Source organism: Ranitomeya variabilis, chromosome 3 (assembly GCF_051348905.1).
Source record: "Ranitomeya variabilis isolate aRanVar5 chromosome 3, aRanVar5.hap1, whole genome shotgun sequence".
Classification (NCBI taxonomy): domain Eukaryota; kingdom Metazoa; phylum Chordata; class Amphibia; order Anura; family Dendrobatidae; genus Ranitomeya; species Ranitomeya variabilis.
The window spans coordinates 621,710,567-621,782,655 of NC_135234.1; the positions used below are offsets into that span (position 1 = coordinate 621,710,567).

At 45.3% G+C, this 72,089-nt stretch overlaps 1 protein-coding gene across 1 annotated transcript; it reads left to right on the forward strand.

Annotated features, from left to right (window-relative positions):
- Positions 1-3,556: 3,556 nt before the first annotated feature.
- Positions 3,557-29,065, forward strand: TAMALIN (trafficking regulator and scaffold protein tamalin). Its single transcript, XM_077297417.1, has 8 exons — positions 3,557-3,943; positions 20,031-20,080; positions 20,639-20,693; positions 23,062-23,164; positions 25,745-25,838; positions 26,712-26,778; positions 27,103-27,169; positions 28,494-29,065. The coding sequence occupies exons 1-8, from the start codon at positions 3,764-3,766 to the stop codon at positions 28,928-28,930; spliced, it is 1,053 nt and encodes a 350-aa protein (XP_077153532.1). The 5' UTR covers positions 3,557-3,763; the 3' UTR covers positions 28,931-29,065.
- The last annotated feature ends 43,024 nt before the right edge of the window (positions 29,066-72,089 follow it).

Genomic DNA, 72,089 nt, shown 5'->3' on the forward strand with positions numbered 1-72,089 from the left:
TTAAAGGCTGGAAAGGAAAATCTCCAGAATGAAGTGTGACTGCAGCCCTAGAGCGCGATCCCCGCGGCCATGTTACGAGAGGACACATTACACGCTGCCGCCGCCGCTGCTGCGGTACCACAGGGAGGACACATTACACGCTGCCGCCGCCGCTGAGGTACCACAGGGAGGACGCATTACACGCTGCCGCCGCCCCTGAGGTACCACAGGGAGGACACATTACACGCTCCCGCTGAGGTACCACAGGGAGGACACATTACACGCTGCCGCCGAGGTACCACAGGGAGGACACATTACACGCTGCCGCCGAGGTACCACAGGGAGGACACATTACACGCTGCCGCCGCTGCTGCTGAGGTACCACAGGGAGGACACATTATACGCCGCCGCTGCTGAGGTACCACAGGGAGGACACATTACACGCTGCCGCTGAGGTACCACAGGGAGGACACATTACACGCTGCTGCCGCCGCTGCTGCTGAGGTACCACAGGGAGGACACATTATACGCCGCCGCTGCTGAGGTACCACAGGGAGGACACATTACACGCTGCCGCTGAGGTACCACAGGGAGGGCACATTACACGCTGCCGCCGCTGCTGCTGAGGTACCACAGGGAGGACACATTACACGCTGCTGCCGAGGTACCACAGGGAGGACACATTACACGCTGCCACCGCTGCTGCTGAGGTACCACAGGGAGGACACATTACACGCTGCCGCTGAGGTACCACAGGGAGGACACATTACACGCTGCCGCCGCTGCTGCTGAGGTACCACAGGGAGGACACATTACACGCTGCCGCCGCTGCTGCTGAGGCCACAGGGAGGACACATTATACGCCGCCGCTGCTGAGGTACCACAGGGAGGACACATTACACGCTGCCGCTGAGGTACCACAGGGAGGACACATTACACGCTGCCGCCGAGGTACCACAGGGAGGACACATTACACGCTGCCGCTGAGGTACCACAGGGAGGACACATTACACGCTGCCGCTGAGGTACCACAGGGAGGACACATTACACGCTGCCGCCGCTGCTGCTGAGGTACCACAGGGAGGACACATTACGCTCTGCCGCTGAGGTACCACAGGGAGGACACATTACACGCTGCCGCCGCTGCTGCTGAGGTACCACAGGGAGGACACATTACACGCTGCCGCCGCTGCTGCTGAGGTACCACAGGGAGGACACATTACACTGTGTTCCAGATTATTATGCACAAAGAGTTTAGGAGTGATAAGGTTAGATTTTTTTTGTTTGCCATTTAAACTCATTGATGGTGGTGTGTGTCAGGGCTCTTTATATCACTGAAAGCAATTGCAGATACCTGTGCACATTAGTTTGGCAGGTGTGTCCAAATAAAGGCAAGACTACTTAAGAAGGCTGTTCCACATTATTAAGCAGCCTACATTTTTTGCCAAAATGGGAAAGAAAAAGGATGTGTCGGCTGCTGAGAAGCAACAAATTGTGGAGTATTTAGGTCAAGGCATGACTACAATCAACATTGCCAAGACACTTAATCGTGATCATCGCACAATCAAGAAGTATGTAGCTGATTCCCAGCACACACGTGTGCGTGCTGATAAGGAAGAATTGAGGACTCTTTCCAAAAGGCAATTACGTAAGGTTAAAAGAGCAGCTGCAAAAATGCCTTGTCATAGCAGCAGACAAGTTTTTGAAGCTGCTGGTGCCTCCAACGTCCCCAGAACAACAAGATGCAGGGTCCTTCAGAGGTTTGCAGCTGTGCGTAAGCCATCCTGTTGACCACCTCTATCCACTGCAACAAGCAGAAACGGCTCCAGTGGGCCAAACGATACATGAAGACTGACTTCCAAACTGTTTTGTTCACCGATGAGTGCCATGCAACGCTCGATGGTCCAGATGGATGGAGTGGAGGATGGCTGGTTGATGGACACCCCATGAAATCACGGCTAAGGCGCCAACAAGGAGGAGGTGGAGTAATGTTTTGAGCTGGAATCATGAGGAGAGAGATTGTTGGCCCCTTTATGATCCCTGAAGGGGTAAAGATGAACTCCATAATCTATGTGGAGTTTCTAAAACAACACTTCCTGCCATGGTTCAAGAGGAAGAACCGTGCTTTCTGCAGCAAGATCATTTTCATGCATGATAATGCACCGTCTCATGCTGCAAAAAACACATCTGCATCTCTGGCTGCTATGGGCATAATAAAAGAGGACAAACTTATGGTGTGGCCACCATCTTCCCCTGACCTCAACCCCATTGAGAACCTCTGGAGCATCATCAAAAGGAGTGTCTATGATGGCGGGAGGCAGTTCACATCTAAGCAACAGCTCTGGGAGGGTATTCTGTCCACATGCAAAACAATTGAAGCAGAAACCATCCAAAAACTGACAAATTCAATGGACAAGAGAGTTCAGAAGCTTCTTTCGAACAAGGGGTCCTATGTGCAAATGTAACATCACCTAGAATAAAGTTTTCACTTGAAAAATGTTTGATTTCATTTTGTAATAAGCTGATAATGCTTATAACTTCACAATTGACCATTTTTTTGTTCAAAATAAAAAAAAAGGTTGAAAACTCTGCTGTGCATAATAATTTGGAACATGCATTTTGAGTGTTTATTTCTTTTTAAAAACATACTGTTTTCATAGGCAGTTTGTTCCAAAACATTGCAATTATACTAGAATAGTAGATGACTGGAAAATAACAATGACTGCAATTGAGATAGGTAATTTAGAGACAATATGAGGAAATATTATTTGCATAATAATTTGGAACACAGTGTATACGCCGCCGCTGCTGAGGTACCACAGGGAGGACACATTACACGCTGCCGCTGAGGTACCACAGGGAGGACACATTACACGCTGCCGCTGAGGTACCACAGGGAGGACACATTACACGCTGCCGCTGAGGTACCACAGGGAGGACACATTACACGCTGCCGCTGAGGTACCACAGGGAGGACACATTACACGCTGCCGCTGCTGAGGTACCACAGGGAGGACACATTACACGCTGCCGCTGAGGTACCACAGGGAGGACACATTACACGCTGCCGCTGAGGTACCACAGGGAGGACACATTACACGCTGCCGCTGAGGTACCACAGGGAGGACACATTACACGCTGCCGCTGCTGAGGTACCACAGGGAGGACACATTACACGCTGCCGCTGAGGTACCACAGGGAGGACACATTACACGCTGCCGCTGAGGTACCACAGGGAGGACACATTACACGCTGCCGCTGCTGAGGTACCACAGGGAGGACACATTACACGCTGCCGCTGAGGTACCACAGGGAGGACACATTACACGCTGCCGCTGAGGTACCACAGGGAGGACACATTACACGCTGCCGCTGAGGTACCACAGGGAGGACACATTACACGCTGCCGCTGCTGAGGTACCACAGGGAGGACACATTACACGCTGCCGCTGAGGTACCACAGGGAGGACACATTACACGCTGCCGCTGAGGTACCACAGGGAGGACACATTACACGCTGCCGCTGCTGAGGTACCACAGGGAGGACACATTACACGCTGCCGCTGAGGTACCACAGGGAGGGCAGGGCACTGATTACTGCTCTGTGATCCCACACAGGAGGCGGCACAGGCTTCAAGTTAGACACGTGCGGGAGGGGGCGTGGTCAGAGGTCTGGCCCCGCCTCCGAGGTGAGTTATATCCCCGCTGCTAGCACCGCCCCCCACAGATACAGTGCGCCGTGCGGGAGGACGGAGGTGCTACAGCAGCGGCTGCCGGGACAGCAATGACTTTCAGACGCCTCAAGAAGCTGCACCAGAAGGAGGATTACACGTCCCCTCCGGATCAGGCCATATACCGGGAAAGAGACAAGGCTGACCCCTACATGGCGCTGAGCTCGTACAGGACTGATGACATGTACAAGGCGCTGGTAGTCTCCGGCGGGACCCTGCCCAGAGCGAAGAAGGTGAGGGCGCAGTGCAAGTGGCATGTGGTGTGTGTGCACGGTGCGAGCCCGGGGCTGACCCCGCACTGCTGCAGGCACGACGGGGCTCTTGTTGTCATGGCATTTCCTAGTTGTCTTTATTTTGGCCCTTCAGGGGTTAACGTGCAGCCAGTGATATATAGAGGGGGATGCAGTGACCTATTGTTCAGCAGCCCCATTGTCTGCAGGGTCCTGTCTGTACCTGCCCCTGTCAGCAACACTGGTGCCCCTGTGCCATCCTGTGAGGCAGGCACTGTCCAATAATAGTGGTGCCCCTGTGCCATCCTGTGAGGCGGGCACTGTCCAGTTATAGCGGTGCCCCTGTGCCATCCTGTGAGGCGGGCACTGTCCAATAATAGCGGTGCCACTGTGCCATCCTGTGAGGTGGGCACTGTCTGGTAGTAGCGGTGCCCCTGTGCCATCCTGTGAGGTGGGCACTGTCCGGTAGTAGCGGTGCCCCTGTGCCATCCTGTGAGGTGGGCACCGTCAGGTACTAGCGGTGCCTCTGTGCCATCCTGTGAGGTGGGCACCGTCAGGTACTAGCGGTGCCCCTGTGCCATCCTGTGAGGTGGGCACCGTCAGGTAGTAGCGGTGCCCCTGTGCCATCCTGTGAGGTGGGCACCGTCAGGTAGTAGCGGTGCCCCTGTGCCATCCTGTGAGGTGGGCACCGTCAGGTAGTAGCGGTGCCCCTGTGCCATCCTGTGAGGTGGGCACCGTCAGGTAGTAGCGGTGCCCCTGTGCCATCCTGTGAGGTGGGCACCGTCAGGTAGTAGCGGTGCCCCTGTGCCATCCTGTGAGGTGGGCACTGTCCTGTAGTAGCGGTGCCCCTGTGCCATCCTGTGAGGTGGGCACTGTCCGGTAGTGGCGGTGCTCCTGTGCCATCCTGTGAGGCGGGCACTGTCCGGTAGTGGCGGTGCCCCTGTGCCATCCTGTGAGGCGGGCACTGTCTGGTAGTAGCGGTGCCCCTGTGCCATCCTGTGAGGCGGGCACTGTCCGGTAGTAGCGGTGCCCCTGTGCCATCCTGTGAGGCGGGCACTGTCCGGTAGTGGCGGTGCCCCTGTGCCATCCTGTGAGGCGGGCACTGTCTGGTAGTAGCAGTGCCCCTGTGCCATCCTGTGAGGCAGGCACTGTCCGGTAGTAGCAGTGCCCCTGTGCCATCCTGGTTGTGTATAATATCTGTACAGTGCCTGTCTTATAATAACATTACCTGTACCTGTCCCATGCAACATTGGGGTGGACTGTAATATCTAACATTACATGTGGTGTAATACCTGTACCTGTCCCGTGTGACCCTGGGGAGGACGCTGCACCTGCATATTACTGCCTGTAATAACATGGCCGCTCCTGTAATAACTCCCTGCTGTGTTGTCCTGTGTGATTTACACTCTGCTGTGTAAGTGTCTGGTGTTGGACATAGTCTGTCCTGTGTGATGCAGTCCTGTAGTGACGCTCCCTGTCCTGTAACACTTATTCTGCTGCTGTCCTGTAAAAACTTGTCCTGTGTGATTTGCACGCTGCTGGATCACTATGGTAGGTGCAGCACCAGGTTGTCAATCTGTCCTGTGTAATACGCAGTCCTGTAATAAGTGCCCATCCGGGATGGCACATGATCTGCTGCTGTCCTGTAATGGCAGTGCCTGTCCGGGGTGGCACATGATCTGTTGTCCTGTAAGAACAGTGCCCGTCCTGTGTATTCTCCTATTTGTGCTGTGATAACAGTACCCGTGCTGTAGAGAAGCGTCCTATACTGTCATACTTATTTTATCTCGCCGTCCTATACAAGTTCGTCCTTTGTGCTATAATAAGGGACGGTCAGTAGCTCCATTTTCGTTGTGTATGGCTGGAGCTCTGACCATATCTGTAAATGCTGTGGAACATGATGGCGGGATGGTATATCGTCTGCACCTGACCATGGTGCTGTCCTGCCCACCTGCTGTCCCTGGTGTTCTGCATTAGTAATTCTGACAAATGGTGACAGATCATTACATTGGGTTTCAGTGGGGAACGCTCTATCTAGTATTCTCCAAACGTACATATGCGGTTGAAGTAAGCGCGAAATACCGCCAACCGCAGCAACTCCAGGCGTGAGTGTAGGTGTCTGAGACGATTGCATGTCCGCCGTCTGACATTTAAGTCTCTAGACATTTCCTCACTACTTCTTATAAAGAGTTCAGCCTTTCCGACCACGGCTATTATACTTCCTTACAGCAGCTTTGATGTTCACATATGAACCTGCACCTAATATCTGCAGATGCTGGCGCGTTAGCGGCACAGGTGCACCAATTGTGCAAAAGTGGATTAAAAATTGGACGCTGGCACATAGTTTTATCAGTTGGATGCTTTTGTAGTATGCCACAACATTCTTCTCTTATGGTATGTGTAAGTAAAACGAGTAGGTGTGACTGTACACTTAAAGGAACTGTGAGCACAGAATGGCCAGACGAAGTACAGGCGCTCCGTGCATCCTTTCTATACACCTTCACACCTGCTTGCTTTCCCTCGATCACACCCTCTTGTTTGACTGATTGCTCTGGCTTCATAGAGCGAGAGAAGGATGGAGATAGGTGGAAAACCAGCAGGTGGTAAGGTGTATGTAAATGACTGGCCACACCAAGGTTTGTACTTGGTTTGAACAGTCATTCTGTGCGGACAGTCCCATTTAATAGTGCAGTCATAAGATCTATGGGCTCTAGATGACTATACCACCACCATGTTCGGCTGACTGCTCTCTCCCGAACACCCCAGGCCGGCATGGGTAGAGGAGAGTAAGATGCTGTAAGACACACCTGGTGGAAGCTTGTACTCCGGACAGATCTGATTGGCGCAGTCACAGGTTGGCATTAGCCTTAGTCTAATAAAAGTGCTAAGCACACGGTGGTATTTTGGCTGTATTTTGTGCAGATAGTAGGGCTGCCATAGAGGTGTCCGAGGCCTCTACCTCCTCTGATTTCACATATTGTCTGTTGCTAGGCTAGGGCTACACCGTGACATTTTGTGGTGTCACATTATACCATCCCATCTAATGGTTTCTTATGCTGTCGCATTACAACCTGTGAAACGGAGTCACAAATGTTTCCAAATGTTTGACTGTCGCTAGTTGTAAGTCACCGTAAGCTTCAATGCAAGTTGCAAGCATTGGTGACATGACTATGGCCTTTTTTTTTTTTTTTACTACAAAATCAGTTTTCAAATTGTCTGCAGCTTGCTGTGCTATGACTATCTGTGCAAAAGTTTTTGGTCTTGTATCTTGTCTGTGAATTGCTGTCAGACAGCTGTAGCCCTCTCCTAAAGTCCCCGACCTTCTCCTTCAGACCCCACATGTCCAGAGAGGGCACCTGACGGCCAGTGGGCAGCGCACAGCGGCTACTTATTGCTGGGTACTGCCGGCTCATAGTGACCAGGACCGCCCGGCTACTAATAGGACACACTTTATTAATAGCAGGTGTGTAGCTAATTGATTTGACGGCTCCTTTCTTGTGGTTCAGTCCTGTAAGGAGTATTGCAGGAAGCATTTGAAGGATTTACTTGCTAAATGCTGTATAAATTGGCTATACTGAGACTACTGAAGCCTGAACAGCTAAGACGTGGCCACTTTGAAGTCCTAATCTGAGCACATGTAGCGTGTCCTGTCCATAAATGCACATGTTCTGTGTTATTTAACTTTTAGGACAAGTTCTGACATTTTGTAATTCAGTCACATCCACAGGGTGACTTGGATATACTTAGTGTAACACTTTGTTTTGGACCCTCTGTTGTCCATGTGTACGATGGCCCACCCTCAGCTCCGTGTGTCCTGGCACATAAGCCAACATTGGTCCATTTCTTTCAAAAAGAGCTCACAGATAAAATCCCAGCAAGTGCTAGATTGTTCCCGATTACAGAGCAGGCTACTCCAGCACATCCGCTCCTGCACCTGTCCGCTGTATGCAGAAGCAGTGGCTGTCTTCAGTTTACAATTGTGACATGACCACAAAGTTTAGCGCTTGTCTCTGAACGTCCACTTTGGGTGCATTCACCCATACATATTTTTTTTCCTGTCCATGTCTGCAATGGACCACACAAGCCAATGGTTTTATACTACTTTATACTAGTGCACATAAGACCTCAGGCGATTAGTGTGTGTAAGAAGTAGGCAGTTCCTGCACCCATCTGTCTAAACGTAGGCTTATTCTTGAACCCCCCCCCCCCCGCATTGAATGCAAATTTCCTTGTTGGCCTTTGTTTAGGGTGCCATTCAGGGAATAAAGACTGTACACTTCACCCCATTGCTGGCTCCACCAGACTGTCTACTGCTCATGTCAGAGTAGTGTCATGGACTACAGGACCCATTGAACCATTGTATGGTGCCAAGATATTGATTACCTGTACCCTGCATGGGTCATCGGTATTAAATTGCTGGGGGTCTGGCACCCACCAGTCAGCACCTAGCAGCTCTGCTGGCCGCTGGTTGTAAACATTGAGCGGAGCTTCATTGTGGAAGTCCATTTAATCTGTAGTGGTATCTGCTGGGTACTGCAAGAACAGCTTCTAGCAGCTGCTTGGTGGTGGGGGTGTTTGTTAAACCTCTGCTGGTTTGATATTGATGACTTGAGCATAGGTCATCAATATCTTGTGACTTGACCACACTTTAAGGCTATGTGCACACGTCAGGATTTCTTGCAGAAATTTCCTGAACAAAACCGGACATTTTCTGCAAGAAATCCACATGCTTTTTTTCGCGTTTCTTTTTTTTGCAGACTTTTTGCGTTTTTCCGGAGGTTCCCAATGCAATAATATAGTGGGAAATCTGCAAAATTAATGAACATTCTGCGTTTTTTACCGCGATGCTTTTTTTTTGCAGGAAAAAAACGCAACATATTCACAAAAATTGCGGAATGCATTATAAATGATGGGATGCATATGTGTGCGTTTTAAACGCATTTTTATAGCGAAAAAACTTGAAAAATCCTGAACGTGTGCACACAGCCTAAAGGAGTTTTTATTAATTTTGTATCCCATGCTAGACCTGATCCAATGGCGCCCGTGTCTTCCAGTGTTCATATGCTGTGCATTCCTCAAGAGATCGCTGAAATTTGCCCACCTCTAGTGACCATCATTATTGCATAGCCAGTAGGAACGGCTGGTGTGGAGTTGCACGAGGATGCAATCATTTTATTTATTTTTTTAAATTATTATACTTTATTAAAAGTATATCCGATAAATGGCTAACGTATCTCTTGGAGGAGAGGTGGCCATAACGGACAAGGGGCTGTAGGGCCACAGTTGTTGGGTTTCTTCCCTGAATGATGGTGGGTACTCCGATCTAATGTATGTATTCTACCAGTATTCTTCAGTGAATGAATGACCTTGTACAATTTACTTTAACACCTTCCTTAATTCCTAATTTATGGCAGCCCAAGTACACTGATATATGCCCAGGGGCCTTAAGAATGTTAGATTTGACTACGTTAAAATGAAGGAAGAATGTAGTAAAAGTAGCATAAAATACAGCTGGGTGCACGTCAGTCCAGCTCTCTGGCTCATGGATCACGTGACGAGAAACTGAGTTTTGACTCTTGGATAATATTAGGTTAGATCAACTACTATTCAGGCCAAGGATCTGCAGTAACAAGAAGAGATAAGTGACTTAGTACAATATGATAAAAGAATTAAGACAAGATGAGCTTCTTATCTGACACGTTTTTTTTTTTTTTCCCAGGGCAGGTTCAGTGCCAAACGCCACAAAAATGAAATGTCTTGTTTGTAATTTAGAAAATTGTTAGACTATTGGCAAAAATCTTACAATGTAACCTGAAGGTAACGTCTACATGATCAGTCATCCGTGCCAATGCTGTGGCAGCGCCAGTATATTGATTACTCGAGTAAGGTGCGGTGTTGCGTGCCAGCACCACCTTTGCGTGTGGTACATTGCTTTTTCATCCTGAACCATTTAGTCTTCAGCATATGAAGCAATATTGTGTGCAGCGTATGTTAAGGGTACGGTGCCGTTAATTGTGCACAGTCTGGGTTAGCGGGCCTTGCCAAACTGGATCCAGATCTGACTGTCTAGAACTCCGCTATGTAAGTGCCTTATCATGAAATATAATGAAATCGAAGTTTGATCTGAGAGAGAGTAATTATTTCAAGCTGGATCCAGCCTTTGGCACCTAGATAAAAAGCTGTCAGTTATGCAAACGTTTGGCTATTTACTTAACACAAAACTGGAAAATCGAGTTTCACATTACTTTGCGTCCAGCCGACTTCTTTAGTCATTTTATTATCAAACGAAGGCCTAATTATTTACTAATTTGCATGACGTGTAGTCAGCCAAGTCACAACGGGGAACAAGGGCATCTGTCAGAGTACTGTATTAAGTATGTATATTTATATTTATAATACATACCTGTTACAGCATTTTCTGATGTGTTATAAGTGGCATTAAATTACTGATGTGTCCTGCTGCATAGCCGCGGACCATGCAGGGCTTGGAGTGGGTGAGCGGGTCAGCTGCTCAGAACTGTAATGTATCTCTACCAGGAATGAATTCTCTTGTAGTTGATCCATCTGTACAGTTGGCTAGCGGATAGCACATTGTGATTACACTCCCTTGTCCTGTCTCAGTATAAAGTTCCCAAGCAGCTGGGAGAAGGAATGCTCCTTTGCATTCTTCACTTTTCCTTTTCTGTGTTGCTTAGTATCAGTAGTCTCATAGAACTTGAGTGCAAAGGCTAATGGCTTCCACCATCTGTTAAGAAAAGAGCCAGCACATTTGTGAATGGACTGAGGCCGTCATTGGTTGTAGTTACAGAATGATTGTCAGAGAAGGTCTTCACAGCCTGAAATGTGGTGCTGGTCCGCTCCATTGCGGTCTTGGACACTATGGAAGCATCTTCTTACATTTTGTATTTGCCATGTATTGTCATATATTGTAGCTCAGCATAAACGTCCTTTCTGCCAAATTGTGTATGAGATTTGGGTCCTCTTGTGTAATGAAATCCTCATTTATTAATATTTGTGCAAATGACTAAACTTCAGTGACACACAAGTGAAATGCTTACTTTTAATTTAGGGTGACATGTTTAGCTAATCCTTACAGTGGTACCTTGCATCTATGGAGAACACCTTTTATTCTGTACTTTTTTGTCAGTACCTTCTCCTAAAGGTACCTTCACACTAAGCGACTTTACAACGATAGCGATCCGTGACGTTGCAGCGTCCTGGATAGCGATATCGTTGTGTTTGACACGCAGCAGCGATCAGGATCCCGCTGTGAGATCGCTGGTCGTTGCTGAAAGTCCAGAACTTTATTTCGTCGCTGGATCTCCGGCTGACATCGCTGAATCGGTGTGTGTGACACCGATCCAGCGATGTCTTCACTGGTAACCAGGGTAAACATCGGGTTACTAAGCGCAGGGCCGCGCTTAGTAACCCGATGTTTGCCCTGGTTACCATTGTAAAAGTGAAAAAAAAAAACACATACTCACATTCCGGTGCCCGGCGTCCGCTTCCCTGCACTCCTCCTGCATCCTGTGTAAGTGCCGGCCGTAAAGCAGAGCGGTGACGTCACCGCACTGCTCTGTGGGAGATGCCGGAGATGTTCGGCGCTGACACAGGATGCAGGAGGAGTGCAGGGAAGCGGACGCTGGGCACCGGAATGTGAGTGTGTGTTTTTTTTTTACTTTTACAATGGTAACCAGGGTAAACATCGGGTTACTAAGCGCGCCCTGCGCTTAGTAACCCGATGTTTACCCTGGTTACCAGGGGACTTCGGCATCGTTGGTCGCTGGAGAGCCGTCTGTGTGACAGCTCTCCAGCGACCACACAACGACTAAACAGCGATGCTGCAGCGATCGGCATCGGTGTCTGTATCGCTGCAGCGTCGCCTACTGCAGCGTCGCCTTAAAAGATCCCTGAGCTGTAAGTAAACATTAAGTGTGTACATTTGGTGACTTATTAATTGTGCAGTTAGTCCCTTGTGAGATTCCACCTGTTTCTGACGGATCAGCATCAGATCTCTGGCCTTTCATACTAAGCAGTTTTGTGGCTGATCAAGCAGAAACGTCAATTATCACAATACGTTCTCATGAAACGAGACGTAACAGGGAATCATGCAGTCTTCTGAATACTTTCAAGGTTTCGTTCCTAAGGCTACAGTCACACATCCGTGTGACATGTCCCAGTGCAATCTGTTTTGTTGCTTTGTATCGGACATCACGCTGACCCATAATTTTGTTGACCCATACACAAATCAATATTAAAAATGGTTCTGTTTCTCTGGTCCTAGAGCACGTCCTATTCTCGTCTGTCAGACTCTGCCATTAAAGTCTATGGGCATCTGCGTATAATAGATGACACATTGAAGACATACTGTGCACTTCAGTTTTCCATCTGAGTTTCGGATGTTTTTGACCGTTTAAGGCTATGTTCACGTATTGCATATTTTCTGTGGGTTTTTCTACATGCTGGTTGTTGTTTGGGGGGGGGGGGGGGGGTTGGCTGCAGGTATTTATGGCGTTTTTTAGGTGCATTTCTCTTGTGCATGCTGATAAAGTTTAGTGCAATAAAAAAGTATGCAACTTACTGAGATTTTTGCACCAAAAACACAGCGAAACCTGATACATGTATTTTTTGCTGCTTTTTGCACTATTGCTTTCTGTGGGTGAAAAAACGTTTAAAGAAGTGACACGCTGCAATTTTCCAATTAAGTCAGGGAAAGAAAAAATGTGTATGTGCATGAGTTTTCTGAAATCTCATGGCTTTTGCTGCCATTGTAAAACGCCGCTTAAAATGTGCATAAAAAACGCAGCAAAAATACAACGTGTGAACATAGTGTAAGGGTCAAGGGATAAAAAGAGAGTTGTCTACCTGCTTCAGTGAAAAAATACCAGATCAGCTAGAATTGCACATGCAAAAAAAAAAAATCCGTTTCTCTGGGATTGTAACATTCAAATGGATCTGTGGAAGTTGCCTTAAGGTAAGTGCCGTGTCATTGGTTTTCAGTGAAAACATTTCTTCATATCTGGTGTCTAGATTTAGATTATATTAGCATATAACCGTGTCCTTCTGTAAGGACACAGTCAGACGGGCGTGTAAATCGGACTGCAATGCACAGACTGGCCGGTGGCTCTGCCGATCACAGCGTGACATCTTCATGTATCTTTGTGCAGCGGCCACGCTCAGGTCAGGAGAGCAGCCGGGGCAGTCTGTGCACTGCGTTCGGATCTCGGTCCAAATTATACAGCCATCTGACTGCGTCCTAATAGAATGCCATAATAGTAGTGTTTTTCAGCATTTATTATAAATTTTTATCAAAATGGAGAAACTTGTAGAAAAACTATACACCTAAAACTTGCTGGGGTTGGAAAAAGCGAAGGACTCAAGATGCACACAAAACCCGTGGGGAAAGAACAAGAATGCACTTCATATTTTCATGTAGCCAACATAAAAAAGTGCCAAATTTATGGAGCACATAATATGGTACAAGTCATGAAAAACAATTTACTGTGGTATATTGGCGCATTTGGCTTGATGAACGTGCTCCATGTGGGACCATCTACAAGTTTTTCTTGAACGTTTAGTCATGTGGGACATCAGAAATGAGAAGTGAACGTGCGTCACTCATAGGCAAGAGATTCCTCTTGTCTGGGCATACATCATTGACCACTTCTCTGTAAGCTGCTTTCGTAAATTGACATTTGCTAATACCAATTGTGTAAATCAGAATACCATAAACATCTGCATGGGTGAAGCTACAAGCTAGATCTCAATCTTCATTGTGGCATCTGCTGAGCAGGTGCCAAGGCTTTGCCACGTGTAGCTATTTCTTTCCCTTGGGAAGTGTATGTTCTAATTAGGGAGTTAATGGGTAATGCTGCCTGTTATCCATATTTAGGGGTCGCGTGGATTTTACAAGTGTGGTGGTGGCAGAGGTCACATTTTCTCATTTCATTACATTTGAGTGACTGATGCATGTGTTATGTGCCAGCGACCATTGTGAAAACATTTGGTGCTAGCCAGCTTTGTGTAGTGGCTAATCGGCTAATGATATGTTGGGTCCCCTGTCGCTGTCTATTTGCTTGATGTTTCTTTTCCATCCAATTTGCGATAATTGCTTTTCTTTTGTCAGTGACATTATCCTAACATGCTGTCGTCTCTGGCTTTTTTTTTTCATGATCTTTTTAATAATCCATTTGTGTTTCTGGTCTCCCAGGCAAGTAGCGGCACAGTAGTCACACCCTGTCTCTCTAAAGTGCCATCATTTAATTATTGCTTTGTTTAAGCTGTATGAGCCGATTTCCTTAGGGGAACAGATGGTTCATGAAGTTGGGGACAATAAGATGATTGAGTGTTAGATGGTGGTAGGCAGGAGGGGTGCAGGTCTCCTGAACATATGCACGATGGTGCGGTGGACCTTTATGACCAGGACGGATTTATTGTGTCACAAGCAGGAACCAGAAGCCACAATTACAAGTTCTCTAGTCGCCATATGGCTGTTATTTTATGACTAGCAAACAGTATTATATCCTCATTTATACAATCATGGTTCCCTTTCCAATAAATATAAAGTAAAGAAATTGAGCCAACTCTCCACATTGAGGAAGTTTCACCTACTTCTGGATATTTTAGTCTAGTGCACCTGTTGTGTGCTATAATGATGGAGCCAGATCCCTCCACCACCTTCTTCCTCATTCTCAGGACTACTACTGACACATGTCAGACTGGTTTGATGATCCCAACTGGTTTTGCAGTATCTATAGTAATGGCACCCGTAGCAAACTGTAGCGATGTGTCCTAAAGGCATGTTTGTCTGGATAATGAAATGGCTTCTCGTGTAGTTGCCCTCTTACTTCCAGATTCACAGTAGGACATATTTGGGTTTTGGGCTTTTACGTTAATGCTTCTTTACACAGTGTTGCTGTGTAGAAATTGGAGGTGTACCATCATTTGTGGTCTCCAAAGTTTGACAATAAGGCCTCCTTCAGACGTCCGTGGAAAAATGATATTGGTGCCATCAGTGGTTTCTATCAGTGTTTTTCCAGTATGCATGAAGAGAGAGTAAAATGGGAAAAGTTTATTGTATACTTTGCAATGTTAAACACGGATGGCACACTGCCATCCATTTGCTTGTACAGGTCCTTGTCATGCCATCCATGCTGTCAGAAAAAACGGACATCTCCATGTGTTTTGCCCTGACACACGTCATGTTTATACACCGACTATCAACATAATTTATAATGGGCACGTGTGGCATACGTGAAAAACCCCCAGATGCCACACGTACTGTTAACACGTATATGTGAAGGACGCCTATGGAAATGGTACTTTCTTCCTACAATATAAACATTTGATTTGATCGGCGGTCATTAAGCTGTATACTGTAACTTCTAAGCATGCTTAAAAATCAAATTGCCTGCAAAACAAACTTTTTGTTCTTTGGGTATTAGGAAGACCATTTTTTTTTTTTTTTGGGGGGGGGGGGGGGGGGGAAATCTAGTCTTCCTTGGAACCATTATTCTCCAAAACCGCCCAGAGCAAGTAAATCTAATCCAGACTTCTGTCCCTTTCTGTTTTTCTTTGAGGCTAAAACTATTAAAAGCCCACATGTCTATTCTCTCCAGGCTGGAGGGGAGTTGTCCCTTTCACACCTGAAAGCAGGTGACCACTAGACTGGTAACACCCAGAATTGTGCACAGTTTAGGGAAATGTATGAAACTGGCTGAAAGAAAAACTGACTTTATTGCCCATAGCAACCAATTACAGAGCAGGTTTCATTGTACCAGACCAGGGTTTTTTGTATTCGAATGAATGGCCATCCACATAACAATCAAGTTACTTAAAACAAAAATTAGAAAATCTGAGCCTAAATGTCTGAAGGAATAGTCAACATATCTGGTGCCCTGATTGTCACTTGTCTTGCATTCTGGAGCACCATTTACATTTCCAAATAATGGCCACCTATGCCTGTTTCTCCCTACTGGAACATTCTTGGAAGCCAAACGTGCCCCCACCCCATCCTCTGCTGCCCCTACGAAGACCACCAATAATATGAAGTATTCAAAGTCCAGGTAGCACAGCTCCTCAAGAGAATGTGTATAGAGAGGGTGCACGTTCCCATTGAGTTGACCACTTTCTCACCAGGCTTCAGAACAGGAGAACAGTGCTCCGTACTTGGTGGGAATGCAACAAAGCAATTTTTTTTTGTGTATTCCAGATTCAACAAGAAACACCACATTTGTAAATCAGACACGAGTAAATAGCCGGATATGTCAAAGATCATGGTGGTCTCTGTGAGATGGTAAAATGGGTATTATCCATTTCATTCTGGGACTGTCATAACTACCAACAATGTCATTCAGGGCAGTGGACATGAATGTGACCGAAGAATGGCCTCTGCGAAGATGTCACACAGTGGCACCCATATTGGGAAGATACAAATAGGGCTCCAGAATGGAACAGCGGTGGCTGGATTGGTTAAAAAGAAAAATAGATATCGATATGTTGACTGCACTTTTGACATGTATAGCCACGCTTTGGTTTTGTCTGGAGTGTCGTTAGAACCACTATTTGTAGGAAGGATTTACACCTTAATATTGTAAACTCTTTAATAGGTTGGGTAAAAAAACAAACTTCCCTACAAATGTTTCTTGAACATTTGAGATGAATTGTATGGTTCCTCTTTCTTTTTTTATTCTGAGCGAATGTTGCTTTATGGCCTGTAGACAGAAGCCAGCTCTGAGTCATGTAGCGAGAAGTGGTTTTGGTACAGTGTGTTTGCGAGTTCACATCAGTTTCTCGGCTAAGTGAGCTTCACAAGTTTCTGCAACAATTGTTCTTTTGCTGCAAATATTAAGTTGACTTTGCACACTAATACATATTTCACATTCTTGCCTGTGTGTGAAGCTTAATGCTCCGATACTCTCACGTTTTCCCCCCTACGCCTTCTTAAGGATTGAGGTTCTTATTCAGATCTAATAACTGAACTTGGAATGGGCCCATTTTTTCCACCCTACAAAATGACCCTTGTTTTGAGTTCTCAACCTCGAGTAGTACAATGGCATAAATTGTGTTTGGAAATGAATTGCGATTTGTTAAAACTTACCCCAGACAATGTGAAAGAAACTTTTGAGTGAGTACTGGGGGACAAAGGGCACCCCTCATTTGCTGGCATGAGCGACAATGTGTTACGGAGGAATATGGAACGAATGGAAGAATGTGGCTGACGTTGAATACTACGTAGATGCAAATTTTCTTGTTCTTTTTGCTTTATGCATACAGAAAATTTCAATAAGATTTAAATATTGAAATTTTAAAATAAGGAGTGCTTTGTGGCATCGCTGTGAAATGACGCATCATTTTACGCTTTCCAGACCTTCATTTTTGTGTACAATCGGATGATTGACATCTTTAGTGCATTGTGCCAAATCTACACTCCAGATTTACACGTGTCAAGAATTAGATGCATCATGTTTAATTGTAGCCCACATTTGATTGACCTATTGTAACCTCATCCATCATATATCGTATATTGTAGCATTTTTGGCAGAACCTATAATGCTGCTCCAGAAGATATTTTAGTTCATCTCATTCTAGAGAAAATAAATCGCTTATAATAGGAAAGAAAGAGTCTGAAATTTACTGATTGTCCTTAAGTTCGTTAAAAACCATATATTGCATGTGTTGGGCTCTGTTCACACGCAGTCTTTTGAGATGGACAAATCAGACTGTTTTTCAAGCAGGTACTGCTTTAAGAAACACTCCTTCTTTTTGGGGAAGTTTTTGGAATAGTTTTTCTTTTCCTGTTGCTTTTCCTGATTGGACAGTGCTTAGTTTGTAGCAGATTCCCTCGGGATCCAGTTTAAAGAAGTGACATGCACTTTTTGTTTTTCCTTCAGACATTTTTCAAAACTTCAGGAAAAAAAAACAAAAAAACGAAAAACTCCACACGACTGGCAATCTGGATTTCCCATTGACAAAGTTTTTCATACTGTTTTTAAATATAGAGGAGGATTTTAAATCAAGTATAGTGGAAAAAAACCTCCCTGAACTTTGTGCTAACATAGCCTTTTACTCAGTAGCTGGCAGAATTTGCTGGAAATTGTATTTCATCAGTTTCTTGTCATTTTGCAACATTTGGCTACCATGGTTGGCCAGTGTAATAAAGGTGATGGTTATCTATCACATAAATAGCAATAATTGGCATTTACCAGAAGAGCAAACATTGATAAGAGTGTGGCTGCAGATAACCTCTTGCAATGAGATTCATGTTCTGATACTCCTCATTATAGCTTGTATCGGTGTCAATGACTCATTTCCTTAGGTTGATGGAGATGATCTTTTCTAACAGTCTCAGTAGGAACCTCTGCGTTAATTTACGCTCTCATTAATTATTTGATTGTAAACTTCCATGTGTGGGTAATGTATTTAATATGTCTAAGCTTAGATTAACCTACTGAATTCCTTATTGTTGTCTTGCTACCCCGTCTAAGTATATTATCTTATTTGGTGTGCCGTTCTCAATTAATGTCTTTGTTTTAAAGGATTGGAATCCTTTGCTTGTAATAAAGCGTATTCATGCGGGCTCTATGTGAGCGCTGTAAGTCTGTCTCAGCCGCTTTACTCCGCTCTTTACAGATCATAAACAATTTAGACTAAATCAATGCTGATGTAACATAAACAGTAACTGCACCATCAAAGCCGTCGCTTTACACGGGTCGACCTAAAGAGGTGCAGCCATCTGTTTGGGGAAATAAGTGACATGTCTTAGCCATTTGTAGCAATACAGTTTCTTTCATAGCGGATCAATGTTACATTTGTTTTAATAACACATAGTGATGAGTGAATATACTTGTTACTCGAGATTTCCCGAGCACGCTCGGGTGTCCTCCGAGTATTTTTTTAGTGCTCGGAGATTTAGTTTTTATTGCCGCAGCTGAATGATTTACATCCGTTAGCCAGCATAAGTACATGTGGGGGTTGCCTGGTTGCTAGTCAGCGGGTAAGGAAAGGGTGAATCAAACACCCGAAAACCCCGCCCATATGACCCAAAACCGGTCCCGCCAAATTCAGGTGACAGGTTCCCTTTAATGACCTATCCTTAGCACCTTCACAATCCTATATCATAAGCTCCCATATCGGCCACATGTAATCAAATTGAATGTTGCTGCACTGCATTGTGCAGATCCTGTTAAATAGCTGCTGTTCTGCAGGACCAATGTGCTCCATCCGGCCACCGCTGGAACTTAAAATGTATCCCTTGTGATTCCAATCTGATATGGATGACCCACTCTAAGGACTGGGTAGCACCTTTAAAAGCTTTGGCTAGCTGTCAGCTGAACGATTGTTTTGACATTTAAGACCTGTACTGATTGACCCATTCAAATGATCGTTCGGTTTAGTGGCTTAAGATGCATGTACAGTGGAAGATGAGCACGAACCAGAGTTCTTACAAAAAATTTTCTTGTTTCACGATTATCGTTGGGTGAAATGTTTTGCGCAGCACAAAAAAAAAAACTTACTCTGCGGTTCATTGTCTTGTGTAAACGGGACTCGCCCTGCCAAGAAATATGGCAGCCTGTGCACCCTGAACAATCTAGTTAAACAACCACAGATTGGTAAAGGTTTACTGTACAACGGTCAAATTGGGCTGCCGGTCGGTCCTTGGAAAGTGACTTTGCGGCAGTGGTTTATCTCCCGGAGAATAAAACGATAAGTCTTTGGATATCCAATGTGAAGAATTCTCTCTAACCTCATCTTTCAGGGGAGAGTCGGGAGTCCCCCACATACATTACTTGCGTCCGATATGTGTGGAGGCCTTAAAGGTTACAACCTTATTCTACCATGGCTTCAGTGTCTTAAAAAGATTAACTAGAGTCCAAAAAGAAGGGTCTCAGAGGTACCCCTGCTCCCCCAGTATTAGATTTGTCTGCTTTACATCTCGTCATGCATCCTCCTGTGCAGAAGATGAGGTGCTCCTGTTGATTGCTTGTTGTTTTTTTCTACTCCCTTTCCCTAAATTAATTTCTGCAGAATTAATAGATCTATTGCATGAAGATTTATTATTCATAAATTAACTTTTTTTAATTTTGTATAGGGCTCTCCAATGGGTTGGAAGAATGTGAGCCAGGTATCGGAGCATCACAGGTAAGGAAGGCTTCTGTAACTTCCATTTCTGATGTTGCATGGATGATTTTCTGTATCTGCTGTGAAGAACGTTTCACAATCCTTGTTTGCTTTCCCATTATGGTCCTTTGTCTGTATGGACTACTTTCGTTATTAAGCGGTGACAGTTTATTGATTCCTGGTTTCGGTACAGCGTATGGCAGCTGCTTTTCATGTTTGCTTGTCAGTTTCTGTTGCACATAGGATGTGGCCTTGTCATGCACACTACTAAGGGTTATTATGGAGGATCACTGTCATTTACCTATACAAAATATTGGTATACAGAATTCTGTTCAGTCAGTGGTAGGATTCTCCAGATTTTGTAGAGACACTGGAATAAAGGGCTATTTAACCATTGGTGGGTGTTGTGCCTTTCTAAATGTGCAGCCCAGAGCCTCATTTATAAAGAACAATGGGGTGTATTGTGCCGGAAACACTACACATGCTTTGTCTTGGTTAGTGGCAAACTGCTGTGAAGATGTTTGGGATGGGGGTGAAGAACTCAACAAATATAAAATAACTTTTTTTTTTCCCCTCCAGGAAAATAGTCACTTTAGAAAAAGAAGATTGTGAAACATTTGGTTTTGAGATCCAGGTGAGAAGTGTGAAGGCACGCACTGTACTTCTAAATATATGCACTGTACTTCTAAATATATGCACTTTTCTGCCATTCCTATTTCCGATGTTTTTTGTAGGTGATCAAACTTATGTGATAGAGTTAGAGCCAATAATGATGGATGTCATCCTATTCATTGAGATTTCCCTAAACATGCTAGTTTTGCCCATCAGTGCCCCTTAATGAGCGCCCATCAACTAGTTTGACTTTCATTTATCAATTTAAATTATTTAGGAAATGTTCATTGGACAGTTCCTAATTTCGCACGTCCCATTCCACCGAGCTCTTACCTGATGACATCCACTGCTTTTCTTTTGATTATCCAGCCTGGTGTGATATCACATGCCTGTCACACTACAAATAGTGACGTCTCTTCGGGATGGCTAATCAAAAGAAGAGATGTGGTTGTCGGCAGGTAAGGTGCGGTATTTCCCCTCCCATTCAGCGGTCACAGATCCTTGTCATGGCTGATAGAATGGGACATGCAAGTAAATAAGAACCAACTCTAGTTGGCAGATCATGAGGTCTGACCCTGCTGGGAACAAACACATGGCATTAAGTGCTCAACTTTCCCGAAGTGCTACCACAGGAAAAAGTAAGCATCACATAATGTCCATTTACATCAAACGGCTTCTTGTGTAATGCAGGACCTCCAGAGCAAGGTATGCCCCGTATAACCGAGGATTGGCGTGCGTTCACGCCTGTGACATGTCTGAGAGCTGTCTAATATCTTACTGGATAGCACTCCGACCCATAGTCTCACAGATCCATTCACGCCTGTGAAAATCATAGATCCAAGCCTGAAATCGGTGAAACACTTATGTCCTCTTCTAAGCCGCTGTTGAGTATTAGACAGGGATGTACTCGATGGGTCTGGTCTGTGTGCTGTCCAATTATAGAAAAAAAACACAATCTGTGACACAGATGTGATCGCACCCTTAACCGGAATTCCCTATTAGGGAATATAAAAATAAGTTTTCTAAGCTGGACAACCCCTTGAATAAGTGAAATGGCTTCATTTACGTAGTCACATTTATGTCCTCTTGTCGCTGGTGCGTGATGGGACAGGATTGACGAATGATGCTTTCTCTTTTCTAAGCGGTTTCTGTACATCCTTTTTAAATAGATGCTCAATATCAGATATAATCTGTAAACTGTCTTATATAATGCGCCTTGTGATTATGGATCACGCAAGTGGTTAATTAATAGTCACTACAGCCGCTCACTTAGCCGGGTCCCTGGATTGTCATCTGCTAAGCAAACAGGAGCACCTGGCACTGTATTCATGCGCAGCCTCTGTCATGGTTACTGGGAAGTGTCCAGACAAAGTGTTTGCATATTGTCATTTTTTCCATGTTCGTGTGGCCATTTACATCTGTTTGACGTCTGAAGGATTATCCTTGTTTAATCCCTAATTTTTATCGAGATTTCCAGCCACTCTTCCTAGTGTTACATACATAAATAAGCTGGCACCATGGTCAGCTAGTTCTGTTGAATGACCTATCCATCTATCAACCTAATGTTTCCTTATCCTGGTCTCTAATGACATTACCAAACGAAGTCACTAAGACTAACCAACTCCTCCCTTTAAGCCCCAAAGTACTGCTTCATCAGCAAGAAATTGCATTTTAAAGTGGTCTTGAAGTGCATTGGGGCGTGACGATTCACTAAGGCTATGTGCACACGTCAGGATTTTGTCAGGCTTTTTCCTCAGGTTTTGTAGCCAAAACCAGGAGTGGAACAATTAGAGGAAAAGTATAATAGAAACATATGCACCACTTCTGCATTTATCACCCACTCCTGGTTTTGGCTACAAAACCTGAGGAAAAAGCCTGACAAAATCCTGACAAAATCCTGACGTGTGCACATACCCTTACAGCTTCTTAGCCTCAGCTGTATTCCAGAACTATCCGCACCCTGCACTGAAGTGCATTGGGGTGTGATGATTCACTTACAGCTTCTTAGCCTCAGCTGTATTCTGGAACTAGTAGCACCCTCCGCTGGATGATTGACAGGTCAGTGGCTCTGTACCAGAACAAACGAACTGTCAATAATCCAAAGGAGGGAGCTGCTGTTTATGGAATACAGCTGAGGCGAAGGCGCTGTAAGTGCATCGTCATGCGGCAATGCACTTCCAGATGGACTTCAAATCACATTTTCTCTCTGCTCAAGCATCTCTTGGGCCAATCACATTGTGAATCCCCTCTCCCCTAATGTATTAAAGGCTACACAGTCATGTTAATTGTTTGGGGGGGAAGAGTTGGTTAAAAGTTTAACAGGTTCCCTTTTAGGAAATGCGAAACTTGTGATGCTAGTGGTTGATCTCAGCCTTTTTCTCATTCTCTAGACATATGGACTACATCATAAGGACAGAAACACTGTGGAGATGTTCACATTCGTGTGTCGGGTCCACGAAGGAAGTCCCGCTATGCTGTGTGGATTGAAAGTTGGTGAGTGTGGCCTTACTCTGGATAAAGCAGTTATTTCAAAATTGACTCTTCTCAAAGAAAAATGTGAGATCATGAACGTTTATCTAGAATTTCGTCGGGTTATCGTCATCCTGCTGACTTTTATAAGAAATGCGAGTGGTTTTGCTTAGGAAACCGATGACATGGCTTCCTGTCTAAACTGTACCTTCCTGTTAATGATGCTCTGATAATAAGCACCAGAAAGCAATTCATTATTTTAGTCCTCAGAGAAGTCTACAGTGTGTGACAATGTATAAAATAGAATAGTTGTGGATTTGACCATATGATCTGATATATTCCTTAAAGAGAATGGCAAGAGACAGTCTACTGGATGTCTGTGAGAGTGCAGGGGAAGTGGGAAAAGGACAAACTTATCACACAGAAAACTCCGCAGCAGGACCGGGCGACCTGAGGTCATTTATCTAGGCTGGGTCCCGGCATAGTTTGTGGTATAATTACGCATTTGCTGTGAAGTTTTATTGCTTAATGTAATGTCAGATTGAATTGTTCAGATGTTGCGCAGGGCCGTACTTTGTCCAACTTTTCTATCGAGTCCGCTATTGCAACTAGTAGACATTACAAAGATTTTAGCTATTTGGAATCTGTAATATTTCCGTAGGAAATATGTATGATGCTGAACCCTGTGGTGATCCTTTTGGAACAAACAATGAACTATATTGGGTCATCAGTTATCCTTCTGACACTTTTGCATAGCACATAGGAAATTCAGCTGGGAACTCCCTTTAGTTTAGGCTTGGTCACATCAATATCTCCATGTCAGTGCATCATGGTAGAAGATGATACACTTGAAGGACGATCCAACCAGTTTTTTCCTATTCGAATAATATATGCAGCCACCACCATTATCTCATGTTTGTGGGCTCCTATTTAAGGCCCTCTTACATGAACTGACAATCATCCAAATGAGCTTTTGTACAAGTGCTTGTTCCCGATTGTTAGCCATTGTTAACTGGGCCACAACCATTGTTGTCAGCAGCACGTCTCCATGTCTTAAAAGGAGATGTGTTGCCAACATGTATACTGTATGACAGTGTTCCCCAAGTTCGGTCCTCAAGAGCCCCCAACAGGTCGTGTTTTCTGTATTTCATTAGTATGGCCCAGGTGATGGAATTATTGTCTATCTAGATGATGGAATTCTCACCTGGGCAATACTAAGGTAATCCTGAAAACATGACCCGTTGGTGGCTCTTGAGGACCGAACTTAGGGAACACTGCTGTATGAGGACCAAACTATCATATTATTGATCATTCATCCCTGGACACTTTGCATCGGTCGATGTAAACGGGCATATAAACAAGCCCCAAGATCCACTTGTTGATCAGAGTTCATATTGGAAAGAAATCGGCACACATAAATGAAGCTTAAAGCGGTCTATACACATTACATAGCTGGAAACCAAATTATCATTTGGCTTTCTCTCTAACCCCCAATACGCTCTTGGCTTGGGTGAGTACACGTTTGTTTTCTACGAAAGGATCGGGGAATTCCAACCTACCTATCCTTATGTCCCCTGACTTATCTGATAATCAAAAAGCCCCAAAACACGTTAGGTGGTCGGCCAATACTGCTGTAGTTGTCAGCTTCAGCATACTTTTTCTCTTAATGTGTATGGGGTCTTTAGTTGTGGAGGATCTTTAAAGTCAAGTTGGGATAAATTAACCTCCATTATTTGGAGTGTCTTGTGACCTTAAATCACTTCCTATATTTTTGGTGGTCGGCCAAAAAGCGACCAAGGTCTATAACTTTTTGCATCTTTCTATAGAATTGAAGCAACAAGTCCTAGTAAACGGCTGCATAATGTATGTGATGGATACGCCCCCCCCACACACACACACTCTATTGTTTGCTAATGTTTCTCTTACTGAATTCTAATTATTTTTTCTTAAATCTGTTTCAATCCCTGTTTTCAAAGAATCTGCATCCATAGTGTTTGGCTAGTGATTCTGTGACTTTGAGCAGCAGCATGTTAATGTAAAACTCGTGTTCTTTGGCTGTTTTTGTTTCAGTCCCTGTTGCTTTTTTATATTATACAGCATGTTCTGTGCAGGAAATGAGTCAGTGAAGCTAAGGACTTGGAAAGGAGCCTCCAATTGTGTCCACAGGACGGACAGTTCATGCACTACTTCTGTTCCTGCTCTCAATAGAGCTGCCAAATTTTGCAGAAATTCAGGGGAATACATATAAATTTCAGGCTTCTTCTCTCCAGTCCAATTTATCTGTTTTTTGGAAAGTGTCGTTATTGACTACAACCTAGAAAAGGAAAGTACCAGACAGGAAAGTTTAGATTCTACGTAAATCTAATTATGCCGCCATCTTTCAGTAGCTAGGTTTAGCATTTACTGCTCGAACCTTGTCCTCTATATTGCGTCTCCCCTCGGTGGGAATAATGCCGTCTTGCCAACTGCTATCAGTAAACCATGTCCTGTTTGTTTTGTGTAGGTTCTTAGTACATCGTTGAATGATAAGATTATAGATGCTGCTACCAAATTTAAGAATTAATGTGACTGATGTGTATGTACCAATACTTTTTTCTTTTTTAGGTGATATCATTGCTGGTGTAAATGGCCTCAATATGGAAGGAGTCAGGCACAAGGAGATCGTAGAACTAATAAAAGCATCCGGAAATAAAATTAGGTAAGAATATTTCATTGTGGAGATACAGACCCAAATGCTTTCATAACAATATAATATTTTACATCTGCATCGCTCTAGTATCTTTATTAAAACCCCATACACATTAGACTAATGTCGGCTGCACCCACTGATACCGGCTGGTTCGGCCAGCATTGTGTTCAGACGCCAGCTGACTGTGTCAGGAAAGATGTACAGTAGATCAGACCTGTCTGATTTCAGATTGACAATCATTTTGTTCTCCCCTGGAGATAAGCCACGGGCAGAGATGACAGGAGTTCTCGGCCAAATGAACACTCCTGTGTATGAGGGAGCCGGCTGAGATGGCTACCGGCCAAATTATAGTTTGGCATAGAGAGATCTAATGTGTATGGAGGCCTATAGGCTTAGTTCTATATTCTTGCTGTCAAGGTGCACATTGGTAGCTATTGGAGGTAGCTACCCAGTATGGGAGAATTTCAGCTAGCCATGCCTGTCTGTGGATGGGTATCCAGCTTCATGAATATTCCTAGTCATATTGGAGGAAGCCATCACTTCACAAGCTTTTCAATAAGGCACTGTGAAGTAGTGTTCATCTCTTCTGGGGAGGGCTAATTTGCATGTTTTCTCCATGGAGCATTACCAATAAGTCTCCATACACAGCTGACAGCTGGTCTTCTTACTGAGACATTGCTGCTCATGTAATGAGAATTCAATAGGATCTAGTACATGTCTGGGAAATAGAAGAAACCTTTCCCTCTGGATATCTCCATGAGTTCAGTGCTGTGTGCCTGCTGCGGTGGCCTTGTAACTTGTTTTCTTTGTGTGTATCAGTGTGAAATAATCTTTGGCTCTGTGGTTCTACAGTCATCACTTCCATGTTTTGTCTACTGACAGGCTAGAGACGGTCTATGGTTCTGCTATCCGAAGAGCGGAGTTGGAGGCCAGGCTACAGTATCTGAAGGTCAGTGATTGTCAGTTGCTGCCATGGGAATCTCTTGTGAATTGCGGTCTTTTATTTTGTCATTGCTGAGCTTCCAATATTGACTTACGGTAGTATGTCTAAACAATAGTTTTAGTACACATGTATATAGATAGTTTTCTATAATCTGCATTATATATAAACCTAATGTCAGAAGTGGCCTGAGGCTGTAAATTTTACAGCTGCAGTTACACGTGATCTAGGAAAGCAATAGATTCAGTAGGACAGCTGGAAGCTCACTGTTGCCTAATTTTTACTATATTTTTCTATAATGCTTGAACTGAAGGACCTTTCTTATTCTTGTAGCAAACATTATATGAAAAATGGGAAGAATATCGCTCTCTAATGGTGCAAGAGCAGCGGCTTTTACATGGTAAGTGACATTCTTTAAAGCTATATTTTATTGATTTTTTTTATTTTTTTATAAAGTATTAAATGATGTTTGGCCATAGATGTTTTAATAGCTGGCACTGAGTATCGTTCTCAACCTTTGAGAGAACCTGCCAGATTTTTTTTTCTGCCCTTCCATTCCACATCAGTGATGGATAGTCTGATTCTAGTAATCTACAAAATTGTCCATACTACCTCAATTTGATGTAACATTTTGTTGAAAATAAATTGTACTGTCCTCTCAAGCTGAATGCCAATTTGTAGCATCTGGTCAAGGAGAAGCAGTGACTGCCAATTATCATCAAGGTAGTCTTGCCATATAGGTGGGGATTAAGCTCAACTTTACTCAGAGGTGTCACAATAACCTTGACTAGATACAACTATTTAGCATGTGGGCATTGAACCTAATTTTTTCTAAAATGACTCAAATTGGGCTTTAAGGTCCGTTTTTGAACCTTCTAGAACCGAACTAGCAGGGTTCTGATGGCATTTCGGGGGGGGAGGAACAGGAAGTTAGGGGACAAATAGTTCAAGTTCCCTTTCACAGAGGAGTGATCTGGATCACATTTATTGAATTTTTCTGCCAAGTAGTGTAATTTTTTTTAATACAATTAGTTGCTACTTGTTTAGAAGCTGTGGACCAAGATGTCCTCATAATGTGTAATGAAACATTCTAACCAGACTTAATGTCTTAAGTATTTTTGCTTCCTGAAATCTCATGCCAGTTGAAATTTTGGGCGACCACTATTAATGGAGATTTTCACACAATGTATCTGTTGCTGTTGTACTACTTGTACAACATGAGGATACACACACACACACACACACACACACACGGAGACACACACACACACGGAGACACATGCAGAAGAGCTTTTTATTGCAAGGTTAAAGGTTACATATGGGCCTGGAAGACTTGTTAGTTTTTCAGTGGCTTACTTATTAAGTGGAGAGAATTTTCTAGCTCTTGTCATCAGCAGAAGACGAATGTTTGTAAAAGTCAGTTATTTATAGTTTCCAAACAAATGGACTTTGTGTCCATATATTGTGACCATGTCTTGGGATGTTTTTCGACTAATTTGAACCAGATTCTAATAGTTAAAAACTTGTTTTACTACGTCCTTGGTTGTATTGTCACAAAAGGCTTATTTATGTCTTTCTACCACAGAAGACATTACTAATACTTGTTTCCATTTATTAGTCTACCATGACTTGAGTTTAAGGTTGACATGTGGTGCTCAAGTAAAGTAGCTTTGTCATAATGTTTCTGTTTTATGATTTTCTCATGCAGTTATTCTGTCTTGTAGGCATCGTTGTAAAGGACCCCAGTGTTTATGACACATTGGAATCCGTCAGGTCATACATTTATGGGACAGTTCCACAATGTACCAAAGATCCACTCCCCAGCTCCCTGGCCACTGGAAGTATATGCAGTAGCGCAAGTTGCCTCAGCACAGCAGAGGATAATGAGGATCCCGTGTACCAGACCTGCTACTTCAATTCTGATTCCACAGATGACATTCACGCCATTCCCAACAAGAGCACAATCAAGCCTTACAAGTCGTCACTAACTCGCAGCTCTAGTGTCAAGTGTACTAGTCCTGCTACGAACTGGGACAAACCCAAAGAGCAGAGTACCTTTGTGTCTTTACCCAGGAAAAAACACAAAAGTTTTCGAAAAAGACTTCTGAAGTTTATCCCTGGACTAAACAGATCACTAGAAGAGGAGGCCAGTCCTCTTTAGCACCCCTTTATATCAAACGTTAAGTTATTTATTTATTGTTTTGGAAAAGAGTGAAACGCTTTGTATTTTCTTTGTTAGACTTTATTGTTAAACTTTATACCATTTTTGTTTTTCATTAAAATGTTTGCAAAGGCAGCAGTGGGTACCAAATCCTAGGTTTTTCTTGTAAAAAGAGAAAAAAGTGTTCTAGTGAATTCAGCTCTTCAAAGGCTTATGGAGGAGGACCACAGCCAGCAGGAAGCTGCTGCACAGAACAGTTCTGTTCTGGTTCAAAGCAATAGAGACCAACATCCTGTATTGTGCGAGAGCCGAGACACTGTAGTCGCTCCACTTCTCCTTAAATGCCGGGGGAACCTGCCGTGCACAAAATGTAGTAACTGAAGCTGTCAGGTTTTATGTATGCAACACACTCCCCATTGTGTAGTGATCTGGGAAGGGCTCACTTGTGGATACATTATATGGTTAATTTCCTGCATTTAGTGTTAGCTCGCTACACAAGGCTCTCATTGAATTTTCAGATATAGTAGTTTTTCCTTTAGTGATGATAAATGTTGCGGACTGCTTTTTGCTTACACGCTTGCTCAAATTGGGCTCATGTAATCATGGTGAAAATCTCCTTATTTTATATACTGTATGTCCTCTCAGCCTTTCCATTACACACTGATATATTTGCTCATCAACTGCATTATTGCATGCCTTGCAGGGAGCTACTGTGATGAAGATGTAAAGATTAAGTTTGTGAAGTTCATTTTGGTGGCATCAGTAGTGCTAGTGTATTAGGGGGCACAGTAAGTGGCGGTCCCATCAATCTATCTTTAAAAACCTATATTTGTTGACGAGGCTACACTTGGGAGGTAGTGCATAGTATATTTAAGATTCATAGTCCTTTTATTGCAGCAATTTTCTAGTTTACCTACATAATTCACTTTGTACTTATTCAGCAGACAAAGTAATTGTAATTTTTTTTTTTGTACAATAGGTTTGGAGAGGTCTTAAATAACAGCTGTTACCCCCCCCCCCCAGCCCTGCGTCTAGCACTACCTCTCTGCCCTCTGCTCCAGTCTTTGTTGATCTGCTGTGTCTGTGACATTATGTTTGCAGCACCTGTAAACTGCTACAGCCAATCACCAAGTTTGAAGGTTTGTGCTGTCTACATCGGTAGAGCTGATGAGCCCATTGAGTGGCCACAGCAGTTGAGTGTTGAAGCCATGACCTCACTTCTGCGGCCGATCACCAGAAACCAGAGAAGTGGCAGAGCTAGACCCAGGGAAGGTGAATAACTCAATTTGTTATTTTAGACCTCTGCAGCCCTATGGTACAATACAAATTTAGAAAGGACATCACCTTTAAAAAGGTTTTCCAGTTTCAGAAAAGCATTGTCTGTCCCCAGGTACAATTAGGGGAAAGAATTACACTGCTATTCTAACCCTCCCTGTGCCCAGTGGTGAGCCCGCACCTCTGCTTATGGTCTGTTTGGCTGCAGTGGGGTTGATGTGACATCAACATTGCAGACAGTCTGTGGCTGCTTGTGCCATCTACACTGGCAGAGGCGCTCAATGCAGTGATTGGCTGCAGTGCTTTCGATGTGACGTCTGCACTGCAAACGACGGGTCAGCGGTGGGGACTCTGCGCTGGACCTGGGCTGTCTAAGTAAAGCCGTTTTGGTTTTTTTGCAACAATTGAGGCTTTTGTTAGAACTTTTTGAAAACCCTTTTACGCAGAATTTTTCTTTTTAGCATGGACTTCCACCACTAACAAGGTTATTCTGGTGAGGCACCAGAAGATAAAAAGCTTGACAAACCCTGATTTAATCAATGCAGGTTTGGCCACTTATGGCTTTAAATGTTAAAAATTGTGCAGAACAGATAATTTCATCTCTGTGGAAACTCCTTGCGTCTCCAAATCGTCCACGCAAACTAGAACATGTGCTGATTGTTGGCGAATTGGGATTTACTGAATATTGGACATCTTAGCTGGTTTCAATAGTAGTGTGCGAAGTGCTATAATTTTCCGGATGTCAGGATTTTCTTGGATATTTGTAGAATACCTTTCAGACTTTAAATTTCTAAAACAAAAATCAACTTTAAGGGTATGTGCACACGTCAGGATTTCTTGCAGAAATTTTTCTGACAAAAACCGGACATTTCTGCCAGAAATACGCATGCGTTTTTTTTGCATTTATTTTTCCGCGGTTTTGACGCGTTTTTGTGAGGTTTTTTGGCGGCTTTTCCCAATGCATAGGACAGCGGGAAAAACGCGGAAAATCCGCAAAATTAATGAACATGCTGCTTTTTTTACCGAGATGCGTTTTTTTCAGGGAAAAAACGCACCATGTGTACAAATCATGCAGAATGCATTCTAAATGATAGGATGCTTAATGTATGCGTTTTTAATGAGTTCTTATAGCGTTATCGCGAAAAAAAGCGAAAATACCTGAACGTGTGCACATACCCTAAAACATTCTTTATAACTAGAGTTGAGTGAATATGTTCGGAATCGGTCGATGAGTCTGAATTTACCATATTTGTACCCGATTTGTGCAGAATTTGTTTGATCGATTCCGAACATATTCGGTCATTTCTACTCCCATTGACTCAATGACGTTTGGCTGTGATCGGCGAATATTGCAAATACAATATTTTCCGCCAATCTTAATTGAAACCAAATTTTGAAAAATTTGCTCAACTCTACTTATGGCCATTTCTCTTTATTAATTCTAATTTACAAATCATGCCCTTTAACTGTGGGTGGGGAGATATCATTAAATAGGGAGCCGCTATAGATCTGTAGGTATTTCCCTCCGCTCTTGTCGAAGTGGAGTCCTCCTTTACAACCGCCCCAGCCTCTCTGCTGTTCACATTGACAGGATGCTTGTCCTATTAAGGGTTAATAGATGTAGATTAGGGATGTGTAATACAAGTCTCTAATATTCCAGCAGAAGCCCAGAAAGGGTTAACCTGCTCACCTCAAACAGGAACTCTCAGGACTTACAGCTGGATTTAGTCTTGGTCTTGATAGCGGTAACCTGGTTTATAGGTGAGCTAAATCAAAGGGTTATTCAAGGAGTCTCCGAATGTTTTTCAAGAAAGTACTGGACGTCCTGTCCTGAGATGACCCCGTGCTGCTCTTGGCGTGAGCGGTGTACAGTTCACATGAGCTGTTTTCTCAGGCTTCAGCGCTCAGTGCCACATCTTCTTCCACCAGCTGAGCCCTCTATATAGAGCTCATAAAGGTAACCTTTCACTCCGTACAACACACACACTGTTAGAGCGCACTCCACATGCTACAGTCCTGGTGTTCACATTGACGGGACGCTCCTAAATTCCTGCATGCCCATGTTACAGTGCTGGCCTGTGTGGGAGGACTGTTCACCCTCCTGTTGGGGAATTGTTCCCATGTGTAGCGATTACAAATCTCCTTTGACACCGTACAATATGCCAGTCAGAAGCATACTGGCAGAACAAGCGCCATGTGCTGGACAAATGTTCCTGTCATTACGGCTTCACGGCAGCTCCAACCTCAAGGCCACATACCGACATCCTGAGGAGACCACCACAGCTGTGACAAACTATATCCAGGGTCCGTGCAGTATACAGTCCGTGACCGCTCCCATACTGTTCCTGAGTAAGGCTGCATTCATGCCCCCATAATGTGGGGAGCTGTAGATTGATTACATTACCCAAAGGTTTTGATTGCTAATTTTATGGGGTCCCAGGACTGCACTGAACTCTGCAGATTTAGTTTCAAAAGGTAAAAATCTGCATCATCAGCCAATATGTGAGATCCACAGTGGCAGTCACTTTCAGCTGCGGTTTTTCTCTTTTCCACCATGCTGACAATCGTGTTATGCAGCAGATTTTCCGCTGAGAAAGTTTGCTGTCCACCTTATGTGCATGTCCTGTAAATCAGTGTACCCTGTCCTATGCCTGTCCAGTTATTTCAAAACTACAACTCGCATCATGCCTTGGCAGTGGGTTATCTGGGCATAATGAAAGTTGTAGTTTTTCAAGAGCTTGAGAGCCACAGGTTGATGAACACTGGCCTTTTAGTTTCATTACTTTGTCCTTTGCACTATACATAAAAAAAACTATGGTATATTGGTGGATGGCAGAAATGGACTTAAAGTAGTTGAACAATCTTAAGATAAGTGTAGTCACGCTGAGTGCACACAGCTGATTTATGACTACGTGATGTGCGGATAAATGGTCATGTGACTCCATGTATGGCATCTGCATAATTACATTCACATGCCGACTAGACTAAAACATTGTGAAGAGAAGGAAAGTCTAGTCGTCATGTAACTGCAAGTATGCAAATTGCACAGGAATTACATGGGAACAGTTAGGGTACCGTTACACAAAACGATTTACCAACGATCACGACCAGCGATACGACCTGGCCGTGATCGTAGGTAAGTCGTTGTGTGGTCGCTGGGGAGCTGTCACACAGACAGCTCTCCAGCGACCAACGATGCCGAAGTCCCCGGGTAACCAGGGTAAACATCGGGTTACTAAGCGCAGGGCCGCGCTTAGTAACCCGATGTTTACCCTGGTTACCATCGTAAATGTAAAAAAAAAAAAAAAAAAATGTACATACTCACATTCCGGTGTCCGTCAGGTCCCTCGCCGTCTGCTTCCCGCACTGACTGAGTGCCGGCCGTAAAGTGAAAGCAGAGCACAGCGGTGACGTCACCGCTGTGCTCTGCTTTTACTTGCCGGCAGTCAGTCAGTGCGGGAAGCAGACGGCCAGGGACCTGACGGACACCGGAATGTGAGTATGTACGGTTTGTTTGTTTTTTACATTTACGATGATAACCAGGGTAAACATCGGGTTACTAAGCGCAGCCCTGCGCTTAGTAACCCGATGTTTACCCTGGTTACAAGCGAACGCATCGCTGGATCGGTGTCACACACACCGATCCAGCGATGACAGCGGGAGATCCAGCGACGAAATAAAGTTACAAACGATCTGCTACGACGTACGATTCTCAGCAGGGTCCCTGATCGCTGCTGCGTGTCAGACACAGCGATATCGTATGGATATCGCTGGAACGTCACGGATCGTACCGTCATAGCGACAAAAGTGCCACTGTGAGACGGTACCCTAACTGCAGCATTTTTTTTTTCTTAATTAACTATAAGCACACCATGGCACTAACAGCCAGCTCTGCACTGATGCGCTGCTCAGCCGGCTGTCTGAGTGACTGGTTGTGCTTACAGACACCACTCTACTCTATTCATTCTCTCCAAGGTGCTGCATTTTCAGATCAATAGCAAGGCAACTTGATAAGGCTATTAACCTGGAGATTAACCCTATGTTTGCAGTTTGATGGCGTGATCAGACCTGACAGATTCCTTTTAAGGGCACAGTCAGACTGCTGTTATTCACGCAAGGATCACATCGCAATCCTCGGACTGGCCATCGGCTCTCCTGAGTGTGACAGCTGCATAGAAATGCATGCTGTCACATTCAGGTTAGTAGGGCTGCCGGCCAGTCTGGGGATTGCGATGCGATACTTGCGCGAGTAATACAGCAGTCTGACTGTGCCCTTAGAGTTAGCATCGTTTCACCGATCAGCTGTTATCGGTGTCAGCGGCTGCCGGCTGGAAGTACTCACTTGCCGAGCTGCTGTCTTCTGCTAGTGGCTGGGGCTTGGTACTGCACATCCGCCTCCTACTACAATAAGTAGTAGTGGATGTGCAGTACCCTGTGTTGGCCACTACAAGTATGAGCAACTCGGCAAGTGAGTACTTTTGGCTGCTGACACCTAGAACAGCTGATCGGGGGGTGTCGTACCCTGGCTGATTGAGGACCTTTCCTTAGGATACATTATCAATGTGAAAGTAGTAGACAACCTCTTTGTGTATGTGCACACGCTGCGGATTTGTCGCTGCAGATTTGCAGCAGTTTTCCAAGCGTTGTACAGTACCATGTAAACCTAAAAAAAAAAAAAAAAAAAATCTGCAGTGCACATGCTGCGGAAAAAATGCACAGAAACGTAGCGTTCCGCAGCATGTCAATTCTTTGTGCAGATTCCGCAGCGGTTTACACCTGCTCCGCAGGTGTAAAACCGCAGGTGAAATCCGCACAAAAACCACAAAAAAAAACCACGGCAATTCTGCAGGAAATCCACAGTGCGGATTACCTGCGGATTTACCAAAATCAGTCTGGAAAAATCTGCAGAGTAATCTGCAGCGTGTGCACATGGCCTTCAAGTTCCCGCAGTAAGTTTTTGGGGAATTTCTGGTGCTGCATAGTTTTGCTGCACAAAAAAAACAAGTGTATTACAGTTCCAGCAAAGTGGATGGGATTTATAGAGATCTCATGTCGACCGAGCTTTATTCACGCTGAGTAAGCTGACCTGCGGTGTATTGAAATCTGCAACATGTTAAAACTTAGCCAACTTGCAAGACAAATTATGTGCAGATACACAAAATCTGGAGGTAAAAAAACACATGTAATCCACACACGACTAAAGTTTTGTTAAAGCCTCATACTTGAAAGTATCAAGAATAAAGCAGCTTAATTTAAAATCTGACATACTAAAGACCCAAACCGCAGCATCAAAAACATAACGCAATAAAATAAACATCAAAAACTTCCCAAATACTCATCATGGGAACAAAGCCGAAGAATCCCTTCAATCCATGCAGTCAAATGGCAACAGTCGAGACCCTGCACATTCTCTTGTCCATTCATTTCATATGATTCCTCCTCAGGACCTTCTCTTACTTGGAACAATGTTTAGCTACTTACTTTATTAATGCGAGTTATTCCCTACAATAAAGATGTGTTCATCCCCCTCCTTTGCATTTCTGCATAGTTGTCTGTGACTGTATGTTGTCATAGGAGTGGTCAGCCAAGGAAATAGCTCGGAATCTTGTCTGAATTTCACAAGGCATGTGCATTTAATTCAATCCATGCAGGTGAGAGAGAGAGCCAGCACGGAACATGCAATGAAGGCCGATATGCTAGGCATATGCTGGGCATATGCTGGGACATCTGCTCCAAATTCCATCAGTTTAATTTTGTTTTTTGTTTAAAAAAAAATCCCTTGCGCTTCAACCAGCCTTAAAAACATCCCTTTGTGATTTTCTGTGTAGATTCCTGATCTACATGCCACCCCTTGGACATTAGTAGTATGAAAATACTTAGCAGTTCCTTTGAAGTCTTTGCTTTGTACGTCTATTGGACGTTCCTCCAGCTTGGCTACAGTGTGTCATGGAACTGTTCTTCATTAGGATCTGCTCCGGTTGGGCTGTCACTGTACGGAGTAATAGTTGCTGCTGATTTTTACTCTCCTTGTGCTTTTATTTTCACAACATTACTTTCTACTCAATCATGTTAAAGATTGCCAAGCCATAAAACCTGAAGTCATGTTTAACTTGTCCAAACCAACGGGAAAAAATATCTCTGAAGAGGATGTTAGAGGCCCCAGGCACTCAAAACAAGTATAAGATGTCTTCAGACCTCCAGCCCCATGAGGAGGCAGAGGAAGTTGCTTGCGAGCCTGACACATGGTCGCTTCTAGTGTGAGCCATTGATGTATGCGGATCTGTTTAGACAAAGTTTAATGGAACAATTTAATAAATCAAGTTACATGGCAACCGGTCAATGCACATTACACAAGTCATTATTTCAGCTGTTTTATTACGATTATAGGATATACTCTACTTTGTTACAATTTTTTTGCCTCATCAGTCTTGCGATTTTTCCTTTGTGTACAATTGTGCTCAAAAGTTTACATACTCTGGCAGAATTTTTGCTTTTTAATTGCCTTTTCCCAGAGAATATGAATAACACCAAAACTTTTTCTCCACTCATGGTTAGTGGTTGGGTGAAGCTATTTATTATCAAACTACTGTGTTTTCTCTTTTTGAATCATAATGAAAACCCAAAACATCAAAATGACCCTGATCAAAAGTTCACATATCCCATTTCTTAATACTGTGTATTGCCACTAGTGATGAGCGAATATACTCGTTACTCGAGATTTCCCGAGCACGCTCGGGTGGCCGACGAGTATTTTTTTTTTTTAGTGCTCAGAGATTGTTTTCTTCGGCGCAGCTGAATTAAATCATTCATCTGCTAGCCAGCATAAGTACATGTGGGGATTCCCTAGCAACCAGGCAACCCCGGCATGTACTTATGCTGGCTAGTAGATGTAAATCATTCAGCTGCGGTGAAGAAAACTAAATCTCCGAGCACTAAAAAATACTCGGAGGTCACCCGAGCATGCTCGGGAAATCTCGAGTAACTAGTATATTCGCTCATCACTAATTGCCACCTCTAATAGCAATGACAGCTTGAAGTCTTGTGGTAGTTGTGGATGAGGTTCTTTATTTTCTCAGATGGTATAGCTGCCCACTAGAGATGAGCGAATATACTCGTTACTTGAGATTTCCCGACCACGCTTGGGTGTCCTCCGAGTATTTGTAAGTGCTCTGAGATTTAGTTTTCCTGGCAGCAGCTGAATGATTTTCATTAGCCAGCTTGATTACATGTGGGGATTCCCTAGCAACCAGGCAACTCCCACATGTTCTTATGCTGGCTAGTAGCTGTAAATCATTCAGCTGTGGTGATGAAAACTAAATCTCCGAGCACTTACAAATACTCTGAGGACACCCGAGCATGCTCAGGAAATCTTGAGTAATGAGTATATTCGCTCATCACTACTGCCCACTGTTCTTGGCAAAAAGCCTCCAGTTCCTGTAAATTCCTGGGCTGTCTAGCATTAACTGCGCACTTGAGATCTCTCCAGAGTGGCTCAATGATATTGAGGTCAGGAGACTGAGATGGCCACTCCAGAACCTTCACTTTGTTCTGCTGTAGCCAATGACAGGTCTACTTGGCCTTGTGTTTTGCATCGTTGTCATGTTGGAACATCCAAGTACGTCCCATGCGCAGCTTCGGGGCTGATGAGTGCAAATACCTATATCTACTTGTGAACAACATATGTAGTTGTGGTGTTCTGCAATTGTGGACATAGACTTGAGGCTTACTTATGTCACTTGGTAGGAAAAGCAATTGTGGAGAACCCCTTTAAGATGATTTTACGGAACCGTATATAGCATGGTGTTCATTACCTAGCATTTTTAGTAGGTCTTCTACATGTAATGTTCTAGCTCATATCTCTTGCACAATGTTTGTAGAGAACCACTCCAGAGAATATGCCATCAAGGCTATTGATAGCTACCAAGATTTTATGTAAACATTTTCACTATCCTTTTGGTTAAAAATGAACCCCAAAACAAACACATCCTGGAAAACAGATGGGATTTACAAGGGTCTAACAGCCAAATGGGTCATCCTCCTTTGTACAACTTCAAAGGGGTTATTTTGGACTTTTATATTAATCTCCTATCCTTAGGATAGGTCATCAATAGTGATTATCGAATGTACTCTGATAAAGTGTTATCTGAGCACTCTCTGGTGCTAACTGAGTGACTTCGGCATCCTCAAATTATATGTTCGAGTCCCCGCGGCTGCATGCCTTGTGGCTCTCCTATGGTCGCAACCCATGCAGGGATTGCCTAACAAACAGGCAACCCTTGTATGTGTTGTGGCTGTCGAAGAGCCGCAAGACATGCAGCCGCAGGGACTCGAACATATTTTTCGAGCACGCCGAAGACCCTCAGCACATGAGCATGCTCGCTCATCACTATTCATCAATACCTGATTGCTGGGGGCAAACCTGCCGGATGTGCTCAATTGCAGAGCTACACAGCTTTCTCAACGATGGCTATACATCCTTCACCTATTCAAATCAATAGGGGGCATATGTATAGTACCCTGCTGCAGCTACTATGTAGATGATGGAGCTGTGTAGCTCCACTCCGCAACTGAACACATATGGCGGCCAATGGCATCGGGAACAGCTGAACAGGGGGGTGCCATGTCTCGCCTTCTACCCTCGATTGAATATTAATGACCTATCCTAAATGTCCCAGACAACTCCCTTTAATAAATAGTATAGTTTATAGCTGCCATGCAATACTACCTCATTGTTATCCCCCTAATAAGTGGACCATTTAGGGTTATTTAGCCAAAGCACAGAGATGTTTACATATACATATGCAATTTTTACATGGTGCGCGCGTTTTATGACATATTGGATTTTATCTGAATTTCAAATTGTATTTTTTGTAAATGTATATATAAAAATGACCTCTGGATTAGGGAAGTACTGGCATGTGACTATAAATTTATAATATACATATATATATATTTTTTTTTTACATTTTCATCTTCGTACTTTGTAGCATTTCATGAATGACACCTTTTAATTAAGACTAGTACTTTTTATGTATACGTGTCCTTTTATACTGTCTCACTTTTCATAATACAAGATTGCTATTTAATCTGCTTGTCAACAATGAGTCTTATTTCAGCTATGTTGTCGCGTCATAGGTTAGACTTTGCACTTCCGATTCAGTTTCATTACCATAAAACTCTGCACTGCTTTATTTAGACTCAATCCCGGAGTTATTACATATCCTGTGACCTCTGAACTGAGGCAATTCTAGTATTCCAGAGTAAATATCATTGAACTAGTAATACTCCCCCAAGTAATAAAATGAAAAACACCTGGGTATGTAATAAGCCAGAAACTACCATTGTACCGCGCCAGATAACGCTATAGAAAGTAGAGAACTGGTCCAATCAGCCGAGTCATTAATGGGTAGTGGTGCCGGAGTAGTGAAAAGTGGTCATTCATGTTAAAAAAAAATTCATGGAGCAACAGCCTCATTTTGTCTAACCCCGTCCTCCTCCCCAAACACATTAGACTAATGTCGGGCACACCCACTAAGATCAAGGGTTTTGGCCGATATTGTAATGTGAATGTGGTTTGCTGGCCAACTGTCTTTCAGGGAATAAGTTGATCGGACATGTCCGACTTCAGACTGCCGATAGTTTTGTTTTCCCAGAGAGAGGCCGCGGGCTCAGATGTCTTGTTGACAACTTTCCCATAGAGAACACAGGAGTGCTTGGCTGAAAGAGCACCTCTGTGTATGGGAGAGATGGCTGTTAGGCCGGGGTCACACTTGCGAGTGCAGTGCTAAAAACTCGCATGTGTCTCTCGCATCAATACCCGTCACTTGGACTGGAGCGTGCAGCTGCATAGAAATACATGCAGCCGCATGCTCCGATCCCGAGTGCCGGCGACTGTGCCGGGTATTGATGCAAGATACTTGCGTGAATTTCTCGCATTGCACTCGCAAGTGTGACCCTGGCCTTAGTCAAATAATCAACAACAGCATTGTACAGACAACAGTCATTCAATGAGCATGGGGACCTTCAAACTTTGCCTGTAAACCTTTATAGGACATTATTTTTCCAATGTATTTCCTAAAAAAAAAAAAAAAATGAGAAAGTTATGAGAGGATCAAAAAGGAAAACACAAAATATATTGAAAGATGGCAGATGATCAACAGATCCATCATAGAGATGATGTGGGGAAGGCCACTTACTGCACCTACATGCCAAGGTGCAGGATATCTGCTCAGATAGGCCATTGTGAGAGGATGCACTAGACAATGGAACATGATACATGCCCATTTGTGTCCATCTTACGATATGAAGAGGATCGATCCTTAAAATGGTCCCAAAAGTTGCAATGTTCTCTGCTTTCTTGGGTTATTGTTGTCTAAATCACTGCATCTTAAACTAGGGTCACACGACACGACCATATATTCTGTCATCCGAGAAAATCGGGTCGTTTATGCATATCACACTCTAATCAAACTCTGATGAGAGTTTGATCAGTGTCAGCATAGTGTGATCCGATTCTCTCAGATGACTCCATTCTGTCAGCCCATGGAAATCGGACCGCACTCGGATGTCTGATGTTTTCCACGAACTCATTTACTCGCATGACCGAGTGTGATATGAATATTGGATCAAACTATGGCATGCTGCGATTTTTTTCCTGGGCCATTTCTGTTCGAGGAAAAAATCAGATATGTGCATGGCCTAAGAGCAAATGTGCATGAGCCCTTAGTGCTACTTATAAATGGCCCAAATACGTGCCTTTAGAAAATTCAGTTGCACATCACTGTCTATTACAATTATGAAAAGGTGAATGAAATATCTATATTTGGTATAAGTTTATACTTTCTGGTTGTGGATGCATAATATGGGGTTCTGGTGGCAATAAATGTGTAACAAATATATGTAATTTTCATGCTTATTACAATACTGTGTACAGTGGCTTGCAAAAGTATTCACACCCTTGGCTTTTTACCTATTTTTTTTTTACATTACAACCTGTGTTTAAATATTTTTGTTATCCAATTTGTGTGTGATGTATCGGCACTAAATAGTATAAGTTGGTGAAGTGAGAAAAAACGTAGGCAAAAATTAAATTTATGGGCAAGAAGGGTATTAATCAGAGAGGCAGCACAGAGACCAAAGGTAACTCTGAAGAAGCTGCAGCATTCCCAAGAAGAGACTGGAGTATCTGTCCATATGACCACAATAAGCTGTACACTCCATAGAGGTAGCCTTTATGGAAGAGTGGGCAGAAAAGAATGCCTTTACTTACACACAAAAATTGTAAGGCTCATTTTGAGTTTGTCAAAAGACATGTGGGAGTCTTCACAAATGAATGGAGGCAGGTGCCGTGGTCAGATGAGAACAACATTTTTTTGGCCACCAAGGTAAAGCTATGTCTAGCACCAAACCAATACAGTTCATCACCCCAAAAACACCATCCCCACAGTGAAACATGGTGGCAGCATCATGTGGTTGGGATGGATTTTGGCAGTAGAAACAGGGAAAATGGTCTGAGTCAAGGGGAAGATACAAGGATATTCTTGAGAAAAACCTGCTTCAGTCTGTCAGTGATTTGAGACTGGGATGGAGGTTCACCTTTCAACAACACAATGACCCAAAGCATACTGCTAAAGCAACACTTGAGTGGTTTCTAGTCAAAGGCCTGAACTTAATCCCATTGAGAATGAGTGGTCAGACTTGAAGATTGCTTTGACGAACGTGAAAAAAATCCCGTGGTCAGTTGGGGAAAGCTCATACAGACTTATCCAAAGAGACTTGCAGCTGTACAGTAATTGCTGCAAAAGGAGGCTCTACAAAGTACTGACTTTAGGGGGGTGAATAGTTATGTACACTGACGTTTTCGTTATTTTGCCCTATTTTCTGTTTGCTTAACAAAAAAAAACCCAAATGTTCACAGTTGTAGGCATGTTCTTTACATGAGCAAAAAAATTGTGATACAGGAAAGATATATATCTTGGTACCATGTTAGCCAGTAGATAAAAAAATATTTAGAATTGAGAGTCCTCAGTGGTTGATACCTTTTAATGGCTAACTGAAAAAGAAGGTAACAAATTGCAAGCTTTCGAGAATACTCGGGTCTCTTCATCAGGCATAGACTAAAGAGTCTATGCCTGATGAAGAGACCTGAGTAGTCTCGAAAGCTTGCAATTTGTTACCATCTTTTCAGTTAGGGCTCATTTCCACTGGCGAGAGACAAATCGGTCCGTAATCTGGACCGAAAAAAGGGATGTAGCGTATGCGATTGTCATGCGAGTGTAATGCGAGTGCAATGCGATTTTTAATCACACCATCCGTTTTACATCCGTATTACATCCGTATGCAATTCCGTTTTATTTCTCTGCAACTATTTTTCTACAGTCATTTACAGGACCATGGACAGTGTTCTAGGCCACAGAATGGTGATGTATCCGTAAAAAACGGACGGAATACGGATGGTCCGTATTCCGTACGTTTTTTTTCTCGCACCCATTGACTTGCATTGGCGAGTCTCGTCCGAGACTCGCAGCAAATCGCAGCATGCTGCAATCTTTTTCTCAGTCCGATTTCGGCTGAGAAAAAAATCGCAAATGAAAAGACACCTATTGAATAACATTGGTCCGAGTGCAATCCGATTTTTTATCGGATTGCACTCGTCCGTTTTCCTCGCCAGTGGAAATGAGCCCATAGCCATTACAAGGTATCAACCACTGAGGGGACTCAATTCAAAAAAATTTTGAAATTCTAGGTTATCAGGTAGTAAAACACGGAAAATTCCAATGGGGATGAATTCTTTAGCAAGCCACTGTATACATGTCCAGGACACACCATTGTCTACATCTATATATATAATTGTCTAAGGGTTTTTCCGTCTGTCTGTCTGTCTGTCTGTCTGTCTGTCTGTCCTGGAAATCCCGTGTCTCTGATTGGTCGAGGCCGCCAGGCCTTGACCAATCAGCGACGGGCACAGCATGGCGACGATGATGTCATAATGGAAATCTCGCGTCTCTGATTGGTCGAGGCCGCCAGGCCTTGACCAATCAACGACGGGCACAGTATCGACGTAGATGTCATAATGGTTGCCAAGGCGACGATGATGTCATAAAGGTATACTACGGGGACATGCATATTCTAGAATACCCGATGTGTTAGAATCGGGCCACAATCTAGTAAGTACATAATTAGCTGCATTCAGTGAACTGATGAACAACACTAATTACTTTTATTTCTCCAATAAATTGTTTTATTCATGACTGAAGGATATTGGATATGTTTATTTTCAGACTGGTCTTTAGGCAAAGTTGGTAATTTTACAGGAAATGCTTGTGAGTTCATTTCATACTATAGACACCTGTTGAAGCCAGAAAGACAATCAACTGGCCTAACTAAAAAAAAAACCAGGCCCCAGGGGTGCTTTAAATGGTCATTGTCATTTCATCAAACTTTGCATAGCCTAATATTACAAGCAAATATACAAAACTGTTCAATATATTTTAGCAAAGATTCTGAATATGATATGCTTATTTTTCTTTTGATTGAAGCTTAAAGATGCAGGATAAAGGTCTTATAAAAGCCAGAAATGGTTTATTTTTCCTCACATACACACACGACAACTGTAGTCACCTAAAATAACGGGTACATTTTAAAACTATGCTAAAGTTTTACAGTATATACTTCAATATCTCATTCATTTTGTTGAAGAGTGAGCACATGCATGCAGCCAACTCTTTGCCAGGGCCCTGAAGACACTAGTTCTTATGAATAAAAGGATTTAAGAGGTGGAAACCCCATTACTCAATGCTTTAATGATATGTTATGAAATATGTTAATGAAACGTTCTAGGATTGTTTTGGTAGACACACTGAAACCACTCACATGATTACAAATACCTAGATTGACCTAGATTCCACAGCATAGTGATTGTCAATAAAGAGGTGGGCAAGATTACAGCCTCTAAAATAGCCGAATATGATCAATGTGATTTTTTTATGGCTCTCGACAAAACACTGCAGGGTAGAAGCGGCATGTAAATTCTAATGATGCAATGTGTGGGACATCCACTTGGTAAACCAAAAAATTACTACTAAGTGTAGGTCCCACCAGGAGAACAGCAGTTCGGTTACTCCAGCTCTCTGACAAATGGGTGTCATAATCTTTCTGGAGCTCATTCGGGCGGTAGCCATAAATGTAGGGGTTCTATCTCTAAAAACATCACATGATGAGAGAAAATAGGGGTACCTGAACCATGGTTAACACTCAATTGAGGAAAAGATGAGGTGGAGATGTGGCCATGCACGCATAGCAGTTTGTGGGAGTTGTGTAATAAGGTAGAGAGTTACTCTAGAGTGGAGAACATAGGAGTAAAAAAAAAACATTTATCAGACATTTATGGTATATATTGTCAACATGCCAAAAATGTTAAGGAGGCATGGTGGCTCAGTGCATAGTATTGGTTCTTTTTAGAACTTCAGGTCCTGGGTCCATATCACACGAAGGACAACATCTCCAAAGAGTTTGTATTTTTTTGTGCTTGTGTGGATTCCTTTCGGGTTCTCCAGTTTCCTCCCATAGTCCTAAAGACATACTGATAGGGAATTTAGATTGTCAACCCCAATGACGACAGTGATTATATAAGTGCTGTGGAATATTATGGGGGTGCTGTATTAGAAAGCATAATGCATTTTTCAGATGAGAGAGCCCTTTTACATTTTTCATCGTTTGGGAGTGGTACAATAGGGCAATGTAAGCTTTAGGAAACATGCATACGTTGAGTATTTAGTGAGTTTTTTACCTCAGTATTTGTAAGCCAAATCCAGGAGTGGGTGATAAATACAGAAATGGTGATGTATTTCTATTATACTTTTCCCCTGATTGTTCCACTCCTGGTTTTGACTTACAAATACTGAGGTGGAAAAATTCACCAAATACTCAACTTGTGCACGTGGCCTCAGACAAGAAAAGGTTGTAAGCCCACAGACTAAAAAAAGACACATCAAATAAATTTGACTAAATAATATTTTTGAAAGGATGGTCTCATTAAGACTTGTATGGCATATTAACAAAATGTGCTCTAAATGTCCCATGTATGAGAGTGTCATGGCCAGGATCTGCGTCTAGAGATGCGATTGCGAACTTCGGACCAGAGCCCTAAAAAATTGAAGAGCACACAATGTCTATGGTATTCTGCAAATGTGCTCCATACAACAGATTACAATGTAAGGATGACTGGCCTCTTGTTATCTTGAGATTGGACATAGCAAGAAAGGACATACCATATGTGCAATTACACAAGGTCCCTCAAGGCAAGAGGGCCTCGCTGCCACCATAACAACATTTCCATGCATGGTCTGTATTAATGGCTTGACTCTATTCCTGACATTTATTGGTGACTTGGTGTGCCAGTGAAATCTTTTTTAGACAAGTACGTTCTCTGTGGCAAGTAACTCATTGATATCAAGCAGTTGAAGAGCAAGGGCCCATATATGCCAGTTATGAAGGAGCCCTCTGCTTCTTCTACTCCTTGAAAGTAGGAGAATTTTTCTCATTAGGTGTAGCATTGCTGTTTAGGCAGTTTACTATACAATTTATTTGTGGAAAATTGCAAGATTTCTTTTTTTTTGTTTTTAACAGCAACGAGCTTCTGGTTTGCTCCCTTAGGTGCTTTTGAAACAAAAGACAAGCTGTTAATAATTTAGAAGTTTATGTTGTGGGCAAGTTAAGCAATTAGTTCAGTGGTTAAAATTTATAGCAGGAAGAATAAATCTTTATATATAGGTAAAATAACACGGTCTGCCCTATATACAATTTAACATATATCTTAGAACAACAAACATGTTGAAAACCACCAAGTTCCTGGTTTTACTGATTAGAACCCCACAGCAGGAGGAGAAAAAGCTGAAACTCTCAAAAGTATCTGATTAGGAGAAGTGGAAAATTAGAGAAACCACAGAGGCGTCACAATGGTAGTGAAGCACACAGTGCTTGCACGTCACCAATAGGCAGGTAGGGAGGAGGGGAAGACCTGGAACAACAGTCTGAACAACTTGCTATATTAAGTGACTAAATATGATGACAAATAAAGAGGAACTTCTAGAAACGCAGTCTAAAAGTGATACTCAAACTCAATAGAAGATAGGTCAGAGGTTGTTTGAAGATTTCTGTCTGGTGTACTAAAAGTGTACAGACAGCGAGAAAAAACCCACATGGCATTGCCACAACTAGAGTGGGCAGAGTCGAGTACTGGACGTCTGAACTCCGCTTTACAAGGCTACCCATAGTCATATATGTCATGTAATGGCTAGCCAAGTTTTTTTTTTCCACAAGTCTTTGCCATGGAAAAAGCGCAGTATTTTACAGTACCAGCAAAGTGAATGAGATAACGGAGATCTCATGAACATGGTGCTTATTTTTTCCTTGCTAAATTAAACTACTAAAGTGTTTTGTTTTGTTTTTTTCAAATCTGCACAATGTCAATATTTTCAGCGTTTTGCAGCATTTTTAATTCATTCAAATGAATGGGACAAAAACAAGTAAAAAAGGCATAAAAAATGCATGCAAAAACAAGTAAAAAATTGCACATATCTTACACAGGGTTTTCCTTCCAACACACTGCCTTTGCTGTTTATTGAAAAATCTGTTGCAAATACTCAACGTCTGCACATACTCTAGAGATGATGTATACAATTAATGGCATGCAGGGGTGGATTAAGGGTAGCCAGGGCCCCGGGCTGTTCAGACACTGTGGGCCCCCACGGTCATGTGACGGGGGGGTCATGTGACGGGGGGGGGGGGGGGGGTCATGTGACAGGGGGGTCATGTGACGGGGGGGGGGGTCATATTATACCCGAACCAGATTATTCCAGAAAAATGGCCGGGCCCTACTCTACTGTAACCTATTAAATATTTGTTAAAATCTGCAATATAATTTAGGTATATTTTGACCAATAATATCACATACAAGGAACAAATACCACCGCGCCATGACCAGACCACAAATTACAAACACAGTGATCGAATAATATCACATACAAGGAACAAATACCACCGCACCATGTCAAGACCACATATTACCACCACTTGGTGACCAAATAGCACATTCAAGGGACAAATACCACAACACCATTTCCAGACCACATATTACCACCACATAGTGACTGAATACTACAATACTGATCAGTAATAATAAAAAAAAACCCACAATACTATCACCATAAGTGCCAGTATTCACAGGAGATCTATACTTAGTATGCAGTGTCTGTGTAGAGGTAATACAGAGATCACCGGTGACATTATACACAGGATCTCTGTATATAGTGTATAGGTAATACAGTGATCACTGGTGACATTGTACATAGGACCTCTGTATATATTAACCGATCAAACAAACAAAAACACAGGTTCAATAAAACTATTAACCCCTGTGTCCGTCAGGGGATGTTACACCCATAACGGCCCCGTACAGAAATATACCAACCTAAACAAAAAAAGTACGAATCAGACCTCAGAGTACCAAAAAATACCAGATTTTATTAAGAAACAACACATTACTAAAAGACAACATTGATGGTGACATATACCAATATAAAAATGGCACCATAGACCTGAGGCACGTGTAAACATCAATATCCCTCTTGCCACATATATCAGTATCCATACATTAAATCATTCGTTATGCTCAATGGCCTGCTCAATGTGATGTATATCTCCAGTGCGGCAATAAAATACATGTATAAATAACACACTACGTTACCTCAGATCTAATGGTGCCAGATCCCCTACGCGCGTTTCGGCAGCGTCAGCCTTCTTCCGGGGGAGTGGCATCATCAGATCTCTAACCACATTAAATAGTACTCCTGCCCAATCATGTTAAATCAAAAATGCTTAACGTCATGAGGCCACCTCCTTGTTGCGGCGCATGCTCCGACCGCCGCCACGAGACCCGGGTCCCCCACGGCGTCATCAGATAACCACGCCCACATGAAAGCCCGCCCAGGCGATCACGTGAGTGCAGAATCCGATGGAGACGCCAGTGAGCGACACACAGCCAAGTAGCGAGGGGCGCGCACGCGCACAAAGGCAGCCTCCTACGAAGCAAAACAGCCTTCTGAAAACAGGTAATGGCTTACAATTCTAATCCCACCCGAACGCCAGAAATGGATGCCAGACTGCATGAATCCCATACATTACAAAAAATAACGTGCAACATACAACAAATACATACATATAGTGCACAAAGAGTATATATGAAGACACATATACAACATAAAATATACACCCCATAAGGAAATAATACAAAAGCCAGTCCCATAATGGAAATGGCTCCAAATACATTCCTACAGGTACCTTAATAAATAAGTGTACAATATATAAAGTGCTATTAATAAAGTGCAACCGCCTGAACCAGCAGGCGTACTAAAAAATAATACTAAACAAATATCATGTACACATTAAGTAAAGAACATAATTTCAAAATGTACATATATATATAAACAGTGCAATTTTTATTATAAAATAAATGCAATGTAAGGATTCTTCCGTATATCATCCAACTCCAATCACAGCTCGCGCGGGTCAAGAAACTGGGCACTCGCACTGGGCCCTGGGCTACCGCCCATATTGACCCTCTGATAATCCGCCCCTGATGGCATGTCATGGTACATTTACCTTATGTTAAATTGTAATCAGAGCCAAGCTATTTCAATTTATATATGGCTCCATTGTCTATACTAGTATAAAGGGTGAAGGAGAAAATTATAGCAAATCTAATGAATTTCTTTTTCAGTTTTTGTAATCAATTAAGGTAAAAAAAATACATTAACCAACATTCAGACTCAATTATAAATCTAGAGACATGTTCATACATAGCTATCATTCCATACCCAGATCTCTATTACACAAAATACAAAAAAACAAAGCCATCCACAACCTGTCTCCTCCATACATCTGTGACATGGTCTCATGATACTTACCTACATGCAACCTTCGATCCTCTCAAGATCTCCTTCTCTGCTCCCCTCTCATCTCTTCTTCCCACAACTGCATCCAAGACTTCTCCCGTACTTCCCCCATACTCTGGAACTCTCTACCCCAATGCATCAGACTCTCACCTACCATGGAAACCTTAAAAAGGAACCTGAAGACCCACCTCTTCCAACAAGCCTACAACCTGCAGTGATCCTCAGTCTACTGAATCGCCACACAACCTGCCCTACCCTCTCCTAGTGTATCCTCACCCATCCCCTGTAGACTGTGAGCCCTCGCGGGGAGGGTCCTCTTTCCTTCTGTACTTGTGTGGGCCTTGTATTGCTCATGTTTATTGTACTTGTCTATGTATGCCCTTTTTTTCACAGGTAAAGCGCCATAGAATAAATGGCGTTATAAAAATGAATAATAATAATATTGAAATAATAGACCCCACAAAACAATGGGCAATGAGAACTAGAAACCATCTAGCTCAGGAAGATGAAACATTCTCTAATGCTCACTGTTGTTTTAATAAACATTGAGTAAATGAACTGTACAGGCAAATATAACAATCTACATAACTTATCTTTATTAATGAAATATGCCTATTTTTCCAGTTACCAGCCAACTCACCATCCACTTTGTTTCGGTAAAGATAAGATGCACTGCCAGAACAGTGAGGAGTCAGGTTACACCTTATATTACTCTCTATAGAGATGGGAGGAAAAATGGGAGCACTCAACACAGTGAAAGACTAAGCTGACAGGCAGATTGTGCTACAGCTTCTAGCATTTCTTTGTTACTTCCCTGGTGAACTCGCAGGCACACAGCTCAGTACAGTTGTCTAATGTCTCCCATGTAGCAGCTGCCGCTTGTGTTTGCTTGTTTATAGAGAAAGAAGAGCAGAAATGTATCTCTCTGTGTATGGGAGACATCATAGCAGCTAGTTTCCACTCTCCAGCTTGGAGACGATATATATATATTGCCTTCTGCTTTAGAAGAAATGCCCTTGAAATGGCAGGACACTGACCCCAAAACACACCAGCAATTGGGAAACATCCTGGTTTCAGACCAACAAGATTGATGTTATGAAGTGGCCAGCCCAATCCGCAGACATCAATCCCATTGAGAAATTGTGAAGTGACATAAAAAATTTGAGTTATGATACAAAACCTAAGAATGCAAAGGACCTGTGGAATGTAGGCCGGTCAAGTCGGCTTGGGTTATAATATCAGGTGTCAAATGTTACTTTACTCCATGCCGCACAGATGTAAGCAGTTATCAGAAATAAAGGTTAGACAACTAAATATTAGTTATATGCTGTTTTTCAAAAGGATGATCTCATGGACAGGTGTAGTCCCGTGCTCCTCCATCACCTGCCAGTGGTATGAGGTACGCAATACATTTCTCTCTGATAGGAATATTGTTTTTAGAAAGTCACTAAAGTCGCAAAAATTTGAGCAAATTCCAAGTGAGAGAACTTTTGTGTCTTTGCATAGAGAGAATGATAAGCTATTCCCACTAAAAGTAAACAAAGACTACTAGTCATGCACCATCTGTCTCGTCTCGGTCCTCACTAGGCATAGCACGGCCCCTTTAAGTTGCTCAAAATATAACTTATACACACTGTGCACCCTGAAAATGCCAGATACAAAGTGTAAAGGTACCTTCACACTAAAGGTACCTTCACACCAAGCGACGCTGCAGCGATATCGACAACGATGCCGATCGCTGCAGCGTCGCTGTTTGGTCGCTGGAGAGCTGTCACACAGACAGCTCTCCAGCGACCAACAATGCCGAAGTCCCCGGGTAACCAGGGCCGCGCTTAGTAACCCGATGTTTACCCTGGTTACCAGTGTAAATGTAAAAAAACAAACACTACATACTTACATTCGCGTCCCCCGGCGTCCGCTTCCCTGCACTGTGTGAGCGCTGGCCCTAACAGCAGAGCGGTGACGTCACCGCTGTGCTTTGCTTTCCGGCCGGCACTGACACACTCAGGGCAAGAAGCTCTGAGCAGCAGCGCCGACGCCGGGGGACGTGACAGACATCAGAGGGTGAGTATGTACTGTTTTTTTTTTACTTTTACAATGGTAACCAGGGTAAATATCGGGTTACTAAGCACGCCGATCTGACGACCAAATAAAGTTCTGAACTTTCAGCAACGACCAGCGATATCACAGCGGGATCCAGATCGCTGCTGCGTGTCAAACACAACGAGATCGCTATCCAGGACGCTGCAACGTCACGGATCGCTATCGTTATCGCTGCAAAGTCGTTTAGTGTGAAGGTACCTTTAGTCACACATGGCTCCAAAGTACCATCTTTATGCTCCTCACAGCTCCCACTCCATCTGACATGGAGGAAACACATGAGCAACAAAGTCAGGGTGTTGCCACATATGTCTCCCAGCCCGCACAGATATGGTCAGAGCAGAGAAGATAATGGAAGACTATATCTAACCAACATACTGTGTTCCTTGCATCACAATGATCTGGTTGCCTTTTGACTATCTGGATACAGATAAGCAGCATGTTTGTTTTCTGATAATTAGAGGTAGGACAGGAAAGCGTGGCAGGCCACAGGTTGTACACGGGCAAAGATACTTTGGTGAAAACCAGCACTCATATATCCCAAAAATCTTCTTTTTATTTAAATATTTTCATACATATAGAACATAGAAACAGCGATACTAATAGATGCAATATAGCTTAGTTTAGGCATATTTGACCACCACTGGTGTCTTTAAATTTAAGCAGAGCTGAATCTGGTCCATCATCATTGCTGTTACTAAAGATTTTTAAAATATCCAAGTCCAGATCTTCATCAGTGTTCTTTGAATGCTCTGTAATAGCCATTAGGAGAGTGAAACCTTCGAGCACAAGAGGAAGGTAAGGTAATAAAAGCCCAACATACACATAAGAGTAACCTCAGCTTCGGCCAACAGTCTAAAATGTATGAGGGCCCCAGACTCTCCCCCGAAAGATAATGTCGGGATAGATAAGTATTTGGGATGTCCACATTCGGACTGCAGATCCATCTTTTCTTTAAAGGGAACCTGTCACCCCCAAAATCGAAGATGAGCTAAGAACCCCAGGATCAGGGGCTTATCTACAGCATTCTGGAATGCTGTAGATAAGCCCCCGATGTATCCTGAAAGATGAGAAACAGAGGTTAGATTATACTTACCTGGGTATGCGGTCTGATCCGATGGGCGTCGCGGTCCGGTCCGGTGAGTATAATCTAACCTCTTTTTCTCATCTTTCAGGATACATCGGGGGCTTATCTACAGCATTCCAGAATGCTGTAGATAAGCCCCTGATGCTGGTGGGCTTAGCTCATCTTCAATTTTGGGGGTGACAGGTTCCCTTTAAGAGATAACCTGCATTCAGAGATGTCCGGCAACAGCTCTCTTACATCTAGAGGACACATGAGTGCACAGCAAAGTGAGTGCTCCTGTATATGGGAGTCTCAGGCGAGAAAGCTGCCATCCAAATGATCAACCAAATCATCGATCATCCAACAGCCATCTAAAGCATACGAGGCTTAAAGAGGTTCCCCAGTTAAAAGAAGTTATCATCTCCCACAGGATAGGTGTTAACTTGCTGATCAATGGGTTTCCAAGCACTGATACTCTCACTGATCGGCAGATCTGGGAATTTATATCCATGAAGGGGAGTTTTATCTCATTACAAAATGGTGCAGCATGTAATTCTCAACCTCGACTCCATTTATTCCCTATATGTCTGGTGGAAAAAGCGCAGTGCTCAACAGCCCCATGGGGAATGAATGGAGTACAGGTCGAGCATGTGCACTGTTACTCCATTCTAATGGGGATAAAAGTTTCCTGTTCTGTTGAACATTGCTGTTCCCAGCAGTCAGACCTCCACCGATCAATAAGTTATCACCTATACTGCACATAGGATGATAACTTGTTTCAACCATACAACCCCTTTGAGTCTGCTTTTGGATAAGTAAAGAGGTTGTGCAACCCAATCTACATGCTCTATTAGTGGCAACAAATCCCCGTATTAAAGTAACTCCAAGATGGAGAATGACAGAGACCTACGGTATTTCCCATTGCACACCACTGTCCTAGAAGACGTCTGCATTTATAGTCAGCTTGTAGCGTCACTGGCTTACTTTAAGAGATGCACATTTCATGCTTTAGTTTACATTTCCTGAAAATGGTCTGTCTGATCTTATTCATCTCACCTACTTTCTTTATTTATCACATAAATTGTTATAAAAGCTCAGGATGTGGTTAGTTTTTTACTTGCAACAAATGGTATTTGTGGCAGAAACAGATGGCTAAATCACAATTTTAGGCATGGTGACATTGGTTAAAAAGACACAAGTCAATCAAATGCAGCCATTCTCAATGAATTATACAACACTCCTCTCTAGAGTCATTGTATATTCAGTATATATACCATGTGTTACCAGATAAACATCTAGCCCTTTTTTATCTGCCATTACGCCCTCTTGTGGTCGGGCATTCCACAGTCTAAATTGATGTCTAAATCACTTTTCATTCACACAGAAATAATTCTCCCTGGCACTTGGAAGGAATAAATCATGTGCCAGTTCTGTACTAAAAGACAGAGGAGATCGCTCCTAAGTGCGGTAACCCCAGCAATAAATGATGATAGGTGATTGCTATTAATTCACCTGAAGCAGTTGTGCAAGGCACAACATTGGTCTACGTGTATGGATTAAACTCACTAGGGCTGCAGCTACCTCCACGGATTACTGAAGATGCTGACAGTGATCAATCAGCCAAAATGAGTAAGAATAACATCATGGTCACTGGAGTACTGCCAATGACGGTAAAATCCAGATAGAGTAGAAAACTATAAAAATTCTTTATTCATGCAACGCATTTCAGAATAGATAGTACTCCTTCATCAGGCATATAACCTCCATGTCACGCGGACCCACTGTGCCACAGGGCCTGACCCACCCAGGAAGTGGCGTAGCTAAGCGGCTACCAGGTGTTTGCTGGGGCTCCTAATGGTGGAGACAGCCTGTGCTGCAAGTAGCCGCCAGGTACAATTCCTAGGCAGGCGCCGATACTGCAGCTGCCGATCCAAGGGGTTGGGTTCACTGACACAGGGAGATGTGACTGACTAGCCGGAAACAGATACTGATGGACTGTATGGACAACTCGGATAATGAAGACAGGTTCTTGTTGACACATAGATATCAGGAAACAGTTCAGAAGCCGGCTGCACTAGGACCAGGGATAATGGAAACAGGACTGGTCGCACCGGGACCAGGAGATCTGGTATAGGTACCACAGATGCGGTTTCAGGATTAGGATGCCGCTGAAGCGGACACAGGAACACAGACATACTATACAGGATACAGGAATGGCATTAACACACTAAGGACGGGGGACCTGGCAACATACAGTTGCACACACCAACACCACTTTAGACTAAACTATAGGGGTTGCTCAGCTATTGGCCGGGCGACACCTTTCAAGGAAGTACTTTAATTAAATGCCTCCCACCTGACAGCTAGGGGCATTTTACTATATGTGCGGGCTGCCCCTTTAAGAGCAGCGGAACACGTGTACGTATGGAATAACTGCACCACAGTGCGGCACGCAGAGGAGGAGGAGGATGCTGCAGCCGGGGTGGTGTGTAAGCTGGCGTCCCCGCATGGTGGGAGGAGGGGAATGATGCAGAGGCACCAGTAGACGCTACCCTCCAGAGCTTGATAAGAGTGTGATGCGAGTGTCATCTGATTAAAAACATTTTAAAAAAGAACTATCCACCCTATCCATTTTGTCACGCAGTGAAAATTGTTTTTTTTCATGGACCCAATGACTTGTATTTCTTATTTTGATCCAACCCTCAAATCAAAATTGGACATGTTTTTCACGAAACACTCGGTCCATGGAAAGAATTGGACATGTGAATGGCCCTCTAGACTATTACAGGTACGAGTGAGTGCTATCCATGAAAAACGTGAAAATTTGACTTCTGAATGAGCCCTAAAAGAGACTTTCTATCATGTGTGATAATCTAGTTTCCTGCTTATGAATCATCCACAACTCTCCGACATCATTTTCAGAATGTGCAGTCCAAAACTGCATCCCAAAGTCAAGATGCACCCTTACAAGGGATTTAAAATTATACTGTGGGGAGTAAAGTTACACAAGGATCACAAGTTTCATCTTTTTACCTTGTTGAATATTGGTAGATCAGTCATTTACAAATCCCATTGCACTGACCCTGGTACAAGCCAGTGCAACATAAGATACAGTAGTTTATTACCAAGCTCATATCCTCGATTATTAGGAGTCTCCATGGTCCCCATACACATTAGAAGGCTGTTGGCTGAACGGTTGTAAAGTCCATAGCTATCTTTCTCAGCTCCACCATACACAGGAGCTCTCACAGGTGTTATCTATGATAGAGGCAGTGGCTTATCTCGAGGGAGAATAAAAGTTTTGTCAGCTGACTGTCATTCTCCTGGGTTCGAACCTTTGAGCCTGTGCTTGGCTTCTCTGTTGAGCCACAGCAGATACACCTTATCTATGGGTGTTTAGTTTCTGTTATCCTTGATTCAGACTTATTAAGGTACCGTCACATTTAGCGACGCTGCAGCGATCTAGACAACGATGCCGATCGCTGCAGCGTCGCTGTTTCGTCGTTGTGTGGTCGCTGGAGAGCTGTCACACAGACAGCTCTCCAGCGACCAACGATGCCAAAGTCCCCGGGTAACCAGGGTAAACATCGGGTTACTAAGCGCAGGGCCGCACTTAGTAACCCGATGTTTACCCTGGTTACCAGTGTAAATGTAAAAAAAAAACACTACATACTTACATTCCGGTGTCTGTCGCGTCCCCCGGCGTCCGCTTCCCTGCACTGTAAGCGCCGGCCATAAAGCAGAGCGGTGACGTCACCGCTGTGCCCTGCTTTACGGCCAGCCAGCGCTGACACAGTGCAGGGAAGCAGAACACCGGGGGACCCGACAGACACCGGAATGTAAGTATGTAGTGTTTTTTTTTTTTACATTTACACTGGTAACCAGGGTAAACATCGGGTTACTAAGCACGGCCCTGCGCTTAGTAACCCGATGTTTACCCTGGTTACCAGTGAAGACATCGTTGAATCGGCATCACACATGCCGACTCAGCGATGTCTGCGGGAGATCCAGCGACGAAATAAGGTGCTGGCCTTCTAGCTCCGACCAACGATGGCACAGCAGGATCCTGATCGCTGCTGCGTGTCAAACACAACGATATCGCTATCCAGGACGCTGCAACGTCACGGATCGCTAGCGATATCGTTGTTAAGTTGTTCAGTGTGAAGGTACCTTTAGGGTGACAGATGTTTATATACTTTCCCCTGCTGGTGTTTCCTCTTGGTGATGGTCTCATTTAGATGTCCAGCCATACTGCTGTAGGTTAAGCCAGTCAGTGAAAGACCAGCTAGGGTTTGTCTCTCAGCTGTTTATGTTCTTTACCCTGCACTTATGTTCTGTTTCTTTTTAGGACATAGGCTAAGGATCTCTAGCTTGTACATGAACCGGCAGGGTCAGTGGCAGTTTTCAGTATGTTATCTTTTTTCCCGAGTGAGATTCAACACTATTATTACATTGACATTCAGCAGGCCAGATCCGTCTCTCAAAATACCTATACAGAAAAGAAATACCACAATAATGAGGAAATAAAAAATAAAAAACTAAGAATACAAAAAAACAATATATTACCCAAACAAAGTATTTAAGACAAAAGGAATAAAAAATATATACCACTTTATTAATAATTATAAGAACATGATTCCACAGATGAACTATGATATGAAATATACATACATACAGGAAACAATTGATGCCACAAAAATAATTTATTAAAAATGTATTAGCATACAATGCGATTAAAAAATGGAATGTATGTCAGGGGACAAGGAATGGCAGACTGAGTGGTAAAAAAAAATAAAATATAATATAAAAATATAAAAAATATGAGATAAATGTGGAGTAATGCACCAGCCAAATTAATGACTATATCCAATTAGACATCACAAAGTGTTTACAAAAGTGAAAAAAAAAAAAGTTTTAAGTGATACAAATGTATACAAAAGTGATAATGTGCACACCAAAATATAAATAAATCAATCAAAAATACATGTGGATCATAAAAATTGATATCCGAACGAAATGGTCATAGTGGGGCATAAAAGAAAAAATAAAACCCAATGGTATAGGATTCAAGTGAATAATGTATGTACCGCAGTAAAAAAACATAAAATTAATGACATATTTTTCATGATGTACATGTTCTTACCAAAATGGATAAACCAATGAATCAAGCCATATATCAGATATAAATTAATGAGGAAGTATAATGGCTATTATGCGATTCAGTGATAATGTGATCAAACCAATCTAAGTGCCAAAAGTGAAAATAATGCCGGTGTAAGTGTATGACACCAACCAGTCCAAGATTCCACTGTCCCCTGCACACACCACTCCAATGCATGTTTCGCTACCGCTTCTTCAGGGAGTGATGTGGCAGGGGTCCAGTGAAAAATATATGTGGGAGAGGACAGCTAAAAGCAATAACAATCAGCAGCGTCATGCTATGTGACGCCGCTACTAACGACGCAGCTGCTATCACCGCGGACCGGAAGTCCGGAGTCACGTGACCGAGTGCGACCTAGGTCACAGTCAATCATGCGGCATCCAGACGACTAACCCAGTGGCGAGGCGGGCGCATGCGCAGTGTGGCGTGCGACGCTGCTGCAGCCATCTTAGATGAGGGCAAAAAGCCAGATATAATATACAGGGCAAAGGGCATGATAATAAATAGAGGAAAAAATAAGGGGAAAATGTGTGAAAGAAGCGTTAAGTAAAAATTAAAAAAGGAAATAAAGTAAATAGAAAACAAATATAATACTTATTTGTAGCATAAATGGAGAAGAAAAAAAATTATATACAAAAAAGTGACAAGGTGACAGAAAATGAATAAAAAAGAATAATTAATGAGGAAAAATGATTATGAATGTATGGAGAATAATATAGGTGTAACAGAATGAATTCCTTGTCCCCTGCTACACATTTATTTACATACATTCCATTTTTTAATCGCATTGTATGCTAATACATTTTTAATAAATTCTTTTTGTGGCATCAATTGTTCTCTGTATGTATGTATATTTCATATCATAGTTCTTCTGTGGAATCATGTTCTTATAATTATTAATAAAGTGGTATATATTTTTTATTCCTTTTGCCTTTGAATACTTTGTTTGGGTAACAGATCCTTCTCTCCCCCTCATCTGTCAGGGGAAGTCAGCCTGGCCACATACATATCAGACTGTTGGTCCTGCTGTTATCGGTGAGTATGGCCATCTTTTGTCTAATGTATATGGGGTTCTCAAAGAGGTTGTGTTATGAACAAACTACATTTTAATTAATACATTTTTGTCTCAGCAGGAACATTTTTTTAACACATCTAATTCTCGAACTTATTAATATTCCAAGATGTATTGATTAAAAACTACTGTGTTCATTGAACAACCCCTTTTAAGGTTTTAGAAACAGACATTAGGGGAATGAGTCCTAGCCATGAAAATTTACAGATTATAGTATGTATAGTTTACCTGTTGTTTTCAAACCCCACTAAAATGTCCTCTTCTTTAAAGTGGCTGCCTGGCTTTAATAAAAATTGTCCTTATGTATTAGCTGGCTTAGGCTTCTTTTACACATATCGTTGTTTTGTGGCCTGTTTTTGAGGCCTCAATAGATTTCTATGGGGCCGCAAAAACGGGCCGCAATAGTTTCACGGTGTGCCGTGCGCTGTATGGCCGTGAGGGCCGTATTTCCGGCCTTGAAAAACAGATCAAGCCTGCTCAATCTTTTTCACAGCTTACAGACTCGGCCCCCATTGAAAATCAATGGGGCCACAAAAACAACAGAAGCTTGTTTTTGCGGTGCACTGTGACTTCCGGTTTTGCGGAACGCCGTTTTTTTCCCAAACAATTTCCATAGTATTGGAAACCCTGAAAACGGTGATCCGCAAGTTTGTTATTTATAAGTCACCCATGGTGAAGTTTTTAGGCCAGACAGCGCTTTAAGAGTTTGTGTTGAATATTTTTTTTTTAACCAACTGGTATTTATTTTCATAAATGATTGCAGGACAAATGAACAGCTTGTTGGATTACAAGCATTAATTGCAATATAACATGATATATAGACACTTCTATATAGCTGCTGTGACATCACATTGTATTACATGACTTTTCAGATACAACTTGTAGTTATAAGTGTAAGTTACAAAAAACTTCCATCCTCCTTTGATGTGTCATCATTAGTGTTGAGCGATACTTTCCGATATCGGAAAGTATCGGTATCGGAAAGTATCGGCCGATACCGTCAAAATATCGGATCCAATCCGATACCGATACCCGATCCCAATGCAAGTCAATGGGACGAAAATATCGGAATTAAAATAAACCCTTTATAAACTTGTAGGTTCATTCTACATGAAGGAAAACAACTAAGAATAATGTAGGATGTATTGGGGGACGTGGCGGAGACATTAAAGGCACAGAGGTTTAGCCCAATGTAATAGAATAGCAGGATTTTGGGGTTTTTTTATGACGTTCGGCGGTAGAAAGATTTTGACTATGTTAATTTTTTTTTTTATTTTGTCAGATATTGATGTTTCACTACTTCCACGCCCTTCACCTTCTTTTTTACTTCTCCCACACTTTCTTCTTCATTATCCTCATCATCAGCTTCTTTGACATCAACTTCTTCACCTTATTCATCTTCTTCTTCATCTTCTACCTATTATTTTTTTGGTTACATTGTTCATATTCTTTTTATTTTACTATTATCTTCATCATATTCTACTTCTTCATCATATTCTTATTTGTGACAGGCATTCCCGTAGTTGTTATCTATAAAAGTTTGAAGATTACACCTTCCGTTCTGCCTGTCACAAAAGAGTTACATTTGTCCGCGTTCAGTTTGGCCTGCAGCATCAGGCTTTATCCAGGGGCACCACGAGGAGGAACGGACTCACCCCCATACACTGCTTAGTCTTCTTCTGCTTATAATTTAGATAATATTTTTTGCTCTGATATTTAGTGTTATGCTTAATGTTCTTCTGCTCTTTGTTCTGCAGCCTCTTGTTCTTCTGCTTCTCGGTCTTCCAGGTCGTCGTCGTCTCCAGGGTCGTCGTCTCCGGGGTCGTCGTCATCGGGGTGGTCTTCAGGGTCGTCGTCTCCGGGGTCGTCGTCATCGGGGTGGTCTTCGGGGTCATCGTCTCCAGGGTCGTCGTCATCACGGTGGTTGTCGTCTCTGGTGTCGTCGTCATCTTAGGGGTGGTCTTCCGGGTCATCGTGTTTAGTCTCTTGAACTTGGAAATGTAGCAGAAGGTACAAGAAGGCTGAGAAAATGCCGAGAACCAGCTGATGGAACTGGAACTCGGATGGCTACCCGAAGGTCCAAGAGCCAATGGAACTACCGAGGACCAGCTGACGTTACTGGAACCCAGTTACTAAGCAGGAGGTACCTGTGCCTGAAAGCACTACCAAGGACCACCTGACGTTGGTGGAACTCGGATACCCAGAGGGAGGCACCTAAGCCAAAGGCTCTGCCCGGAACCAGCTGACGGTACTGGAACCAGGATGGGGAGCAGAAGGTACAAGAGCAAAAGACACTGCCGAGAACCAGCTGACGGTGCTGGAACCCGGATGGGTAGCCGAAGGTCCAAGAGCCAATGGAACTACCGAGGACCAGCTGACGTTACTGGAACCCGGTTACTAAGCAGGAGGTACCCGTGCCTGAAAGCACTACCAAGGACCACCTGACGTTGGTGGAACTCGGATACCCAGAGGGAGGCACCTAAGCCAAAGGCTCTGCCCGGAACCAGCTGACGGTACTGGAACCAGGATGGGGAGCAGAAGGTACAAGAGCAAGTGTCTGCGTGGCTTTTGCAGGACACGATGCCGGCTGCACAGCAGGGGAACAGCTGGCGGTGCTGAACCCCACTGACACATTGGCTGGTGTTTTTCTCTGTGCAGCTAGCAGTACCGGGCCCCAACTGGCGGTGTTGGAGCCCGGGGTCAGCAGGAGGAGGAGATGGAGCAGAGTGTAGGCCGAAGCCTGCACTGGCGGCAGCTTTGGGTCTGTTGTGCCTGCGTGGCTGTTGCAGGACACGTTGCCGGCTGCACAGCAGGGGAACAGCTGGCGGTGCTGAACCCCACTGACACGTTGGCTGGTGTTTTTCTCTGTGCAGCTAGCAGTACCGGGCCCCAACTGGCGGTGTTGGAGCCCAGGGCTCTGCAGGGGGAGCAGAGTGTAGGCCGAAGCCTAATTGAACCAATTTCAAAGGTAACCTTTAACCCCCCCTCAGGGGTTACAAAGTAGAAGAGCCACAGCTTATGCAGCAGTAGTGCTGCACAAGTCAAAGGTTGCTCTTTTAATTTCGCTCCTTGCACACGCTGAATGAAACACGTATAACATTTAGCCCTTTAAACAGTCAAACCGTGTTGGAGGCGCGAGTTCCCTTTGTAATGAGACGCAGCACAGATGTCAAGAATCCCACCTTGGTGCTGGGTGCAGCCTCCTGAGCGTTGTTATTTGCTGTACAGGAGTCTGCGCTGTCGTGTTATCCCCTGGCCTAGCGCTGTTAGCGCTGCCCATGTTCTGGCATCATTTAATGTCGGCCGGTGCGGTTCGCGATGACCATGAATCCCAGCCCCGCAGTGTCTTAACATTGTTAAAACACTGCGGGGCTGGGATGCAGGGCCTGGCGCAGCACATATGTTCGCCTCTCACACTCGGGTCCTTACACCCGCTTCAGACTGTGCGGCGTCATCTGATCCCTTATCGCATGCCACGGCCATGAAGCCGCACAGTCTGAAGAAGGCGGAAGGAGATGAGGGACAGGCGAACTGATGCACTGCTCATGCCCATCAAACACACCCTCGCAGTCCCAAGAAATAAGACACCGAGGGGCGTTGTGTGGGTCAGGGCGGCCGCAGAGGCGCAGGCAGCCAAACAATGATGCCAGAAGACGGGCAGCGCTACCAAGGGGGTTGCAGCGTGTCATTACAAAGGAAAGTCACACCACCGGGACGGTTAAATGGTCACACAGAGGACACATTTTAGACGTGTTTTCCGTTCCACATGTGCGAGGAGAATACGTTTATGAGCCACCTTGCACACATGCAGCATTACCGCTGTACAAGGTGGCCTTAAAAACGTACAAACGCCTGGGGGAGGGGGGACAGGTTCCCTTCAATTTCAGTTCTTGTGTCTGCGTGGCTTTTGCAGGACACGATGCCGGCTGCACAGCAGGGGAACAGCTGGCGGTGCTGAACCCCACTGACACATTGGCTGGTGTTTTTCTCTGTGCAGCTAGCAGTACCGGGCCCCAACTGGCGGTGTTGGAGCCCGGGGTCAGCAGGAGGAGGAGATGGAGCAGAGTGTAGGCCGAAGCCTGCACTGGCGGCAGCTTTGGGTCTGTTGTGCCTGCGTGGCTGTTGCAGGACACGTTGCCGGCTGCACAGCAGGGGAACAGCTGGCGGTGCTGAACCCCACTGACACATTGGCTGGTGTTTTTCTCTGTGCAGCTAGCAGTACCGGGCCCCAACTGGCGGTGTTGGAGCCCAGGGCTCTGCAGGGGGAGCAGAGTGTAGGCCGAAGCCTAATTGAACCAATTTCAAAGGTAACCTTTAACCCCCCCTCAGGGGTTACAAAGTAGAAGAGCCACAGCTTATGCAGCAGTAGTGCTGCACAAGTCAAAGGTTGCTCTTTTAATTTCGCTCCTTGCACACGCTGAATGAAACACGTATAACATTTAGCCCTTTAAACAGTCAAACTGTGTTGGAGGCGCGAGTTCCCTTTGTAATGAGACGCAGCACAGATGTCAAGAATCCCACCTTGGTGCTGGGTGCAGCCTCCTGAGCGTTGTTATTTGCTGTACAGGAGTCTGCGCTGTCGTGTTATCCCCTGGCCTAGCGCTGTTAGCGCTGCCCATGTTCTGGCATCATTTAATGTCGGCCGGTGCGGTTCGTGATGACCATGAATCCCAGCCCCGCAGTGTCTTAACATTGTTAAAACACTGCGGGGCTGGGATGCAGGGCCTGGCGCAGCACATATGTTCGCCTCTCACACTCGGGTCCTTACACCCGCTTCAGACTGTGCGGCGTCATCTGATCCCTTATCGCATGCCACGGCCATGAAGCCGCACAGTCTGAAGAAGGCGGAAGGAGATGAGGGACAGGCGAACTGATGCACTGCTCATGCCCATCAAACACACCCTCGCAGTCCCAAGAAATAAGACACCGAGGGGCGTTGTGTGGGTCAGGGCGGCCGCAGAGGCGCAGGCAGCCAAACAATGATGCCAGAAGACGGGCAGCGCTACCAAGGGGGTTGCAGCGTGTCATTACAAAGGAAAGTCACACCACCGGGACGGTTAAATGGTCACACAGAGGACACATTTTAGACGTGTTTTCCGTTCCACATGTGCGAGGAGAATACGTTTATGAGCCACCTTGCACACATGCAGCATTACCGCTGTACAAGGTGGCCTTAAAAACGTACAAACGCCTGGGGGAGGGGGGACAGGTTCCCTTCAATTTCAGTTCTTGTGTCTGCGTGGCTTTTGCAGGACACGATGCCGGCTGCACAGCAGGGGAACAGCTGGCGGTGCTGAACCCCACTGACACATTGGCTGGTGTTTTTCTCTGTGCAGCTAGCAGTACCGGGCCCCAACTGGCGGTGTTGGAGCCCGGGCTCTGCAGGGGGAGCAGAGTGTAGGCCGAAGCCTGCACTGGAGCAAGTTGAAAGGAAACCTTTAACCCCCCCCCCAGGCGTTTGTAGCTGGAAGAGCCATCGTGTACAGCACTAATGCTGGAAAAGGTAAACTTAGCTCTTTTAATTATGGTCCTTGCAGATGCTGAACCTAACACTTATGAAATGTGTCCCCTCACAGCGTTCAACCGTCCGGTAGGTGGAACTTTCCTTTGTCATGTGACGCAGCACAGCCGTCATTTTTACCCCCTTGTCGCCGTGCGCCGCCTCCTCAGCGTTGTTTGAATCTGTCCCGGAGCCTGCGCTGTTAGGTTACCCCTTGGCCATGCACACATTTTGCGCTGCCCGTCTTCTGACATCATTTGCTGTCAGGCTGGCTGCGCCTGTCCGGGTGCGCTGTCCGAGATTCAGCCTCGCGGTGTCGTCTAATGTAATCCCACCGCGGGCCTGGGATCCGTGTCCATGCGCAGTGCATATCCTCGCCTCTCACACCCCTCCCAACGGCTTCTTAAGACTGTGCGGTGTCACGGCCGTGGCATGCTATTAGGGATCAGCTGACACCGAACAGTCTGAAGAAGCCGTAGGGAGGGGAGTGAGAGGCGAGGATATGCACTGCGCATGGACACGGATCCCAGGCCCGCGGTGGGATTACATTAGACGACACCGCGAGGCTGAATCTCGGACAGCGCACCCACACAGGCGCAGCCAGCCTGACAGCAAATGATGTCAGAAGACGGGCAGCGCAAAATGTGTGCATGGCCAAGGGGTAACCTAACAGCGCAGGCTCCGGGACAGATTCAAACAACGCTGAGGAGGCGGCGCACGGCGACAAGGGGGTAAAAATGACGGCTGTGCTGCGTCACATGACAAAGGAAAGTTCCACCTACCGGACGGTTGAACGCTGTGAGGGGACACATTTCATAAGTGTTAGGTTCAGCATCTGCAAGGAGCACCACGAAAAGAGGCACTTTTTCCCTTTGCATCATTACTGCTGCACACGCTGGCTCCTTCAGTTACAAACGCCTGGGGGGGGGGGGGGACAGGTTCCCTTAAATTTAACTTGTTGTGCCTGCGTGGCGGTCGCAGTACACGTTGCCGTATACACAGCAGGGGAACAGCTGGCGGTGCTGAACCCCACTAACACATTGGCGAGGTGTTTGGCTCTGTGCGTACAGCACTTCTGGACGGCAACTGGCGGTGTTGGAGCCCAGGGGCAGGTTGAGGAGGAGGAGGAGGTTGGAGGAGGTAGGAGGGATTGCCACACACACAGCAGGGGAACAGCTGACGTTACTGAACCCCAATAACAGAGGAGGGACTGTTGACTGTGCGTACAGCACTTCTGGACGGCAACTGGCGGTGTTGGAGCCCAGGGGCAGGTGGAGGAGGAGGTTGGAGGAGGTAGGAGGGATTGCCACACACACAGCAGGGGAACAGCTGACGTTACTGAACCCCAATAACAGAGGAGCGACTGTTGACTGTGCGTACAGCACTTCTGGACGGCAACTGGCGGTGTTGGAGCCCAGGGGCAGGTGGAGGAGGAGGAGGTTGGAGGAGGTAGGAGGGATTGCCACACACACAGCAGGGGAACAGCTGACGTTACTGAACCCCAATAACAGAGGAGGGACTGTTGACTGTGCGTACAGCACTTCTGGACGGCAACTGGCGGTGTTGGAGCCCAGGGGCAGGTGGAGGAGGAGGAGGTTGGAGGAGGTAGGAGGGATTGCCACACACACAGCAGGGGAACAGCTGACGTTACTGAACCCCAATAACAGAGGAGGGACTGTTGACTGTGCGTACAGCACTTCTGGACGGCAACTGGCGGTGTTGGAGCCCAGGGGCAGGTGGAGGAGGAGGAGGTTGGAGGAGGTAGGAGGGATTGCCACACACACAGCAGGGGAACAGCTGACGTTACTGAACCCCAATAACAGAGGAGGGACTGTTGACTGTGCGTACAGCACTTCTGGACGGCAACTGGCGGTGTTGGAGCCCAGGGGCAGGTGGAGGAGGAGGAGGTTGGAGGAGGTAGGAGGGATTGCCACACACACAGCAGGGGAACAGCTGACGTTACTGAACCCCAATAACAGAGGAGCGACTGTTGACTGTGCGTACAGCACTTCTGGACGGCAACTGGCGGTGTTGGAGCCCAGGGGCAGGTGGAGGAGGAGGAGGTTGGAGGAGGTAGGAGGGATTGCCACACACACAGCAGGGGAACAGCTGACGTTACTGAACCCCAATAACAGAGGAGGGACTGTTGACTGTGCGTACAGCACTTCTGGACGGCAACTGGCGGTGTTGGAGCCCAGGGGCAGGTGGAGGAGGAGGAGGTTGGAGGAGGTAGGAGGGATTGCCACACACACAGCAGGGGAACAGCTGACGTTACTGAACCCCAATAACAGAGGAGGGACTGTTGACTGTGCGTACAGCACTTCTGGACGGCAACTGGCGGTGTTGGAGCCCAGGGGCAGGTGGAGGAGGAGGAGGTTGGAGGAGGTAGGAGGGATTGCCACACACACAGCAGGGGAGCAGCTGACGTTACTGAACCCCAATAACAGAGGAGGGACTGTTGACTGTGCGTACAGCACTTCTGGACGGCAACTGGCGGTGTTGGAGCCCAGGGGCAGGTGGAGGAGGAGGAGGTTGGAGGAGGTAGGAGGGATTGCCACACACACAGCAGGGGAACAGCTGACGTTACTGAACCCCAATAACAGAGGAGCGACTGTTGACTGTGCGTACAGCACTTCTGGACGGCAACTGGCGGTGTTGGAGCCCAGGGGCAGGTGGAGGAGGAGGAGGTTGGAGGAGGTAGGAGGGATTGCCACACACACAGCAGGGGAACAGCTGACGTTACTGAACCCCAATAACAGAGGAGGGACTGTTGACTGTGCGTACAGCACTTCTGGACGGCAACTGGCGGTGTTGGAGCCCAGGGGCAGGTGGAGGAGGAGGAGGTTGGAGGAGGTAGGAGGGATTGCCACACACACAGCAGGGGAACAGCTGACGTTACTGAACCCCAATAACAGAGGAGCGACTGTTGACTGTGCGTACAGCACTTCTGGACGGCAACTGGCGGTGTTGGAGCCCAGGGGCAGGTGGAGGAGGAGGAGGTTGGAGGAGGTAGGAGGGATTGCCACACACACAGCAGGGGAACAGCTGACGTTACTGAACCCCAATAACAGAGGAGGGACTGTTGACTGTGCGTACAGCACTTCTGGACGGCAACTGGCGGTGTTGGAGCCCAGGGGCAGGTGGAGGAGGAGGAGGTTGGAGGAGGTAGGAGGGATTGCCACACACACAGCAGGGGAACAGCTGACGTTACTGAACCCCAATAACAGAGGAGGGACTGTTGACTGTGCGTACAGCACTTCTGGACGGCAACTGGCGGTGTTGGAGCCCAGGGGCAGGTGGAGGAGGAGGAGGTTGGAGGAGGTAGGAGGGATTGCCACACACACAGCAGGGGAACAGCTGACGTTACTGAACCCCAATAACAGAGGAGGGACTGTTGACTGTGCGTACAGCACTTCTGGACGGCAACTGGCGGTGTTGGAGCCCAGGGGCAGGTGGAGGAGGAGGAGGTTGGAGGAGGTAGGAGGGATTGCCACACACACAGCAGGGGAACAGCTGACGTTACTGAACCCCAATAACAGAGGAGGGACTGTTGACTGTGCGTACAGCACTTCTGGACGGCAACTGGCGGTGTTGGAGCCCAGGGGCAGGTGGAGGAGGAGGAGGTTGGAGGAGGTAGGAGGGATTGCCACACACACAGCAGGGGAACAGCTGACGTTACTGAACCCCAATAACAGAGGAGGGACTGTTGACTGTGCGTACAGCACTTCTGGACGGCAACTGGCGGTGTTGGAGCCCAGGGGCAGGTGGAGGAGGAGGAGGTTGGAGGAGGTAGGAGGGATTGCCACACACACAGCAGGGGAACAGCTGACGTTACTGAACCCCAATAACAGAGGAGGGACTGTTGACTGTGCGTACAGCACTTCTGGACGGCAACTGGCGGTGTTGGAGCCCAGGGGCAGGTGGAGGAGGAGGAGGTTGGAGGAGGTAGGAGGGATTGCCACACACACACAGCAGGGGAACAGCTGACGTTACTGAACCCCAATAACAGAGGAGGGACTGTTGACTGTGCGTACAGCACTTCTGGACGGCAACTGGCGGTGTTGGAGCCCAGGGGCAGGTGGAGGAGGAGGAGGTTGGAGGAGGTAGGAGGGATTGCCACACACACAGCAGGGGAACAGCTGACGTTACTGAACCCCAATAACAGAGGAGGGACTGTTGACTGTGCGTACAGCACTTCTGGACGGCAACTGGCGGTGTTGGAGCCCAGGGGCAGGTGGAGGAGGAGGAGGTTGGAGGAGGTAGGAGGGATTGCCACACACACAGCAGGGGAACAGCTGACGTTACTGAACCCCAATAACAGAGGAGGGACTGTTGACTGTGCGTACAGCACTTCTGGACGGCAACTGGCGGTGTTGGAGCCCAGGGGCAGGTGGAGGAGGAGGAGGTTGGAGGAGGTAGGAGGGATTGCCACACACACAGCAGGGGAACAGCTGACGTTACTGAACCCCAATAACAGAGGAGGGACTGTTGACTGTGCGTACAGCACTTCTGGACGGCAACTGGCGGTGTTGGAGCCCAGGGGCAGGTGGAGGAGGAGGAGGTTGGAGGAGGTAGGAGGGATTGCCACACACACAGCAGGGGAACAGCTGACGTTACTGAACCCCAATAACAGAGGAGGGACTGTTGACTGTGCGTACAGCACTTCTGGACGGCAACTGGCGGTGTTGGAGCCCAGGGGCAGGTGGAGGAGGAGGAGGTTGGAGGAGGTAGGAGGGATTGCCACACACACAGCAGGGGAACAGCTGACGTTACTGAACCCCAATAACAGAGGAGCGACTGTTGACTGTGCGTACAGCACTTCTGGACGGCAACTGGCGGTGTTGGAGCCCAGGGGCAGGTGGAGGAGGAGGAGGTTGGAGGAGGTAGGAGGGATTGCCACACACACAGCAGGGGAACAGCTGACGTTACTGAACCCCAATAACAGAGGAGGGACTGTTGACTGTGCGTACAGCACTTCTGGACGGCAACTGGCGGTGTTGGAGCCCAGGGGCAGGTGGAGGAGGAGGAGGTTGGAGGAGGTAGGAGGGATTGCCACACACACAGCAGGGGAACAGCTGACGTTACTGAACCCCAATAACAGAGGAGGGACTGTTGACTGTGCGTACAGCACTTCTGGACGGCAACTGGCGGTGTTGGAGCCCAGGGGCAGGTGGAGGAGGAGGAGGTTGGAGGAGGTAGGAGGGATTGCCACACACACAGCAGGGGAACAGCTGACGTTACTGAACCCCAATAACAGAGGAGCGACTGTTGACTGTGCGTACAGCACTTCTGGACGGCAACTGGTGGTGTTGGAGCCCAGGGACAGGTGGAAAAGCAGAGGAACACAATGTAGGCCGAAGCCTGAGAAAGTCGAAAGGGAACCTTTAACCCCCCCCCAAGGCGTTTGTAGCTGAAAGAGCCAGCTTGTGCAGCACAAAAGATGCAAAAGGAAAAGGTGGCTCTTTTCATCATGCTCCTTGCAAACACAGAACTAAACACTTATAAAATGTGTCCCCTGCAACCGTAAAACCGTCCCGGAGGTGGGACTTTCCTTCGTAATGTGACGCAGCACAGCCGTCATTCCTACCCCCCCGGCGCCGCGCACCGGCTCCTCAGCGTTGGTTTATTCCGTCCCGGAGCCTGCGCTGTTATGTTATCCCGTGGCCAGGCACACTTAGCGCTGCCCGTCTTCTGGCATCATTTGGTGTCAGGATGGCTGCGCCTGTGCGGCCGCGCTGGCAGAGAGCCCGCCTCGCAGTGTCTTCTGATTTAATCCCACTGGGGGCCTGGGATCCATGGACATGCGCAGTGCATATCCTCGCCTCTCACTCCCCTCCCTACGGCTTCTTAAGACTGTGCGGTGTCACGGCCGTGGCATGCTATTAGGGACCAGCTGACACCGAACAGTCTGAAGAAGCCATAGGGAAATGAGTGAGAGGTGGAGGTTCAGATATGCACTGCGCATGTCCATGGATCCCAGGCCCCCAGTGGGATTAAATCAGAAGACACTGCGAGGCGGGCTCTCTGCCAGCGCGGCCGCACAGGCGCAGCCATCCTGACACCAAATGATGCCAGAAGACGGGCAGCGCTAAGTGTGCCTGGCCACGGGATAACATAACAGCGCAGGCTCCGGGACGGAATAAAACAACGCTGAGGAGCCGGTGCGCGGCGCCGTGGGGGTAGGAATGACGGCTGTGCTGCGTCACATTACGAAGGAAAGTCCCACCTCCGGGACGGTTTTACGGTATCAGTGGACACATTTTATAAGTGTTAAGTTCTGCGTGTGCAAGGAGCTAAACAAAAATAGCTACCTTTTCCTTGTGCAGCATTACTGCTGCACAAGGTGGCTCTTTCAGTAACAAACGCCTTGGGGGGGGGGGGACAGATTCCCTTACATTTCAGTTGTTGTGTCAGCGTGGCGGTCGCATGACACATTGCCGGCTACACAGCTGGGGATCAGCTGACTTTACTGAAACCCAATAACACTGGGTCGTATGTTTTGACTGTGCAGACGGCACTTCTGAGCCTCAACTGGCGGTGTTGGAGCACAGGAATTTAAGTTCAGGTGGTAGAAAGATGAACACAACAGGAGACCTGGATAACGTATACAGTGACCTAATTATTTAATCAGGAGGAGGAGTGGCAAATTCCTGCGAGATCCAGGCCTTGTTCATTTTCAGGAAAGTAAGCCGGTCAACGTTATCGGAGGATAGTCGCATGCGACGGTCAGTTAGTACACCACCTGCAGCACTAAAGACACGTTCCGATAATACACTGGCCGCAGGGCAAGACAGCACCTCCAATGCATACTGGCTTAGCTCTGGCCATGTATCCAGCTTTGAGACCCAAAACTTGAAAGGGGAAGAGCCGTCTGGGAGTACAGCAAGAGGGCAAGACATGTAGTCTGTCACCATCTGACGGAACCGTTGCCTCCTGCTGACTGGAGCCGTCTGTGATGGTGTAGACTTTTGTGGGGGGCACAGAAAACTGTGCCACAGTTGGGCCATACTGGTCTTGCCTTGGGCAGAGGCACTGCTTCTGCTCCCTCTTTGTGCAGAGCCTCCTCCACTGCCTGGACGCACTGAGCTGCTTTGTAATGCACTAGCAGCACTTCTCTCAGTTGGAATGGAGAAGATGATGGAATTGACCAGTGTGTCTTGGTACTCCCGCATTTTTCGCTCCCGGTTCAACGGTGTGATGAGGCTTTCTACGTTGTCCCGGTAGCGAGGATCGAGGAGGGTGAACACCCAATAATCAGACATGTTGAGAATGTGGGCGATGCGGCGGTCTTTCTCAGGCACTGCAGCATGTAATCCACCATGTGCTGCAGACTGCCAACTGCCCAAGAAACGCTGTCCCCTGCTGGAGGCGTGATCTCTGCCCGCTCGTCATCACCCCACCCTCGCTGTACACACTGAGTACTGGACAATTCGGTAACTCCCTCCTCTGGACGGACGTCTTCCTCCTCCATTGACTCCTCCTCATCCTCCTCACAAACTGTCCCCTGCCTACGCGTTTGTGAGGAACCACGTGGCGCTGACTGTCCAGAAGATGATGGAAATGGTGAATCCTCATCCTCCACCTCTTCCACAACATCATCCCTTAGCGCTTGCAGTGATTTTTCAAGCAGGCAGATAAGGGGGACAGTCATGCTGACTAGTGCATCATCTGCACTCGCCATCCGCGTGGAATAATCAAAGGGACGCAAAACCTGGCAGACGTCATTCATAGTGGCCCACTCTGTTGTTGTGAAGTCTGTACGGCGCTGACTGCGACTTTTTTGCGCCTGAAGCAGCTGGTACTCCATTACAGCTTGCTGCTGCTCACACAACCGCTCCAACATATGTAACGTGGAATTCCACCTGGTAGGTAGGTCACATATGATGCGATGTTCCGGCAGGCGGTGTCGGCGCTGCAGAGCCGCAATGCGCGCTTTTGCCGTGCTGGAACGCCGCAAGTGAGCACACTCTAGGCGGACCTTGTGCAGCAGTGCATCAAGATCCGGATAGTCCCTCAAAAAGCTCTGCACGAC

Excerpts from the sequence above, each read along its gene's own strand:
- TAMALIN (XM_077297417.1), top strand. The coding sequence starts at position 3,764 with ATGACTTTCAGACGCCTCAAGAAGCTGCACCAGAAGGAGGATTACACG. Across the intron at positions 3,944-20,030 it reads CCCTGCCCAGAGCGAAGAAG|GGCTCTCCAATGGGTTGGAA; the intron begins GTGAGGGCGCAG and ends AATTTTGTATAG. Across the intron at positions 27,170-28,493 it reads AGAGCAGCGGCTTTTACATG|GCATCGTTGTAAAGGACCCC; the intron begins GTAAGTGACATT and ends TCTGTCTTGTAG.